This window comes from Bidens hawaiensis, unplaced genomic scaffold (genome assembly GCF_021521415.1).
Source record: "Bidens hawaiensis isolate Kalapana, Puna unplaced genomic scaffold, B.hawaiensis_p1.1 tig00009824_1, whole genome shotgun sequence".
Taxonomy (NCBI): Eukaryota; Viridiplantae; Streptophyta; class Magnoliopsida; order Asterales; family Asteraceae; genus Bidens; species Bidens hawaiensis.
This window is the reverse complement of record NW_027491734.1, coordinates 356766-428854: the sequence shown is the minus strand read 5'-3', so window position 1 is coordinate 428854 and position 72089 is coordinate 356766. Positions and strand designations below refer to the sequence as shown.

The following is a 72089-nucleotide window of genomic DNA, read 5'->3' as shown; positions in this document are numbered from 1 at the left end:
TCTGCCGTTGTTCTTCAGCCGCCTCCCTCCTCTATTGCCTCCGTTTTCTCCTCTCCTCTGCCCTGTTTTCCGGTAATATATATATATAATAATAACTTATTAATTATGCTAACTTATAATCAAGACTTAAAACAAATCATTAAAACAATAATCTTGTTTATAGGTTAACTTGTGCTTGTTTAAAGTTGGTTCTTGCTTTATCTTACACCGCATCGTTTATCAAGTGAGTTATCTCGTATCTAATCCCTTTTTATTTTAAATGCTTTGGGATGTTCATGTGTTCATACAAAACTTGAGTCTTAAACTGTTTATGAACTTTAGTCGCGCAGTATCCCATGTGTTGAGGACGTTTACTTGGCTGTTTATTTGTATGTGTGTATCATTAACCGCTTTGTTCGGCCTATTCCACAGTTTTCATGGATCCATTAGATGAACACGGGAGACCTATCGTTTACGGTTTTCTTTGTTTACACTTGCACAGATGTTTTCTCGTTTTTGTGCTCAATTGGGAGCACGGATTGAACTATGAACTATGAGCTATGATCTATCTAGGCTTGATCACAATCTGATTGCACCCTTGTTAAACACCAGACATACACGTGTTGCGCGCAGATTTATGGCTATCTATGTATTGTATTAAACTTGATTTCTCACCAACACGCAAGTGTTTGACGTTTATTTTAACACATGTTCAGGTTTGCAGTAGCTGTTTTGGAGCTTGTGGACACGTAGGACGTTTTTACTTTTGGACCTAGAATTAAAATGTATCAAGACAAGTTAATGTTGTTTGAATGTTATAATTTATAATATATTGATTTATGTTTGATTTATGTTCTTTATTTTCCCCGCTGCGCGTGCGCGATAAAATGTGTATTAATAAATATTGACACCAATAGTGTCGCGAGTAATGAAGCAATATGTGGCGCCCCGATGTATAATCCGCCTTTGGTCGGGGTGTTACAGATTGGTATCAGAGCTCGTTGACTTTAGGATAGGTGGTTAGACGTAACGGCCTAGAATACCTAAGAGTCCCTTCTCGCGCATGAGAGAAATCTCATGTTTGCGCGCTTATTGTTAATTACTCGTTATTTATGAATATGCTCGCACTTGCGCAGTATATGATTTTATGTCTTATTTCGCGATAGTTCGATTTTTGCTAAATTTCGATTTTTATTGATTTTTCTTGCCTATTCGTTTGTTGGGATTTGAAGATCCGAAAAGTCATGGTGATACATGAATAGTTGATTTTCAATTTCCATTTACGATTATGTTCTGAGGTTGGAGACTTGAAAAGTCATGGTGATACATGAATTGTCAACCTCCAATACTCATTTTCTTGTATGTTTTATATTGAGGATTGAAAAGTCATGGTGATACATGAATCGTCAATCTCCAATACTCGTTTGCTCGTATATTTTAAATTGGGAATTCGGAAAGTCATGGTGATACATGAATTGTCGATTCTTGATTCGAATTTGTTACCTTTATTAAGTCTGCATTTAGGATCATTTATTTTACTTCAACTGTTGACTGTAACTGACTCCGTGAAACCAAGCTTTATAAGATTAAAACTTTGCGCTAAAACCAAGATATTAACTAAAATTAAAATTTTTATAGAATGCCTCCGCTATCTCGCCGATTTCAGAGAAGAGAAGCCTCGCGCATGCGTAGACAGCAACGTTCCCAGGAAATGGCCGCCGCGATAGCCCAAGCCTTGAGCCAAAACAATACCTCGAGTTATAACATTAAGTCCTTTAACGCGGGTAACCCTCCAAAGTTCACAGGTCTTGAAGGAGCCACCGTGATGCTCCAGTGGCTTGAGAAAATAGAAAACACTTTCCTTCACACCCAATGCCCCTCAGACAGACGAACCCTATATGCTTCCAGTGTCCTGGAATCCAGAGCGCTTACATGGTGGAATGGAGTAGCTCATGCGCGTGGCGCAGAAGCTGCTTCCAGCATGCTCTGGGAGGAATTTAAGGAAATTCTTACGCGAGAATTCTGCCCTCCCAACGAAGTTAAGCGCCTGGAGGAGGAATTTTGGAATCTTAAGCAATACAGTGGCGAAGCGCGCGAGTACGCGACGCGCTTCCACGAGCTAAGCTTGCTGGTCCCTCACCTTGTTACCCCTTCCCGCCGAGCCATAGAGAAATTCCTTGGGGGTCTTCCCATGGAAATTCAAGATTCTGTATGGGCCAGAAACCCAGTAACCCTCTCTGACGCCATCGAGTTGGCCGCTGTGCTCAGCGACAACCATGTCAGAGCAGGAACCCTGTTCCTGCGGGGAACAGAAAAGACCAAACCCACCAAGACTGTCCCTGAACCAACAGAAACCAAACCAGAACCCTCAAACCGTAACAACCTCAAGCGCAGGCGCAAAGCCTATGCGCTTACCAACCCGCCCATTACCCAACAACCCATTCATCAACCTCCAGTTTACACGCCTAACCCACTGTCAGCCTACCCAACTCCCCCTGTAGTTCACAACTATGCCCTAACCAATCCAGCATTCCCTGCCCCACCAACTAAGAAACCTTACACAGGAAACCAACCCCTTTGCCCAACCTGTAGACTTCACCACCCAACTCAGACCCCGTGTCGACAATGTAACCGATGTGGCCGCATTGGTCACTCAACCGAATACTGTAGAGTCCCTCCCGCCAACCCAATTGCGCCAACACCACCAGTCTACCCGCAGAACCCACAATCAATCTACCAAAACCCACGACCCAGGTCGTGCTATAACTGCGGTGATCCCAGTCATTTCCGGAACGCGTGCCCGAGACTACAAGTTCAGATCACACAAGCGAATCCGGTGAACCAGATTTCAAACCAAGTGACGCGTGGACGAGCTTTTAACATAACCGCGCACCAAGCGCAAGCGAATAATGACGTAGTTAATGGTACATTTTTGCTTAACGGATTTTATGCTTCTGTACTTTTTGATACTGGCGCCGATCGAAGTTTTATCTCTCGCGCCTTCGAGCAGAAGCTTGCGCGACCGCGCAACGATTTAAAAGAAGATTTTTCAGTTGAATTGGCTAATGGCGAAATTATTTTAATTAACTCAGTGATTAAAGATTGCACGCTTAACCTTAACGAAAACGATTTTCTGATCGACCTCATCCCTATGCCTCTTGGAAGCTTTGATGTTATTATTGGTATGGACTGGCTCTCGAATAATCGCGCCGAAGTTATTTGCGCCAAGAAGTTGATTCGCATTCCTCGAGAAAATGGTGATCTTCATATCTACGGCGAAAAACCCTCCAGTGGTCTTAAACTTATGTCTTGCGCCGAAGCCCAAAGACTCATGCGGAAGAAGTGTATTGCATTCTTAGCTCATGTGGTTAAACCTGCTGAAGAAAAGAAGCTTCGCGATATCCCCGTCGTGCGTGATTTCCCTGAAGTTTTTCCTGATGATCTTCCTGGTATCCCTCCCGCTCGTGAAGTCGAGTTCCGTATTGATCTTGTCCCTGGTGCTTCCCCCGTAGCCAAATCTCCTTATCGTCTTGCACCCGCTGAGATGCAAGAATTGGCAAGCCAACTTCAAGAGTTGACTGCTAAAGGATTCATTCGCCCTAGCTCTTCGCCCTGGGGTGCTCCGGTGTTGTTCGTTAAAAAGAAAGATGGATCGTTTCGCATGTGTATTGATTACCGCGAGTTGAACAAACTCACCATTAAAAACCGGTATCCCTTACCGCGAATTGACGACCTCTTTGATCAACTCCAAGGTGCCTCTTGTTTCTCGAAGATTGATCTCCGCTCTGGCTATCACCAGTTGCGCATCCGCGATGAAGATGTTCCGAAGACTGCTTTTCGAACTCGTTATGGCCATTTTGAATTCTTGGTCATGTCCTTCGGTCTAACCAACGCACCCGCCGTTTTCATGGATCTAATGAATCGGGTGTGTAGGCCTTTCTTGGATAAATTCGTGATTGTGTTTATCGATGATGTTCTGGTGTATTCTAAGACCAAGGCCGAGCATGAGCAACATCTCCGATTGGTGTTGCAGAAGCTTAGAGCTGAGCAACTCTATGCTAAGCTTTCCAAGTGTGAATTCTGGTCTGATGAAGTACAGTTTCTTGGTCATGTTGTTAACAAGATGGGTATTCATGTCGACCCATCCAAGATTGAAGCAATCAAGAACTGGATTACGCCATCCTCTCCTTCCGAGATCCGTTCCTTTCTGGGCTTAGCTGGTTATTACCGGCGATTTATTTCGAACTTCTCAAAGATCGCTTTGCCTTTAACAGCTCTAACGCACAAAGGTAAACCATATATTTGGGGCTCGAAGCAAGAAAAAGCCTTTCTAACGCTCAAGCGTTTGTTGTGTGAAGCTCCTGTTCTTGCGCTACCTGAGGGTAATGATGATTTTGTCGTGTATTGCGATGCATCCAACCAAGGTCTCGGTTGTGTTCTTATGCAACGAGGCAAGGTTATCGCTTACGCATCAAGGCAACTTAAGGTTCATGAAAAGAATTATACAACTCACGACCTCGAACTAGGCGCAGTGGTATTTGCCTTGAAGATCTGGAGACACTACCTTTATGGTACTAAGTGTATCCTTTACACCGACCATAAAAGCCTTCAGCATATCTTTGATCAGAAGGAACTTAACATTAGGCAACGCCGATGGAACGAACTCATCAGCGATTACGATTGTGAGATCCGGTATCATCCTGGTAAGGCTAATGTGGTAGCCGATGCGCTCAGCCGAAAACCCTGCCAGCTTAACTGTATTTTGCCGCGCACGCAGCTTCACTTCGCGCCGATTCAAAGCAACCTTGAATCGCGTATTCGTGACGCGCAGCGCGCATCCATCAGTAACGGTAACCTTCGCGCCGAGTTAGCGTGTGGCGCGGAAGCACTCTTTGTCCCTAATCTGGGTGGAATTCTTTGCTATCTTAATCGCATCTGGATTCCCTTTGATGAGAATCTTCGCGCTGATATCCTGAGTGAAGCGCACAAATCTCGGTATTCTATTCATCCTGGCGCTGATAAGATGTACAAGGATTTGCGCATAACTTATTGGTGGCCCGGTATGAAAAAGGATATTGCTGTGTTCGTAGCTAAATGCCTGACTTGTTCTAAAGTGAAAGCTGAACACCAACGCCCATCTGGTTTGCTCGAACAACCAGAAATTCCTACGTGGAAATGGGAATGTGTAGCGATGGACTTTATTACCAAGTTACCTTTGACAGCAAGCAAACATGATAGCATTTGGGTAATAGTGGATCGATTGACTAAGTCTGCTCACTTTCTGCCCATTCGTGAAAACTACCGTGTTGAGCATCTCGCGCAGCTTTATGTCAAGGAAATTGTCTGCCGCCATGGTACTCCTTTGAGCATCATATCCGATCGCGATGGCCGTTTTATATCTCGCTTTTGGAAATCTCTCCAATCTGCGCTAGGAACTCGCTTGGACATGAGTACGGCATATCATCCCCAGACTGACGGTCAGTCTGAGCGAACTATTCAAACTCTTGAGGATATGCTCCGATCTTGTGTTCTTGATTTTGGAGGTAATTGGGATTCGCACCTGCCTTTGATCGAGTTCTCTTATAATAACAGCTATCATTCCAGTATTGGTATGGCCCCATTTGAAGCACTTTACGGTCGTAAGTGCCGCTCCCCGATTTGTTGGAGCGAAGTGGGAGAAGCTCAAATCACAGGACCCGAACTTGTTCAAGAGACAACCGATAAAATCGCCAAGATCCGTGATCATCTGCTGACTGCCAGAAGCCGACAGAAGAGTTACGCAGATCGTAGGCGGAAGCCTCTCGAATTTCAAGTTGGTGATCTTGTTCTCCTCAAAGTGTCGCCTTGGAAAGGTGTTGTCCGCTTTGGGAAGAAAGGTAAGCTTGCTCCTCGATATGTTGGACCATTTAAGATTCTCGCGCGTGTGGGAAAAGTTGCCTACAGACTTGACCTGCCGCCCGCGCTCAGTAATGTGCATCCAACGTTCCATGTATCCAATCTCAAGAAGTGTTTAGCTGACGAGAACCTTCACATTCCACTTGATGAAGTTCAAGTTGATGAATCTATGCATTTCGTTGAGAAGCCTGTTGAGATTATGGATCGCGAGGTAAAGCAAACCAAGCGCAGTCGTATCCCTATCGTGAAAGTTCGCTGGGAGTCCAAGCGCGGAGCCGAGTTTACATGGGAAAGGGAAGATCAAATGAAGATCAAGTACCCGCACCTGTTCTCTGCGCAACCCACTTCGAGATAAATTTCGGGACGAAATTTCTTAAAGTAGGGGAGACTGTGACATCTGACCCGATCCGACCCGACCCAGGTACCCGTTTCTCTGACCCGATCTCTTTCTTTTATTATTTAATATTTATACTTATTTTACTTTTAATAATAATAATATACTTTTCCCTCCCGCCTCTTTCTCTCTCTTTCTTTCCGCCGTTCCGTCCCTCTTCCTTCTCTCTTTCCGCCTTTTTTTTCCCTTTTGTCGCCGTCCCGCCCTTAAGCCTTGTTTCCCTTTTCCTTAACTCTTTGCTTGTCCTTTGGTTCTTCCCGCCTAAGGATGTCTGCAGCTCCACGCGCCAGACTCCTTACATGGAAGCCTGCGTGAAGACATCTTGTTCCTGCGATACGTGAAGAGAACTCTTCTCGCAGCGCGCTAAGAATGCATGTTCTTCCCGCAATGCGCTAAGAATGTATGTTCTTCCCGCGATGCGCTTAGAATTCTAGTTCTTCACGCAGCACGCTAAGGATTTGTGATTCTTCCCGCAGTGCGCTAAGGATTGTTGTGCCAGCCTTCGCGCTCGCGCACTCAGCCTTCCCGCGCTTAACCCTTGTATCTTCTGTTTATTCTAGCCGTTTGCTTTTGTCATGTCTTTTCTTCTGAGCTGTTGACCTAACCTATCTAATGTCTGAATAGTTTCTTTCGGCGCAGCATGCGTACCAACCCCATTGGTTGGTAGAAAAAGTGACTGACATTATCTTTTGAGATCTGCTTTTTCATGCTTTATCCAGTACCTTTATCTGATCCGCCCATGCCTGTTGCTGTTCCCTGTCAGCTTTTCTCTTGTCCCCTGCAGCTGCCATATCTTTTGATATCTTTACTTTTCAGAACTTTTTTACTGTTGATATCTTTTCTTTTACTTTTGGAGATCTTTTCTAGGGTTTGTGTCCCCTAGGGTTTGCCTATATATAGTACTATTTTCTTAACACTTCACACACTACACTTATTCTCTTCCTCCCTTTTTGCTCTCTGCCGTTGTTCTTCAGCCGCCTCCCTCCTCTATTGCCTCCGTTTTCTCCTCTCCTCTGCCCTGTTTTCCGGTAATATATATATATAATAATAACTTATTAATTATGCTAACTTATAATCAAGACTTAAAACAAATCATTAAAACAATAATCTTGTTTATAGGTTAACTTGTGCTTGTTTAAAGTTGGTTCTTGCTTTATCTTACACCGCATCGTTTATCAAGTGAGTTATCTCGTATCTAATCCCTTTTTATTTTAAATGCTTTGGGATGTTCATGTGTTCATACAAAACTTGAGTCTTAAACTGTTTATGAACTTTAGTCGCGCAGTATCCCATGTGTTGAGGACGTTTACTTGGCTGTTTATTTGTATGTGTGTATCATTAACCGCTTTGTTCGGCCTATTCCGCAGTTTTCATGGATCCATTAGATGAACACGGGAGACCTATCGTTTACGGTTTTCTTTGTTTACACTTGCACAGATGTTTTCTCGTTTTTGTGCTCAATTGGGAGCACGGATTGAACTATGAACTATGAGTTATGATCTATCTAGGCTTGATCACAATCTGATTGCACCCTTGTTAAACACCAGACATACACGTGTTGCGCGCAGATTTATGGCTATCTATGTATTGTATTAAACTTGATTTCTCACCAACACGCAAGTGTTTGACGTTTATTTTAACACATGTTCAGGTTTGCAGTAGCTGTTTTGGAGCTTGTGGACACGTAGGACGTTTTTACTTTTGGACCTAGAATTAAAATGTATCAAGACAAGTTAATGTTGTTTGAATGTTATAATTTATAATATATTGATTTATGTTTGATTTATGTTCTTTATTTTCCCCGCTGCGCGTGCGCGATAAAATGTGTATTAATAAATATTGACACCAATAGTGTCGCGAGTAATGAAGCAATATGTGGCGCCCCGATGTATAATCCGCCTTTGGTCGGGGTGTTACAGTGGAGGCTCAGGGTGAAGACTTTTGCTGTTTGGATCGAAGGATTTTATCATTATTTGGATTTTGGTGTAGTCGGATTTGGATCGTTTGGTTTCGTGACGGAGGATGGCGTTGCCGGAAACGGATTTGAAGAATAGGTTTCTGAAAGGTGACGTCATGGCGGTTTACATCGGTGGAAATGGGTAACCCTAATTTGGGAGTGTGTGTGGATGGATGGATGGATTCCGGCGTACAAGTTACAGAACTATAAGGAAAATTAAAAACGAGCCCTTAAACTTCTTAAGAGTTTCATAATTAGGTTACAAAATCGTCATGTCAAGGTTTTTTAACACGTAGGATGGACACGTCAGCTAAAACATAACGGAGTTAGTACTCGGTTAGTCGTGGACTGGTGGCAGACACATGTGTGAAAGTTGGGACCGTTGGCAGTTAAAGTGTTAGTTGGGACCAGCGCCGGCAAAAATGAAATACTTGGGACCAATAAAAACCAATAGTCCTTTTATTTGTTATATACTTGTTTTTTATTCCCTTAGATTTTCATAGGTGATTCTAATTAGCTGATCAGATTGTCTAAACTCCATAGGTTGGTTGTGGCTCAATGGTAGAGCACTCACTTTATAAGTGAGCGGTACGGGGATCAAATCTCACTACCACCAACTTATATGGGAGATATGAGGGATAATCCGTGGTCTTGCCAGGGTTCGAGTCCTGATCTCATCTGGTTTTACCGGCTCCTCGCTGTCGTGCCGTTTGGCGGGCGTGGGGGTCGGGTTTTATCCGGTGAATTCCTCAACAGGTGGACCGCTAGGGGCTCCGTCCGTCCGGACTAGTGGCCGGCTCGAGCTACCTTTAGCCAATGAGAGTCGCGTACGGAGTACCCGGCGTTACTTAGTTGGCCGTTAAAAAAAAAAAGATTGTCCAAACTCCAAATCTAATCTTGATTTGCGCATTAATAATTACACTAATAAAAAATTCCAGTGCTAATCAATTCCTATGACTTAGTAAAGTTTATCGTACCACGCATTAAATACTAACCAATTTTTATTCCATTGATAGTTTTCATGACTAATTGTTTATATTTATTCAAATATTTGAAATAAGCTTAAATAATTATTCAAACCTTAATAGAGATTTGTGGTTCAGTTCAGATTTATTTCGAAAGAACCAGTGATGGTAGTATTTGAAGTGTCTAATCTAATCTAACTTCTAACTATACTAATAAAAGAAAATAATGAGGATGATGTGACAATTCCACATTCATTATTGGCCTAATATATCTTCTCATTCATCCTACCTATCTATAGGTTATGAAGTAAAACCATATTGGTAAGTGGGTTATAATTTCCTTTCAAATTTTCTAATCTATCTTCATTCATCCTAAGTTCCTAACTATCCATTTGTCATAGGTCAAATTAATTTTGGTAAATGGGTTATAATTTCATCTCTAATTCTCTAATTTCTCATCTTATTTATTTTACATATATATGGGTCATGGGACAAAACAATTTTAAAAAATGAGTTATAATTTATCTTCTAATTCTCTAATCTATCATCTCATTTATCATAACTAATAGTTATGCACGGGTAATTGGTCAAAACAATTTTTGCAAATGTTGTATATAAAAAAAATTGAATTTGTAAATTTGAGGATTCCAGATTTCTTATTGTTTGTACTATATATTTTATCTTCTTTTTACCTGTAATTTTGTCCATTTCTTTCAGATAATGGATCTTTTTCATTTTTGTTATTTGACAAATCCCGTGTAATACACGGGTTCAAAAGTTAGTCTATTAAATATTATAAAATTGTTGCGTCAAATATTTGTATACAGTGTTAGAAGTGAGAGGTAAAAAAAAGTACGAATTATAAGAGTTAAGTAACAATCTATATTTTTACTATATATAAAGCATGAGTTAGAGATCTATTAAATTTTAAGATGTACCAAACTTAATGCTAATTGCATTTTAAAAACGAGCATTTTATTCTCTTTAATTTGAGTATGACATTGCTATAAATTTTTAGTTTTAAACAGTTAACATTTAACGTGAATACCAGTTCGAACCGGTGACAGGTCGAGCCGGGCAAGCTTGGGTCATGTGTAATGCTGGATTTGAAGCAGAACGAGTCGATACAAAAAAATGGTTAATTTGGTTCAAGTCGGTTCGGGTTCCGGTCGGGCAAGCTTGGGTCATGTTTAATACTGGATTTGAAGCAGAACGAGTCGATACAAAAAAATGGTTAATTCGGTTCAAGTCGGTTCGGGTTCCAGTCGAAATGGTCAAGTCAGAACGGTGTCGAGTCAGCTAAGCATATTTAATGTTGGTAACGTGCATTCCGGTGCCGGTTATGCGTGTTCAATCTTTGGTTACACACGTACTAATTTTACACGAGTTACATGTCCAATTTCAGGTTACGTGCGCACTGTCATCAGGTGACGTATGTACATACACTGATCATGCATTTAATGTCGAGTTGCGACCGCACACCGCCGCATTACACGGACACCCAGCTAATCATTTTATATATGACAGTTAAAATGACATGTATATGTCATTATATGGATAATGGAGTATGGACTACAGTGACTTTTATAGTTTTATCTATTTGTAAAATATATAAATGAAACTTGAGTAAATAAGTCAACCTGTTAACGAAATACTCACTAAAGTTGAAGAGTCGAACTTTATGCTAAGCGAAAGTATCTTAAATAAACAAACTCAAAATGAGTTTAGTTTATTTATAAAAACACGACAACTAACGCACTCCTTAACACAGGTGTATCACTAGACTAAAAACCTTTTAGTTAGACCGTCAAACCTAAAAACAATTTTATTTTTTATTTTTCTTTTTCCAAACAATAAATTTTTCTGCCTAAATTAAATCTCTCTAACCTTGAAATTGTTAGGATTTTAAACCCAACATTTCACGTTTTAAAAGGCGAACATTGTATATAAATATAATATGTTATTACAAAATAAATGTTGCATAGTTATGTTAACAAATAAATAAATTATACATATATGACTTGAAAGTAAGACTTGAAAAGAGTTTTTCTAATGCTCTTAAACAAAGAGTTGAATTGAGACCCCCTAGCGTCATTTTCAAGCATATATTCTTCTTTCAAGATCATTCATCTTCAATTATTTATTAAATAAACATCTGAAAACAAATATATCTTTATACAATGTTCCATTGTGTAATTTACTAATTGTCACTCAAATGGTTATTTTGGTAATAATATATATTCCTTCTCTTGTTTTTGTTACTATATATTTTTTGTCTCGTTTTAGTAATTATACATTTTTGTCTCATTTTTATAATTGTACTTTTGTTGATGGGGCACGTTAATAATTAAATATGTTAAAACCCTTGAATTATTGGCATTTATATTTAATATCACTGAATAGATAGTAACCAATGCACTATTCTAATAGATATACCTTCATTATCAATCAAATATTGTTAATACAACATTATCTACAACAAAACAAACATATGAATCAACATATCGTTCATATGATCATATTCATTCCACATCCCCACTTTTATGGGGGTGTTCAAAAGATCGTGTTTTGGCTTTTAAAGTTCAAGTATGGGCATATATATATTTTTTATTTTATAACTTGGCTTGTGTGTGAATTTACCAACCGCAATCCCTAAGTATAAAGCATGGTTAATATACAAACTGTAAATTTAGGGAACCACTCTAGAATAGAATAAAATATATTATTATTATTATTATTATTAGGGAAAATTCTGATAATAAGCGTTTATGAAAACGTTTTTCAGGTTTTATGTGTCATTTGCAAGAAATTCCCAAAATATGTATTATAAACTAGTCGTGGCGAGTAGTTTATGATTACACACGAGTTGTTTGTAGAACCAGTTATAATTTGACACGTGCCCTTAAACTAACCATAACGACTAGGTTCACTAATCATTTGTTCGTCACGACTAAATAAGTTCATGCCTCGTAATCAACGCCCACGAGTAATTCATAAGTCATTTAGTCGCGACGACCAGTATAGCTGGTTTACATTCCCCACACGAGTAGTTTATTATTAGTTAACTCGCCGCGACTAGTTTAACCTTATAATCTACTCATTGCGACTAAAGAACTTATGAATTACTCGTGGGCGTTGATTACGAGACATAAAACTTATTTAGTCGTGACGAACAATGATTAGTAAATCGTCTCGTTACGGTTAGTTTAAAGACACGTGCCAAATTTTAATTGGTTGTACAAACTACTCGTCACGACTAGATTATAATACCTATTTTGAAAATTTCTTGCAAATGACAACTAAACCTGAAAAACGTTTTCATAAATGTTTATTTTAAGAATTTTTCTTATTATTATTGCATATTTAGGGATGCAATGTCAAAAAGAAAGTAGGGTTATTGCATTTATTATAATAAATAGTATTTTTAATTAAACAAAACTTGTCATCGACTGACCAAATAAAGTGAATTAAAACTTATTAACGGAAATTTATTCCAATTTAACCACAACCCTACCCTATACCATCATGTCTCTATTATTAATTTTTATAATAGCAAAGTCAAGCAGCTACAAGTTTATAAACGTGATACTATTTTAATATTTATTACTTGAACTCTCACCGTTTGGGAGAGACGTATTTTTGACTTTTCTCAACTAATTATGTTACAAATTCAGTTCGATCTAAGATCATTATCATGATCATGAATAGGTTCGTGACGCTTATGTAGTAGTCATGGACAAGAAGGCTAAGTACCATTCATTGTGGTGTGGATCATGGGGTGTTTTGATGTTAAGCTCTGTGGGGCGGGTTTAAAATATCTAAAAGATTGGTGCTTAGTTTTAATATATGGTTACGTAGTTAAATAGCCTTTAGTAGGTAGAAAATGGACAGTAATGATTGCCATTAACATTCCATAAACAAGTAGTAAAACATATCCAATTATTCATAATATTCATGCCGATTGGTGTATAGCATTTGGATGTTAGTCACCTTATATTTTATTTATTTAAAAACTATGTCACATTTGATTTACCGTATAACTTAGTAAAAAGCTTTGAGTATTAATCGTACATTTAAATATTTATAACATCAACAATACACAGAGAGCTCATTCGTTAAATTTAAAGTTATTAATTTCAAACACTAGTTGTTTGATAAACAAAAAGGTGCATAAACCAAAAAAACCTATACTCTAGCAAAATTTTATTTCTGTGGTAGACAGAAAAGATTATTAATCTTTCATAAAAAGGAAAATTAAAATTTAAAAAGTGATTTCAATAGTATGATAAATTAATAAAGGATGTTGTACTTGTACGTGCCATGCAAATATTTATTTGTTTAATTAAGTCTAATATTTTATTAAAACAAGGCTTAAAATAATGTTAACCAGTCAAAACTCAAAAGTATAATTATATTAATTTCGATAAAATGAAAGTCGAATGATAAAAACGATCTTAAAGTTGAATAGAAAAGGCAGACTTGTATTTTATAAGGCATATATTATACACTAGTTTGAGACCCGTGTATTACACGGGTAATTGATGAAAACTTTAATCTCTATACATTATGTAAAATTCAGTTAACAAAATGATCATATATTGTTGATATAATTACAATTTACATTAAAATTGTAAAATTACATAATTAAAGTTACACAAATATGTTACAAATAAGTACAAAACTTCATTTTACACTACATTTGTTGTATTGGTTGGTATACATTGTTTATTAAAAATTAAATTATTTAGTTCATGTCTACCTGTAACTCTTGATAAGGTAATATATAAGTTTGCTTGTAACTTTTGATGTAGCCAGATATAGTTGTCCGTGTGACAATTAAGGTCCTTTTAAGTACATACCAAACTACCAACCCTAAATAATGATAAATATATTCATGAAACTAACAGAAAAAAAAATATTCATACACATTAAATATCATACCTTTTAAACAATTAATATTATGTCATTTGAGATAATTAGCTCATGTTTATCCGAAAAACATGATTATCCCAAAAACAGATTACCTGAACTTTGATGATATAATCATCCTTATAATCTTTAAAATCTGAAATTGATTGATTATGATAAATTTGTTCATATTAATATTCCGTGTATGACAAATTTTTAATTAATTTTATATTTTACAATTAAAAGTTGTATAATCAAACAACATATATAACCGAAATTAAAATATAATAAAACGATTTAACTCATTTCATATGAATGTAATTCATAGGAAACTGACAAAGACTACTAACCTTAAAGCCATTGTTTAAATAACAACGATTATTCTGAGTTAGAAGAATATTAGAACATTTGAGTGCATAAAGCGAATGTAGTGATTCTTATTTAAAATAATTCAAAGTATTAGATAAAAAATGTTTAAATTTTGAATACTAATATTGTGTTATTACTTATTAGTTAATATTATGAAAAGTTGTTGGAATACTTAATTAATCAATATATATATATATATATATTAACAACTTATAGAGAAAAAAGAAAAAGAAAGATGAAGAAGAAGAAGCAAAGATTTCCGATTTTATGAAAGCATTGTAAATGACTTTTAACTTGATTAACTATTTTTTTTTACAATTAATATGAAAATGGAATATCTTTGAAAGGTAATGAGGAATATGATCAAGTTACAAATAATAAGAAAAATAATAAATATTTCTATTAACTTACATTATAATTAAGGTGTGAATCTTATTGATTTTTTATAACATATTTGTTTCTTTTTTTAATTTTATGTATAGCTTTATTATTTTGAATATAAACAATAATAAACACTTAAATTATGTACTAACCACAAAAAACACTAACATAACCCCAATTTGTTGCATTTATATAAGAATAAAATTAATAAGTTAATATAATATTGAAATTATGTAAAAACCTAACAAAGACGATGTTCTATGAATCTAGGTTTTAATATCCTTAATAATTTTTGGAAGGCGAAAATAATGAATGAGATTGAAACAAATTTTTTGGTTTAAAATTTTGAATTTGAATGCTTTAGTTAAGTCATTTGTATTATAAGGCATATTAAAATAAATATATTTAAATGTATAAAAAAAGTATAAATCAAATTATAAAATATATGTTTTGAAACATTTTGGTATGAGTTATGAAAGAAAATATTAAAAACTAAATAATGATTTTTTTATCACTAAAGCCTTTTATATTACCCCAAAAGTCAATCAATTAATTAAAACTAAACATTAAGATCTATGTAATACATATTCTCTATGTTTACAATATTTATATACAATGTTCGAAGAAAATTAAGAAAATATACATTTTTTCTGAGTTTAAATACATATGAGAAAACTTTAAATCAAAATCTGAAACCAGTCTTATATAATATTTTATGCACTATTGCTCGAATCTCACTTTAAAAAAAAATTGTAGTTTATTACCATAGAAATCCAAATTCTTAGACAGTAATACACATTTATTTTCTTTAATTTGCAATTACATATGACTTGAAAATTTTATGCTAACAAACATGCAACTTAAATGTTGAAATTTTCTTATTTCATCATCAATGTTAATGAATGAATTGATTTGGATTTACCTTGAATAAAAATAAACTTTAATTCATATATTGAAATGACTTAAAGATAAGGGACCGTAATTGTAATAGGTTAAAAAAAAGATGAAAAGAGCTATAAGATTGACAAGTGACAAAATTAAGTAGTCTTTTATTATAAGAGATAGATATGCTCAAATAATTATCTTATTAAAATATATTTTTACCGTCCTAACTTAATTTAGTTAAAGCTAGCGTATATAATATAAGTAAACTAATTAAATAGCATAAACCATCCAAAATGTTAAGATTGTGTGTAGTGGGCTGTATTTCCTAACCAAAAGCGTCTCCAAAGCACCCTCCCCCCCCCCCTCTTTTTTCTCTCTCTCCTTGGCACCCTAGGGAGGGTGTTTGGATGTTGGGGGCGTCTCCCACAAAGCGCCAAGTGGGGGAAGATTAGTGATGATTGATTGGTGGTTGATTTATTTGTTTTTTTAATAGAAAATAATACAAAAATAGTATTAGGGTAATGATTGAGATGGGCATTATCCTACACACATTTTGTGTATAATGTCCCTATAGCTACGTGGCGTCACATGGCCCACAATGCTCCCACATGGGCATTATCTACTACACGCAGTCTAAGAGCAACCTAAGCGTGAGAATTTCGAAGGTCATAAAGAAGCGGGCGAGGACAAGCTGAACTCCACCCTTGTGGAGTTTAAGTCCATTCATAAGGTTTGTGGCTATATATACTAAAAGATGAAAATGGAGGACTCACTCTCTCACATACACGCACATGTATATTATATGCATATACAAAATTAATATAGCTTTTTTTAATGAAGTATGTGAAGGTTTAGTGTTATATAAAAGTGAATGTTTCTAAACGAAGTTGAAAATACGATGTGACTGTCTTTCCAGGTTTGACGTTGGAGATGTTCTAAGTGTTTTAAACCCGCATCTTAGCTATGACATCAAATTTTAATGTAAAACACTCAAGTCTTATTATGATACCAAATTACCAACCATCTATATCAAGGACATAACAGTGTGATATACCGTCACGTAAACCTTGTCATCCGCTTGACCATCTTCTATGAACGGAGCGTCATTCACTTTAACAACAGAATAACTTTCCCTTTACATCTTGTAGAGGCATCAAAGAATCGAAAAAAATGTTACCACGTTAGTTATAAAGAGTAATTTTAGATTGTTTGTGTCCACTTTTATAAAAGTATTTTTATTTATTAAAGCTGGTTAATTACGAACCACAAGACCAGAGTCCAGACCTCACCTCACAGAGATTTCACAGTGACTGATACCATTAATTGCAATAGAGGTGAAAACCGAAACGACATCGTCAGCTGGCAAAATCCAGGACGATTGTTTAATTATTTCCATAACATAAAAAGCAATTAATTACAAAAATGGTATAAACTAAAATAAAATAAACCTTGTGTAAAATATAACCTAAAACAAAAACCCAGTAAATACTATACGCTAGAAAAGTTGTACTTTCTACAATCCGTGTTGTAAACCGAAGCTTCTTTCGCAAACGAGCAAACCCGCTTCGTTAACTCAATATCCACATTACTATTTCCACGCCGCACAACTCCCTTAATATTCGCTACCGCCACTCCACCGAGCGAACTCGCTTCGGGTATCAACTCACCCGAAACAACAAAATTAACACTCTTCTGAACTAACTCATTCGCCACGAGTCGACTCAGCAGAGCCGACTCGGTGGCGGGAATCTTTTTTTTATGCGTGGTTGTCGTTGACCGGACAATCTCCGTCAGCATTGCGGCGGACAACCGCCGCACGCCACGCGCACCGCCGGTGATGAGCGACGGGTTTATTAATATTTTGTCGGTGGGTTTACGGCTGTGTTTTGATGATAAAAAAACCGACTCCGGTTTACAGTTTCTTAGACCGGCGAGTGGGTCCCCCATGATTAATACGTCCTTGACGTCAACTAACGTCACGTGCTTGTAGTTCCGACGGAGCCGCCCTAAAAGCATGGGGTACGCCGCCCACCTTCTTTGACTTATTAATACGTGGTCAACGAACCCGGATAACGCGTTCTCCGGGTCAAGCTCACCGACTCCGAACCCAACCACCGAGCCATAACTCAACCGAGTCAACTCACTCGAGTTCGAATTATTCATATTCACATTGCTTTTAATTTTCCGGCCCCAAATTGGCTCCGACGACGACTTACCGGATTTGACGAACTGGGTTATATCAAAACTCGCCGGAAAATGGTAATCGGAAACATTAACGTTAATGTTATGAGCTAATTCTGATTTGTAATTGTGAATTAGTTTTAAGAACAGCCGATTCTCTTCGTGGATTATATTATCGAAAGCCTCCGGCGTGGTGATCGCCGGGAATAAGAACAGAAGATCCGATTTCGCGGGTAACCCAGACCGGTGAAATGCGCGTAAGAACGATTTGAGGTCCGGTGGCGTGGTGGACTCCGGCACGTGGCAGATCACGATGTCGTTCATTGATTTGGTGCCACGAGAATATAAAGTTCCAAGCTTTTGTAACGCCGGTGAGGTTAATCGGATGGTTTGTGAACGGGATTGTGAAAGGTGTCGGCGGTAGTGACCGGAGGTGGTGGGAATAATAATATTATTATTGGGTTCGAAATTGGAGAGTGTGAAGAGGAGAAGAGTGAAGAAGATGACGACAGCACAGACGGATATGGTGGATTGAGCTTTGGATAATAAGTTAACGGAGTTTGAGCGTTTGAATACAGGCTTGAAGGCTGCTGTTGCTCCTCCGTGTTGTTGTGGGAAGAAGACGAGTAAGAAACCCATTCCCCAGCTTTCACTGTTACTGTTGGTGTTGCTGCCGGTGACGGTGGTGGTGGCGGTGGTGGTACGTTTGCTGAGTTTTGCTGGTGATGCCATTAGTGGGGTTTAGTTACAGTTGTTTGTGTGAATGTAAGTATTCGTGTGTGTATGTGTTTGTGTTTAAATTGTCTATTTGTTGTTGAATAAATGTGGAGCCTTTTTTGTCAATGTGAGGTGGACAAATGCAGAGTGATGCCCGTGGGAAAATATTTTTATTTATTTAACGCTCTTTGGGAAATGGATTTGATAATTTTTTAATATTTGGAAGAATGGGATTTCATTTGGATTTTAAAAAAGGCTTCAAAAAGAAAGATGAGATTGTTTATTTGGCATTGTTTGTTATGAATGAATAAAATATTTACCTACATCATAAGGAGGACGGGCTGGTTCGTGGTGAGAGAACCATCATGCGTGATGGCTTCACACACATCGCCGCCGGTCCCCCATCACGCGTGACGGGGAGAGTGTGCGTGATGACTATCATGCAAGTGAGGGGGGAGATTTCGAGGAGGGAGCCGTTGGATATATATATGTATGTATATTAAAACCCATCACACTCACACAAAAACCTATATATGTATGTATGTATATTAAAAACCAATCACACTCACACAAAAACCACACTCACACAAAAACCTATATATGTATGTAAGTATATTAAAAACCAATCACACTCACACAAAAACCTATATATGTATGTATGTATATATATTAAAAACCAATCACACTCACACAAAAACCTATATATATATATATATATGTATGTATGTATATTAAAACCCATCACACCATACCACCCCCTCTAGTAAATTCCACCACATGTGGATTTGGACTTGATGAGGTGACACACCATCATTGAGTGTGGTGGGTGATGGAAATAGAACAACCCCCTCCCTTAACCATGGAATTAAATAAATGATTTAGTAATACACGTTATATTCACGATTTGTGATTTGTAAGTATATTTGGGTAAAAACTTATCAATAGTAAAATCACTTTTTATTGTCTTTAAGTTGACGGTTAGTCTTTATTATAGCTCGGGATTTTCAGAACTTTAAAAATGGTTCAAAGCGGGTTACGATACATCTATTATATTGATGTGGTAGTTTAAGCCGATTCACTCACTGTGATAGATAGCCACAACGTCTGTGTAAGATTGTAAGTTATACTAGGTATATGATTTGATCTTGTATCTTCTTGTACGAGGCTATGAGCGTTCATAATCATGTTTAGACGGTTTTTAGGCTAAATAGGAAAGCATAGGTATTACCTATTTTTATCATTGTAAACCTTAATCGAACAACTACAAGTGGTATTTAAGATTGAACTTAATCTAATTGCTGTCTATTACCCATGATTTGGCTTACGGTTTAAGGATAGTAGAATTATATGTGAAATAATTTTAACAATTTCTCTTATTTAAGTCCATTTAGAAAGTCTAAACTAATACTTGTACGTTTATAACTTATACTCAACAAAATTTAAGCAAATTTGACTTTTAAACCTAGATAACTTCTGATACTACCTAATTCATTGTAACTCCATTAAAAGTTATAAGGTAGTGTTTGATATGAAGTAATGAGATGTGGAATAAAATGACTCATTTCAAATTAATGAAAGAAAACATGTTTGGTTACCATTCATTAATGGAATGAATCATTTTTAAGGAATGCAAACACTTCCATATATAACATTTTTCATTCCTTAGCAAAATGTGGTTTTTCTTTCAGGAATGAAATGAAAAATGATCAATAATAATAATAATAATAATGATAATGATGATGATAATAATAATAATAATAATTAATAATAAAAATAATTATTATTTTTGTTATTATTATTACTCCTACTATTATTATTGCTATTTATCATCATCATTATTATTTCATTATAGTATAAATTTTATTAAATTATAATTGTTATTATACTTTTATTACTATATCGCATTATCTTATAACCATTTGATTAATTGATAAAAAATATTATGATTGAATAATTTACTATTTAATTAAAAAAAATTAATAAAGTGATGATTTATTTCATTCCTATGTGTTAACCAAACAAGACAATGGAATAGTAATAATTCATTTCATTCCTTTGTTCATTCAATTCCTTTGTCCATTTCATTCTCTCGTTCATTTCATTACCCCATACCAAACAGACCCTAAAGGTTCGCTGATTGACAAACCAAAAAGGTTATGCTAGAAGCAGTTGACCAAAAATTACATATTTCATTAACTTAGGCACTTAGCTTACAAGGTGTGCAACATGGCCGTTTATGAATTTTAAAATTATATGTAACGTTACAAAAATCGGTTCTAGCTTAAACTCACACAAAAATCAACCGAAGCCTCTCAAAACAGACTCCTGCTTAAATACAATTAATAAATAAACGCGAAACTTACGTTTAATCGAATCTATAAATAGGTATTTTCAATTAAAGCTACGTTTTTTTAATGCCAAGAATTATATTAAAAAGAAACAAACCTCCACTAATAAGAAACTAGATATGATGAAACACGACCTATTACAAGACACTCGATTTAATCTAAGTTCATTTTACATAAAATGAAGAAACTACATTTCTTGAATGATATAATCAAAATACAAAGTATGGTGAAACAGAGATAAATAAATAATACAAGTTACTAATAACAATAACTCGTTTAAAATATGTTGTATATATGTATTTGACCAAAGAAAAAGATACTGTTACAATGATTTGAAAGGTAAAAGAATGTTGAGAACTCTATTTATTTAAAATACAATATAATTTGCAATATAAGAAAAAGGTAATTTTGTGCACCACTTAATGTGGAATCACTTTCTTCGTTTTGGGTCGACAGCCGACATTTGCTTCTTAGATTCTTCAACAAAAGTCCACGCATATAATGCTATTGTTCAATGGGATAACCTTTTGCTACAAGTCTTTACAAAATTATAGAAACAAGCATGTAAACAATAATAAGTTTATTTTTTTAAACGGTCGTTTGGATCACCGACCCATTTGATCATTTCCATTCCATTCCATTCTAAAGGAATTTATCACAAGTGAGAAAACCTTATCGGGAGACTAGAACCCTCTATATTTTGTCACATGTGTGATTTGAAACTAAGATATCTTATTTATTTAGGCTGTGTATAGTGGGGTGTGGACGGCAGGGCGCGGATGACATGGCCGCCACGCACACCACTACCCCTAGCAGTGGACGGGGGCGCGGACGACCGCCGTGGACCGGTCCACGGGGTTTGAACGAGTCTTTGGGCATGGGGTGGATCAAAAACTTGGGGGTGGATCAATCAAGCCCCACTACACCCTCTGTGGCATGATCCAGGGGCATGATCCTGTGTCACGTCAGCGCCTACGTGGCGTAAATATATTGGATCATTTGGGCTTGGATCAAGCCTCACTACCCTTAGCCTTAAATGAAGTCTTTGAGAGTCTCACCTTAATTAATTGGACTGAGAGTTAATGGCATAAACAATAGCTCATGTGTTTAACGCTTAACAGTGTATTGGCGAGGTCATGTGAGTTTTTGGTATTTGGTAACAACTTCTTATAGTTAAAAATTTCAAGTTAATAGCGAATAATATATTTTTGAGATTTAAAGAGCTCTTATTTTGCCAAGTGCATGTAGATTCTTTTTCCTTTCCTAGATACTGACGATAAATTAAAACCTATTAAAACTGATGTAACTTGATATACGTACCTAACTTAATAATGTTATTGTTACTGTTTACGTTGGTTATAGAAACTCCTATATGTGTCCACCTCTCAACGTCAACTATAGAAAGATCACTGGCCGTTTTATCGGATGAGATGAGTTATATATTTATACCTATTTTAGAGAAAGTTTAAAATTCATCTCACGTGTCAACATCCCACTATTGTGTCTAGTAAATGCTAGTTAAAGCGTCTCATCAACTTTATGTCACAATCATATAGACAGTGGATTTTAGCTAGCTCATATTTTAACAAGCGTGTTGTTAACCAGGTTAGACTATTTTTTTTATGTGATTAGGTGTTAGTGGGGCTGAACCCAACCTTTTGAGCCCTTTTGGGCGCTATCAGGTTAACGGGAAGAGAGACCATGGTGACGACCTTTGATTTGCATGACATGGTTTATCAAGGTGGGGAGGCGGCCATAGCGCCTCTAACAACGAACAACCAAACAAATTAACGGACCTTCTACTCGTAAATTTCAATACATATGTAACGAACTAGTGTGTTAATCGTTCTCCTTTTATGCTTAAACAGAAATGATAACATAATACTTAAGTTTGCCCTTAGTTTTAATACATATATAAGGTAGATATACAATAGTTACTACTTAGCTTTGCTATCTAAGGGTTTAAAATAATAAATTTATTTGTACATTAACTTGTCATAAAGGTTTTAGTAATGTGTTGGGTAATTTCCTTTCGTTAAAACAATAAGTTTATGTTGCGTATGGATCCGCAATAATGAAATTGCTTAAGTTGGACTCGTAATGAAGCACACAACTAGAAATTAGATGCAAAGAATTGTGGAAAAAGCATGTTTCTTATCTTGATCCAAAATTTCATTTAAATCTGTAATATTTAATTTAGTACTTACATTTTACAAACTAATATTTATAATTCAATAGTTTAATTTAATAGTTGAATTTTTACATGTTAATATTTTATTCTTTTCTTCTAATTCATTTTTTATATTTTTTTTAATGACCAACAAAATCCGACCACCCGGATACATTCATTGGCAAAGGTTACTCACGCTCGCGATAGTAGACCACGTTAGTGACCCGATATGCCACTAATTATAGGGGAAACCTACCGCCTGAAGGTCCACTTAGGTACGACATTTTATCATGAACGGGACTCTAATCAACGACATTCCCTAAAAAAGGTCACCATGGTAGCGCTAGAGCATTGCTTGGTATTCTAATTCGTTGTTACAAATGTTTGATTTTAATAAACCACATTTAAGAGAGAAAACAAAAATATCAGAAGTTTTATAGACAAATGTGACTTGTTGAATATTTTTTTCACAATATTTTGTTGCAACTTCCAAAACTCATATAATATTGTCCTTGCAAGGTTTGAATTCACGTCATACCACTAAACCACTTGATCATGAATAATTTTTTGAATAACAAACGACAAATTACATCGGGGGTGGCTCGGCTTGTTCATTCATATGATTAAAACCGGATCATTTTAAAGTTAGTTATTCTAAAAAACAAGTATATTGGTCACGGTTAAAGTATTGATGGTGATAGTAAAAGTAAATGAGAAAGGAAAGATGTACCTAAAAGATGGGGGCTGTCTCCACGTGCTTGTAATTAATGATGCACCCTACGCGGACTCTTTCCTCCCATCACATTCTCTCCATGACTGTTCACTATTTTAGCCTTCATCACCGACATGATTTTAGGAGCTTATATCCTTAATCTTGGGGATATGATTGTAGTTTTAAATGTTTTTACTCATATCAAATGATTGCTTATTATAAATCAATTCATCTAATCCTAATCCACTTATTTGTAGTTATAATATTAATCTTATTTTAGTAGTTATCTATTCGGTCTTCAGTCGAATTTGTACACGATGGTAAAATGAGAAACATTTTGGACGGATTATGAGATTAATTTTATAAAAAATAATTGTGGGTATGAGATTTGATGATACCCGACTTGACTCTTTGAAAACGTATACTTGCTTATCCAAATCATACATCCGAAATATATACCTGAAACATTTTAATTTTTCCATTAACGTAGTTTGGTTAATAGTTCATTCCAGTAGATTCATTGTGTGGAAACTGAACTTTTCTTTTAGAACTTATATCATAATGAATATTCTTTTAAAACAAATAACGATTATACCTAATACTCGTTGAGTCGTTGACATACGCAATATTCGATGGGTAATTATGCAACATATACTAAGTCGGGTATAAGACTAGAATAACCAATACTCGTCCAAAACTGTATCTTTTGGAGTTCTATATCTTTAATTTCAATAGTTGGATGTGAGATTTTGTTACTGGAATTAGGGCTTTAATATCGGGTTTGAACCCGACAAGGGTGAATGTTTACGGATTCCATTCGGTTTCCATGCATCAAAGGGATACGGTCTCACAACGGTCGAGGAGTCGACCTTGGACATTGCCCCGAAAAATATGTTTACACGTGATATTTTTTATCATTTAAAAAAAGATTAGTGGTAAAAAAATGTAATACTATGAGATTACAAATGGCCGAGATGGAAAACAAGTTGTGCGTTCTAATAGTGCTTTTAAGTTTTAACCAATTATAAGGATACTTCTTAAACCTTCTTATAGGTTACGCTCACCCTAAAATACATGTTTCAAATTGGATACTTAATTGTTTCTTAAAAAAAGAATTACTAAGAGACTACTTTTGCATATAGTGATAGCTTACAGTTAATCATACTAAAATAGTAAAATAATAAAAACTCATTTTCACTAAACTGTATCAATCATTTCATACCACAAAAGGTTCCTCTAAGGCTCTAATTTCTCAAACTCTTGAGGTATATGGGACATTTAACTTATATTAGGGATTTAATTACCTTATTAATTATTTATAAAATCAAATGTTATGGTGATGGGTGCCACCGAAAGGGGATTTTGTGGGCATACACCCTACCCGTCACTTTGGTTTTTGGTTATAAAAAAACAATAATTCCAGAATTAATTATTATTTATAAAAGGCAATATATTATATTGTTTTATTTAGGACTATTGGTTTTTATTGGTCCCAAGTATTTCATTTTTGCCGGCGCTGGTCCCAACTATCACTTTAACTGCCAACGGTCCCAACTTTCACACATGTGTCTGCCACCAGTCCACGACTAACCGAGTACTAACTCCGTTATGTTTTAGCTGACGTGTCCATCCTACGTGTTAAAAAACCTTGACGTGGCTGCCTGCGTGTATATTAATAACAAAAAACCCTTCTCCTCCTGTATATTAATAACAAAAAACCCTAAACCCAAATCGATATCTCCAATCGATCGACGATCAAGAACAACCCCAAATTAAAACCCTAATTCAATCATTGAATCGATCGAACAGGTTACAAAATCTGTTGTGGGGCATTTGAATCATCATCTCAACATTTAACAAACACCATTCGAACCACTCTGAAGAACCTTCTGCAGCTTATCTTTCTCCAAGCGTGTCTTGAAACTAAACAACACTTCAAACTGATACAGCCGGCTGTACCTTCTTGGACACCTACCTTCGGCTATAAATACTCCAACACCTTGGAACGGTATCATCATCTTCTCTCTAGCTATTTCTCTTAATATACACTTATATTCAAGAGCAATCTAGTCTGATTCTCACGCCGGAGGGTGGTCACAAGGAGGTACTCCCCCCTTCTCAGTGACGAGCTCACGGTGTCTGTTTTGCAGGTCATCAGAAGAATAACCATCTTGCCGGACCTAACCCTCGTGGGAAACATCTATTTAACCCCCAGATTATCCGTAATCTGCCCGGGGTCGATTAGTGTTTCTTCATTGGCGCCATCCGTGCATAAAAGCTAGAACTTATTCTTTTTCAGTTTTTTCAAAACTTCTGGAAAGATGGTTAACGTTACTCCGGTCCCGAGGCCAGCGAGTGACCAAGAAACCCCGGTAATCACAACCCCAGCTACTGGGAGGAACACCGGCGACTACACAAATTTTACGAACACTACCCCGGTTACTCAAGCCGGGGCAAGTGCAGTAAATTTTACGAACACTACCCCGGTTACCCAAGCCGGGGCAAGTGCAGTAAACAATCATCCCCTGAGATTCATTGATACCCAGGTGGAAAGACAACGGACTAGGCTCCCCCACCAAACACTTGAACAAGTTAAAGCGTGGGCGGAAGCACGTCAGAAGGAATTCCAAGCTGAGTTGGACGAACGCTTACGTTCCATCCAACAGGCTGACGAATTTGGAAGCACTCGACAACAGCTCAACATGAGCAGTGAGTGCGAGTACTCGGACGATGATCGGGAGGAATCCGACACCGACGCAAACCCTCGCCATAGGGCGAAAGGGAAGCGTAAGGAAACAGACTTCCAACCGAGAAGGAATTTCGAAGAAACCTTCAAACCAAGGAACGCGGGGGGAAACCCACGTGACTTCTCCAAAACCTTTAGACCAACTGCTGCAAATGCGGGAACGTCCAAGTTTGCAAGGGACATTGCGGAAGCAATCGCCCCGAGAAGTGCCAAACAGATGTCCAACATCGGCACTTATGATGGTATATCCGACCCAGACGATCATTTGAACATATTCATAGCGGGGGCAACCGTCAGCAACTGGACGGAACCCACGTGGTGTTATATGTTCCAGATGACGCTGGTTGGAGCAGCCAGAGCGTGGTTTGACTGTCTACCGGTCCACCACATCTACGATTGGGCGGACTTCAAGCAGAAGTTCAGCCAACACTTCAGTCAACAAAGAAAGTATACCGAAGAGCAATGGACGATCCTCAACTGCATCCGAGAGGAAGATGAGTCTTTACTAGACTTCATCACGCGCTTCAATTCAAAGAAGCTAAGTCTGGGCACTATTAGCGAAGATCTTGTTCGCGCTGCTTTCATCCAGGGCGCGAAGGACCCAGAGCTCATCCGCACCTTAACGGGTAAAGACGGCATACCATCCACGTGGGATGCCATCATGACAGCAGCTAAACGCTTCGCGGAAACGGAAAAGCAACTGGGTAGAGATCTTCCCCAGAGCACAAACCTCTACACCCAGAAAACAAGAGAAAACAACGTCCTCACCGCCCGGCTAAACAAAAAGAGGAAGCTAGGCATTTGGCAGTCAAGGGTAAACTTTGACACCTCATCCGGCTCGCACCCTCGGTTAGGCGGAAAGGATAACATGCAGTCGGCGAACCGGAACTCCAGATGGAAACCACTCACCAAAAGCGTCACCGAGATATTCGCCACCGAGGCTCCCATGGCCAAAGGCTCCAATTATCCGACAGCGTCCAAACGCTGATCAAAGCAAATTCTGTGACTTCCACAGGAAAAGAGGCCACACCACCGAGGAATGCTTAGACTTGAAGGACATCGTCGAATCATTTGTCAGAGATGGGAAACTCACGCACCTCGTGGCGTAATGAACGCTGAGCAGGCTAATGCGTGTAGAACCCCAGTTGGGGAAAACACGAATGAAACTGCAGCTTCAATGTTGGAGACTACATACTGCGTAAACAACGAGATTCCGAACCAGGTGAATATCGGCTCGAAAGGCTCGATGACACCCCCATCCCAAGAACATGGGAGTTCAATTACACAGGTTGCATGTAGATCAATTCCAAACTTGTAAAGAAAAGGCCCAGAGCCACTTCTAATGGAAATGATTCTCCTTACCACATTGACGCTGATGGTCTTACATTTATACTTATGAACTTTCCAGACTGATATGCCGGTATTCACCGCATAAATAAGTGGGGAAGTAAGTCGTTGCGTGTGGACGGCGGCAAAACCCGCATAAACACAAAAAACGGCAAACCTTCACGCAGGTCAGTTATAGGTAAAGTTTGGTCATCCCACTAAATGAAAGTGACGGTCCTACCCGCACAATCATGATAGAGGAAACTGAACATTAACCTATTGACAACCGCGCGTCGAAAGGTTTAACTTATTCAAAACACTGATATGCCGGTATTCACCGCATAAATAAGTGGGGAAGTCGTTGCGTGTGGACGGCGGCAAAACCCGCATAAACAAAAAAAAAACGGCAAACCTTCACGCAGGTCAGTTATAGGTAAAGTCTGGTCATCCCACTAAATGAAAGTGACGGTCCTACCCGCACAATCATGATAGAGAAAACTGAACATTAACCTATTGACAACCGCGCGTCGAAAGGTTTAACTTATTCAAAACACTGATATGCCGGTATTCACCGCATAAATAAGTGGGGAAGTCGTTGCGTGTGGACGGCGGCAAAACCCGCATAAACACAAAAAACGGCAAACCTTCACGCAGGTCAGTTATAGGTGAAGATTGGTCATCCCACTAAATGAAAGTGACGGTCCTACCCGCACAATCATGATAGAGGAAACTGAACACTAACCTATTGACAACCGCGCGTCGAACGGTTAACATATTCAAAACACTTGGAAAATTGCTAAGTTAAACTAAGTATGCACGAGCGAATCATATATTGTTTATGCGGCAAAACAAGTGCCAAATTAAGCTATAATATGCATGAGCAAGTCATATAACGTTTATAAAGCAAGTCATCCAGTGAAATTGGCAGTCCTACCCGCACAAACATTTATATTTCATAAAAAATTCAAGCATTACAAGAATGGCCGGGTACCTACCCGCCTACAGAAATATAAATCTATCCTAACGGTGGGAAGGGATCTCAAGGTTCAAACTTCCGGACCACTCCCTCCAAACCCACTTGTACCCGCACCATCAGTTGGCTGTGGCGGATCAAGGAAAGTCTTGAGAATGGTTAGCCCATCATCAGCAGCAGCAATTTCGTTCACCTTATCCACCACCGGATGCGGGAAGGCAGCATACTGGTTCACTGCTTGGTCATAGGCAGCTTCAGTGTCCACGTCATAAAGAGGGAAGTTGGAAGGCGGGATGCCCTTCTCAACAAACCCCAGACCAAGCAAGAAACCAGCCTTTTCCCCATCCTCATGGGAAGCGTTGAGGGCTGCGCTCATGGCATCGTCATAAGATGTGTTCGTGAAGATCCGATGCACAACCTACAAGAAAAAATACAAAGTATCAAAACCTTTTCTAAGTACAAAGAAAAGCGTAAAGATATTATTAAGCTACGCATACCTGCGACAACGCTTCTCGTAGAAGCCATTCCTTGGTAATCAGAGCCTCCTGGAGGGCAGCTTGAGCTTGGTTACGGGCGCGTTCGGCTTCATTTTTGTTAAGGTTGGCAAGCAACACTTCCTTAGCAGCAGCCTCTTTAACGCCCTTTAGCTTACGCTCAGTGTGGTCAAGCATACCCCTCTGATCCAAGATCTCTTGGAGCTTCTTGGCGTCTTCCATGGCCAAGGCATCATGAGCCTGCTGAAGCCTCTCTAGTTTAGCTTTAAGCTCCTCATTCTCAGCGCGCAGAGGCTCAGCAACAGCTTCAGCTTTGGTGGCCCTCTCGGTCGCGTTCCGCGCAGTTTCCTTAGCCAACCTAAGCTGTTCGTTAACAGCTTGAGTAGCCTTGGAACGAGCCTCGAGACGGACCTGAACTTCAACCTCGAGGGCCTTGAAGGCCTTTTCCTTCTCCGCAACAACGGCGGAAAGTCTCCTGTTCTCCTCCCGGATGGCCCGCGCCTGAGCCACTTCTTGGATACGCGTCGCCTTTAACTTGTCGTTTTCACAACAAAGCAACTCGACGCGCGGCTGCATCCGGGCAAGGAGAATCCGAAGCTCATTTGTCAGCCTACCCTCCTGGTAGCTAGACATGGCTTCCCCCAACGCATGACTTGGGGCCGCGTGACGCGCCCACTCGACGCAGTCCACAGCCGTCCGAAGGGTTGTTCCCCGGCGGATGTTCCACCGTGGAACATACACCTCATTGGAATCCGACACTGTTAAAACAAAAAACAGTTAGGAAAAGATGATAAAAAAAATAAAATAAAAAGGCCAAAATAACCCTACGCACCTGTAGGGTCGACAACAGGCCGGTAGCCGCCGAACCCATCACCCGAACCTAAGGGATATCCATCCAAGAGGTCGGGCAGATGGGAAGGAGGCAGAGATTGGCTAGAAGCCCCAAACATACCTGCTGAACCGGCCGGAGACGAGGTAGTCACCGGTGCCGGAGGCACGGTTGAAGCCGCCGCGGTAGAGACCATCGGAGGTGAACTCACGGGAGGTGAACTCACAACCGTGGCCGCCGCTGCGGAGGAGCCCGCAGAAAAAATCACCGCCGGTTCAGTGAAGGATGCAGTGAAGATGGCACTGACAGCCGGCGGAGATGACGTCACATTTGGAACAGTTGCCTCAACCGGGTGAGCAACTGAACCAACACTTGAAACAGGCGCGGCCGCCTGGGTCATCGCCTCGGGTAGGTTGACCAAACCTACCGTCATGGGTCGAGAGACGCTCCTCCCCGCTCCACTCTGGAATGCGGTAGCATCCACGCCTGCATGAAGATATATTAAAAACAATGGCGGAAAGAATTGCGGGTAAGATTAATTTACACTTACGAGTTTTCTTGAGCTTGAAGGTTCTGACAGGCGGGGACGAACCCGATGTAGCCGGCCTCTTCACGCCGGTCACCGTCGTTGTACTGGGCAGATCGGAGGTGACAGCTGTCTCAACCTCCGGGACAGTTGTCTCACCACCACCATGGTTCCCCGCCACCTCCTCACTTTCGGTCTCCGAGTCAGACCGGGTCCCCTGATCGGCGGTGGAGGCAACCTTCGCTTTGCCCTTCGCGCCAGCTGCCTTCTTCCTCACGAAGAAAGGACCGTCTGCGGATTCCTCATCAGAAGATGACAAAATTAGAGGAATTCCAGCAGAGGTTTGAGCATGGAGAGGACGGGGGTTAAAGAAACCCTTACCTGGCCGCGTGGCGCTCAAAATCTAATGGCCCGGCGGGTAGACCTCCACGAACCTATCCGCCGTTTGCTCCAAGAAGGGCAACTCGTTCTCGTCGAGAGCACGAGTACCCAGCCGAGCGGGACCACCGCTCTCACGCGGTTGCAGAATCGACTGCAAATTGTTCCCCTCTGAAAATAAACAGAAAAGCAGTTAGAAGAAAAACCTAAATCAGCAAAAAGATATGAAGCATACCGTAAGGGATAGAGTTCAAACCGTATTCGAGGACGATGGGAATCTATGGCGCCTCTGCCCCAGCATCCTTCCATACCCGACTCATCCCAAGCATCACCATCCCAGACTCCGCAAAGCGGTAAACCGGAGTCTGGATCTGGGAGATCTTGGCGAACCATTCCGCCTCTTGGTAATTGGAGGCGTGAAGGCTAGGGAGCGCCCTCCCATTCTTAAACGTCATCGCAATGGGGACGACGCGAGCGGAGACATAGAAAAACTCCCACTTCCAAGAACGAAGACTGCGCTCGGTAGCGCAGATCTTCAAACCCTTGATCCGATTGACCAAGGTATACCAGCCCTGGATGCACCTCCAGGAGTAGAAGGTTATCAGGCGGTCGACGCGGGGCTCAACGCCCAGAATATGGCACACCCATTCAAAATGGCGAACCTTTGCGATCGCCATCGGGTGCACCTCCGTTAGGTGTACACCGTGTCTCTCCAAAACACGGTACACAAATTTCGTCAATGGGAACCTCAGATTCCCATAGACGAAGAATGCAGCATACACCCCTATCTTGCCCTTGGGGGCATCATACACCGTCTGGTGAGACTTAGGAAACTCAGGCTCGAAAGGCTCGAGCATGAACTTCTTGACGATGTACTGGTACAGGTCGACGGAAAGAGCACACTGGCACTCGCCAGGAGTACTCTTATCATCCTTATCAGACGCGGACATCGGATTCTCGGTGTATACTTCGGACTCCTCGGCAATAGCCTCAGGATCACGAATGGAAGACATGTTTTGGAAGACGGAAAGAAGAACGATTTCAGGAGAATGCTCGACAAAAGTTAGAGTATTCGCCGGAAATCGCTTAGAAGAAGAAGTGAAACTGTGAGTTGAGATGCATCCTCTCCTCCCTTTATATACTCATCGCAATGAATGCGATGAATTTAATGCGGGAGAGACGGAAAAGCGCAGGTGCAATGAAACTATGACACGTGGAATATGCAAGCTGGCAACAACTGTCGACAGGACGCGCGCCGTAAACTTCGTGGCCACGCACCCGAAAACTCGAGCCCACGCGCCTGAAAAAGCGTCTGGAATGACCATATACTGTCACGTCGCCATAACTTCATGCACGTCCTGAAACTGTCAAAAGAAACCGTCATACCACGCTGACGTCCTTCAACAGTTGGACTATTCTTATCCTTTCACCAACTCTTCGAATTTCAAAAAGATTCAAAAAGATTCAAAAGTAAGCGGGACTTTACCCCCCTTACCTTGGCAACCAAGTAACTATAAGACAGGTGCGGGTACAGTGTCAAGGCAAAACCCTTCACATACTTAGCACCTGCAGGGAATTGACGCCAGGAATACCTTGGAAGTAAAGTAACTATAAGACGAGTGCGGGTACAGTGTTAAGGCAAAACCCTTCACATACTTAGCAATCCGCAGGGAATTGAAACCAAGAAGGATCTTCTGGGCCATGCTTGCGGAAACGGAAATAACATCCCCGCATAGCGGGAACGTTGAGAACTAGATTGTTTGAAGCTCCAAGATGGAATCGGTTGTTTAACATAATTGATCACTATGTTTAAAACTACCAAAACCTCATGGAGAATCTACACAAGTGGAACTCAACGCTCCTGACTTGCGAGGAGGTTACAGACCTACACGCATCATACCCAAAGATCAAGCAGAAAAGTCGGGAATTTCTGCACGTGACATTAGGACTTTCCGCGGGAAGAATCCCCATGGAAAACCTTAAAACTAAACCCTTTTCAAAACCCCTTGCTTAAGTCCAAAAGTTCACCTCACTTATTAACAATTCATGAGAAGAACATTGGACTCGGGGGACTTGAAGAGGTAGGTCCCAGCAGAGCCCAGTTGGACCCGCAAGACTCACCTTAAACAGGGACGTCTGCGCAGTTGGACCCGCAAGACTCACCTCGAAGAAAGACGTCTGCGCAGTTGAACTCGCAAGACTCACCTTAAAGAGGGACGTCTGCGCAAAGACCAACTGGATCCGCAGGACCAACCATGCTCAGAGACGCGACGTCCTTACGCGCAGTACGCAAGCTGTTCCCGCAGGAAAAGCCTCCCAATGGTGACGTACTCCGCCTGTTCCCGCAGCTACGGATACTAGCTATCAGGGAAGGCTACCCGCACAGCAAGGCTACACGCACAAGGCACTAACTCTCAAATAATTCAATAATGTCACCTGAAGAGGGAATGAGCAAGCCGGGAATACTCCCACCCAAAGCCGGGAATTCTCCCGCCCAAATGAGCCAGTCCGTACGCTACTGGAGGACCTTTTGTACTATACCTGCCAAGGTATGGACAAAAGATCTGACCAAAGCTGCGACAGCTCACTGACAACAGTACGACGAGCAGCACGCTCTAGTACTTAATGTCACTATCAGCCGCTGCTTACTCACCAACCCCTGTCGTGGCACGTGCATAGCCTGCAGTTGGTGGAAAAGGAATAGTACACAGCCGGCCATGTCACTATCAGCCGCTGCCTACCCACCAACCACCAGCACGGCACGTGCGTAGCCCACAGTTGGTATAAAAGGAATATGATACAGCCGGCTGTACCTTCTTGGACACCTACCTTCGGCTATAAATACTCCAACACATTGGAACGGTATCATCATCTTCTCTCTAGCTATTTCTCTTAATATACACTTATATTCAAGGGCAATCTAGTCTGATTTTCACGCCGGAGGGTGGTCACAAAGAGGTACCCCCCCTTCTCAGTTACGAGCTCACGGTGTCTGTTTTGCAGGTCATCAGAAGAATAACCATCTTGCCGGACCTAACCCTCGTGGGAAACATTTATTTAACCCCCAGATTATCCGTAATCTGCCCGGGGTCGATTAGTGTTTATTCACTATGGTTATGGATAAATGAGTTGGTTGCCTTTAACCTTTAAAGTCATTATGATATTTTCTGCAATAATAAAACATACACAAAATTGAAAGGTATTGCTACTTCACTTAACTTAGATGTGTTAAACAACAATTTATTTTTTTTTTCGAATTAAGAACTTCTATAAACAAAGGCCAAAGTCACAACATTGTCCACAATCGGAGAAAAGCCAAGCGCAAACAAGGGGAAACAACTACATCAATATGATCGATTTGCATCTAGATCTAAGTTTGAACTAAAGAAAATTTAAAAACCTAATGTCCTGGAACGAACTTATAGGGTGGGGTGGGGGGGTTGAGGGGGCAGTTGTTCTCATATTCTTTTAGTGTTAGATATAGGCAAATAATCCGATCGCCCTCATGCAAAAAATCATGGGTTTATCACCATTAATGTCACAAATAATACTCTAAAAAATGTTAACTTTTTAAGCCTTCCAAATTTGCAAAGAACATCTCTATATCTTTTTATATGCAATATTTAAAATAAAATGTAACATCCCGAAATTTTCAAGACTAATATTTAATGTATTATTCGTTAACGATGGAAAAGTTTACTAAAATTGGTAGAGAAATGATGACGTAATAATAAGATGGTTCAAATAGGCTAAGTAGATGGAATTAATTATGGACTAACAAGGAAAGATGAGCCTTAGGCCCATGAGCTTAAGGGAGTATAAATACCCCTTAAACCCTAATCTTTTCTATTATTATCTATCACTACACCATAGCCTACACCTTGAGAAACACACACACCATCCTTTAACCCGAGCCTAGATTCAAAGTTGAAAACCCGAGCTTGTTGGTGCTAGATCATCGTGTCAAACCTAAACAACATCAAGACCAGCTCGTGTTCGTAGAACGACTCGTTTAAGGTACGTTTATATTTAGAAATCGTTCATATAGGTTCGGTTTGGTTTGGGAAATCATAGATCTGTTTTAGTATGGTAAAAACGAATCCAACAAAGCCAAACTTACTGAAATTGATTAACGTTTGATAGGTTAATTGTTAACCTAAATAACCCGTATTTCGTTAAGAAACGAAGATTTAATTGCAGATCTTAGATAGGTTGACTGTTTAAGTTCTTGGTGATTTTGACTTTGACCCTTTAGTCAAAGTCTGGATAAGAACAGAGGTGATTCGTTATGATTGACTAATTCGTTACGCGTTCATAACGAATGGGACCCAATTCGTGAGACTTGATAACGAATGAGCTCCTAGTTCGTTATCTATCCATTCATTAGATAAGATAATGAATTTGGCAATTCGTTATATGCTCAATCGCTATGCTAAGGTAACGAATCAGGTGATGTTCAGATAACGAATTAGCATAACGAATCAAGTAACGAATCAGGTGATTCGTTACCTGCCAACTCGTTATGTGAGGATAACGAACCAGACGGCGAATCAAGTTATGATGAGATAACGAATCAGAATAGCGAATTAGACCACGAATCAGGCTTAATTCGTTATAGAGATTTAGTTAGCGAATTAAATAATGATTTAATTTTCTAATGAAAAATGTGTTAGGACAGTTAATGTAAATAAAATTTTTCCAAGCTAGCCTGGCAGCTCGACCCCAGCCAGGGGCTCTGCCCCTTGGACCCTGCTAGGGGCTGCCGCCCCTAGACCCCGCTGCCAGGGGCGCTGCCCCTGGACCCCCCGTTCGTTGAGGGTAATAATTAAACTAGAAACACGATATGGAAAGTGATAGTAATCAATACGCATAATTGTTATATAGCTAGCCGTGCACAGTCAAGAAAGGAGTAACCATTAACCGAATAAGTAACCGAGTTCAGGTGAGTTTCTAGCCCCACTTCCTTGTTATGTTTTCGGAGTTGTGTGCATACTCGATGTGACAGTTAATACACTTAACTTAAATGGTAAGTGTATGCCATGTATGATATATGTGTTAGATACGATTGATTGCTTGTCGGTACGTGAACGATCTTCTGATATTGCATGTACCATTAGGTTATAAATAAAGATATGGATATTGTATGTAATGCAGGGATGATCACTTGTCGGTACGTGAACGATCTTCGGATATTGCATGTATTGCCAAGAATAGTGATGATTGTCTACTTATAAGGATATTAAATGATAGCTTATATATAGAGTTCCCTCTACGGATAATATATAGAGTGTTCCTTAAATAGAAAGTATAGTGTTCCTTTAATGGAAAGCATAGTGTTCCTTTAATGGAAAGCTCAGTGTTCCTTTAATGGAAAGCCTAGTGTTCCTTAAATGAAAAGCATAGTGTTCCTTCTATGGAAGTATATAGGTTGTTCCTTATATGGAGAATATATATATAGAGTGTCCTTCTATGGAGAATATAGATAGTAGGATAATAGTAATAGTTCTTTTAATAGATATTATGTGACGTCCTCTTATGGATATTTATACAAGGTTAAGATATGTATGTATGTAAGATATGTGTATGTATTGTCTGTCGCCTGATTAACTAGAACTCACTCAGCGTAGCTGACTTTTAGTATGCACGCAAGTATATATGTTTATCGAGAAGGCATGAGGATGACACATGGCATGGATTGAACGGCTGGCATATGAAAATAGAAGAAACGATGTTTTAACTATGATGTCTTATGTTATGGTTTTAAAGAAAAGATTAAATGTTTTGTAACGAATGATTAATATTTTATATTTCGCGAAAGTTTTAATTAACTATGATTTATAAGAATTGTGTTTATGAGTAAATCCGACGCTAAAGTAGGCTACCGGAAACGGGGTCTTACATCAAAATATTGTGTGATTAACTTTTTTGTGTTTTTTTTAAATGTGGAGCCTTTTTTTTCTTTATGCGAAGCAGTCAAATACACCCATAAGCACATGGGAAAATGTATATTAATTTAACTTCTTTAAGAAATAAGTACCATAGATATATGTTTTTTTTTATATTTTGAACTTAGTAATCTATCATGCTAAAAGTTGTTGAAAAGGTGGGATAAAATTATTTATTTGGCATACTTACATGTTGTTCTTTATTTAAATAATATATTTATTTGCACAATTTTGAAAGTAAATTGATGGATCATATGCACATTTTATATTAGTTTTCTATAAAACGTGTAACTCAAAAACCCTTTAAATTACTCTTAACTTACTTTAACACATTTACTATGGATTTTAATACTCAATAGAAGTACATTCGTATAAAAGTGAAGCCCACAAACAATGAAAATAGTTTGCGCATATACACTTTAATGTCATAATATCCATTCGAAGTAGAGAAACATAACCCACTGAGAACAACTAGCGATTTGGTCCCATATTTTTCGCAAACAGTCACGATGGCGATATTAAAATCATATTTACATAACTAAGGTGACAATGTAATTTGTAAAATCCTTTTATCATTTTTCGTAAAGTTTATGATGGTTCAAGACGGATTGCGGTACATTAAATATCAATGTGATGACATAAGATGATTCACTCTTTTAAATGGAAAGCTTCAACATCCATGTAAGAGTGTAAGTAATACTAGGTGTGATTTGATTTTATATCTTCTAGCACAGGTGTTAACGATCCGGTTTAGAGGAAATTTAGGCCAAACTGAAACCAAAGTGTTAGTAGCAACTTTTATCATTATTGCGGGGTTAACTTTTTCTGTTTTTGGTTTAATCATTATTATGTTTAAAAAGTTGAAAGCGTATAAAATATAGTTGTTTCAAGACTATTTAGCAGTGCTAAATTATTCCGCTACTGAGTTATTTAATAACAACTAACAAGTAACAAGTAGATGTGAAATGTACATTGAATAAAAGGCATGTCCTGGTTGGCTGGTTATGTGTAGAGCCCAGTTTGAAATAGTTAAAAAGCCCAATTTGAAACTTAAAATTACACAACCCACACACAATCCATCCTGGATCGATTTCGAAATGCATTTTTTTTTCATAGGCAAATTTCTATGGGCACGTTTGATTCGTGAAATTAAGAACAAACTGAAATTAGAATACGAATCGATCAACTTATAACGGGTATGTTTGACATGAAACTTTTAAGAGCTTCTACCTTTAAGCTTTTAAGAAAAAACTCATAATTAAAAGTTGTTTGTTTCAAGAAGCTTGAAGCTTTTAGGTCAGGAGAAAAGACTTAAAAAGCTTCAAGCTTCTACTAGTAGCTACCAGGGGTGTGCAGAATTAGGGTCGACCCGAAATTACCCGAAAACCGGACCAAAATTTAACCGAAACCGAGACCGATACGCTGCATAGGGTCGATCTTCCGTTCCCATATATTTGCATATTCGGGTTCGGTTACCCAGAAAACCATACAAAAACCGAACCCGACCAAACATGTATTCAGAATCCAAGAGAGGTAGTCAGGTAGAGCTGATGAATAACCGGCCTCCAATGACTTCATATTTGTAGCTTACTTGGATGATGGCAGTGAATCTATGGTGGGTGAAACGTTGTTGGAGATGTATGGAATGCAGCAAAAGAAATTGTTAACCACTTACCTGCAAGTCTTTATCCGTTGGATAAAACAACTTATCGAGTAAAAGAGTATTAATCTGAAAAATTTAAAGTTATATATACATTTTTTTTATTCAAAGTAACTTGGCATGAGTATTATTGGGTAGATGTGTCTTGTGTTAGTGAAAAGTCGTAAAGGTGTACAAATTAAAAATTAATAATTTATTATTTTATGTTCTCAAGAATCCCTTCACATTTTCACATTAACTTTATCACACTCTCTCTCTCTCTCTCTCTCTCTCTCTCACCACTTTCTCTACTTTCTTGAAAAAATGGAGCTGCACCTGTTATGCCACCACCTTCATAATCTTTTACCTTGCCTCCATATTATAGTCGGCTTGAAGAAGAAGTCCGATTCTTTTCAGAGATCCTTCAAAGTTGCAGCCTAAACTCACAGTTGCTTGAAGTCAAAACGGTTTCGGTTTTTCTTTATTACCCGGATCACCGAGACACGTGGTACCCGATACCCGAAGTTAGTCCACCGGGTTGGTATTCGGTTCTTATTTGTGTGTCTCTTCGGGTTTCGGTTCGGGTCGGGTATATCCCGGTTCGTGTCGGTCCGATCCAAATGCTCACTCCTAGTAGCTACAACATTTTAGTGTTTTAATTTACTTAAATTACCTTTCAAAATAAATACATTTACTATTATTATTTTTAGTTATGCCTTAAAAAGTTCCAGCTATTCTGTCAAACATCTAAATATATCTAAAAAGCTACAACTACCAGCTTCAAGCCATCAGCTTCCAGCTACAGCTAGCAGCTAGTTTTGCCAAACATACCCAACGTGTTTAATCAGGTAAACTTGTTAATGTAATCAGAATTCCCTTCCCTTCCCTTCAATCTACGAACATCAAACAACATCTTTAGTTTTAACAAATAGTTTTCTTTTTCTATAAAATATTTGTTTTATTCTATAAGCGGAATTACAACCCAACCACACACCCATATCAATAATTTTAACAAGTAAATACTTATATTTCCCCTACCCCCTCTAAAAAAAATCTACATACAAAACAATGAAATAATTATTATAGATAAAACTCGGGTATGTTTGGTTTGAGGTAATTGAACAAAAGGAAAAATGAAATAGGAGAATGAATAAAATATATAAGAGAATGAAATAGATCATTACCATTTCTTTGTCTTGTTTAGTTAAACTATGAGAATGAAATTAATTATTACTTTATGTTGTTTGGTATCTAAAAAAATTGTATGAATGAAATAAATAATAAAAACACTCCTATCTCAAAAAAGAAAAATTACCCAAAAAAATTGCAATGGCGAAGATGGTGTTGATGGTAGTTCCGACGGTGGTGGTGGTCAGCGGCAGGGGCGGTGTTCAGGCAGAAACAGTGGTGGTGGCAGTGATGGTCAGGCAGCGGCGGTGACAATGGTTGCGGTGGTTACGTCGATGATGGTAGTACTAGTGATAAAGTGGTGGTGGTGGCGGAGGTGGTGATGGTGGCGGTGGTGGTGGCGACGATGGTAGTGGTTGTTGTTCTTAGGTGGTGATGGTGGTCAGGTGGTGGTGGCGACGATGGTAGTGGTTGTTGTTCTTAGGTGGTGATGGCGGTCAGGTGGTGGTGGCGATGGTAATGGTGGGGGTGGTTGTTAGGTGATGGTGGTGCAGAGAAAGTAGGGTGAATGATGAATGAAATGAAAAAAAAAGTGAAAAGGAATGGTTTTGATGTAATGAGATTTCATGTGTAATGGATGGTTCCATTTCATTGAGCAACCAAACATTATTTTTTTTCATTTCCACACAATGATTCATTTCATCCCCGTGTCATACATGCATACTAAACGCCACCTTAAGTTTTGGTGTCGCAAGGACCTTGTTGGACCACTTGGCGACACCTAATTGGTGTAAGGATTTTTTTTATTTTAGTTATGGTCTGTCACGAAAGTAACGAAAACCGAATGAATGCCAATTTCTTGGTTTTTGTTTAGTTTCAGTGTCGTGAAGAACGTGAAAGAAACCGACCGAATTCGTGTAGACTTACCGCGTTTTGTTTTAGTTTTGAGTATCGTAACGAATGCAACGAAAACCGGCCAAATGCCAAACTTTTTATTGTTTTAGTTCTTATACCGTAACTAACGTGGCGAAAATCAGGCCGAATTTCTGTAGATTCACCGCCTCAATGCTTGGGATTAACAATGGTTGGATTTTACCAATGCTCGAGTTTTACCGATCGACGTCATCATATTGGTCCACCTTAACATTTATATATTTTTTGTTTTATTTATGGCTATGTTGCTTTAAACATTTATATTTCATTCAAATATGTCATTTTTGAAATCTCGAAAGATATCACTATAGCTTTTTTTTTTCTTTGTCAAGTTCATATTCTAGACATGCACTCAATTCGACTGAAGTTTCCTTAAGGCGATCAACAAATAATACTAAAACAAGGAATTCAACGCCTCGTATGTTTCCTCTTCTTACCTCGACCACTTGAAGTTTCTTTAACTTTAAATCTAGTTCTTCCATGTTCACCTCTTCTTTTATCTCAAACACATTTTTGCTCTATTACCTAGTTCGATCTTCATAATGATAAATATTTTCATGCTTCCATTTGGCCACTTCTTTATGATTCTATTCACATGATAAAGAGTAAAATAAACAAAACATCAATACTTTTTATAATTAACCAAATATGAAATGTCAATAACATAAGAAAACTAACATGTACCTCAAGATAGGATTTCCACACTCCAAGAGCATTAGTGGTCACATAAATAAGTTCTTTATCATAACCAAATCCACTAGTATTTTACATATCATAGACAACTCATTAATCTCTCTTCGATATTTTAATTCTTGATTTGATGTGCGATTTACCCAAAAATCCTCGACCGGAAAATGATTCTTTCATTGATATTTTAAGATGTTGTAAATATTCGGATCTAAAACCATTATCAGATTCAACCCAACACCCCCTGGTGTTAACCATGTTTTACTACAACATCAACAAGTTTTGCATATTTTATAATTGCTATACCCTCATTAATTTGTATTATTGCTGGTCATTTATGTAGAAAAATGTGAAGTAAATTGATTTTGTAGTATACTTTTTGCTACCTTGCTCTCTCAAAGAAGTTTGTAGTTGTAGATCTCTTTGACTATGTTCCTTATGCTTCTTTTATAAAGGAAGGAAAGAGCTTCCTGAAAGCCCCTATTCAACTTTTCACTACTGGAAGTCTTCCCTTTCCTCTGACCAACAATGAAAGTTTCAAAAAAAGCCATTTTTCAATAGTGATTCAAGGTGAAGTAAATCGCATCGCACATATCCAATAGTTGCAACATGCCTTCTTACAGAGAAATGCCCCCTATAAGAAATAAGAGAGCTAGCATCAGCAGAGCTAACACCTATACTATCAAAAGAGCAACTACTATCAGTCTTAAAAAGCCTGTATTCATCCTTCACTCTTAACTTAAAGGAGAACCTATTCATATAGATGGATCAATGATGGAGGAGAACAATAATGAAGGCAATGTCTCATATAGAATATACGACAAAGAACATATCTCATCAGAAAATGGCTAGGTTGTTTAGAGAAGACATAACTTAAAAATTCTTTTACTTCCCTTTTAAAAGTGAAGGGAATCAAGAATACTGGTACCGTACCGATATTGTACCCGTATCAATACCAACTCGATATTATGGTACATATTATTTTTCTTATGTTAGTATTTGGTACCGACTGAAAAATGTAAAGCTTTTATCGGGTATTAGGTACCGGTATCCGTACCTTTTTTTTTGTCTTTCTATAAAAACTGATACGATTTTTGGGATATTTTGTATGTGCTGGTTTTCGTATTGTGGTTTATTGATTACTAATGAATTTGATAATTTTTTTTGTTTCTTGATTACCCTTGGTTACAAATGAATCTGATTTAACCAATATAGATTAGGAAAAAAATCATAGTAGTAACAAATGGGTACCGTGCCGAAATGCTGGCACGATTGTACGAACCAATACATCCAGTTTTGCTCAAATTTGGTATTGGTATTTTTGACACTAGTATGGTACTGATCTCTTCCTTATTTTATAAGTCCAATAAACATAAGCTTTGACCGGAAATATTTTAAATTCCAATTTATTTAAATCCTTGCAAATTCCATAAACCAAGCGTGTCCTAAGTTGATGCGATGCCAATCATGCCACCAAACTGGTCGCAAACTGGTCGTGCTAAGGAATGATGTGGAATCCAGTAACGTTTTGCATGCATTAAGAAGACCTAATTTGATGCATGTTATTCAAGAGAGAACTCAATACATTGATTGATACTATACATGTCAATTTTGGTCACCCAACTTGTAATATTGACATACAACGTTTATTTGGAAGACGAGAGGATTTATCTGCCTTTACCTGATTGCATGTGATCTAACAAATGTTCTACTATCATACGCCAACATACATGCTCGTCTTTCTCGCAAAAATGAGCAAGTTGTTGATGCGTACTACAGAAGAATTGTTTAATAATGTTAAAGCTATTATATGATATTCATGTATTTATAAAAGCATGTCTCTCATCTAATAAGATTTAATGTTTTCATAATTAGTATAATCAAATTAAGTGTGATTATAAAAATGGAGTAATGTTCACTCAAAGAGACTGGGCGGTGATAATGAGGGTGGGCGACAACAGTGGGGTTGTGGGGCAATGTCATCAGTGGCGGAGCGACTAGTTGGTGGTGGGTTCAATGGTAGGTCTCAATTCGCTTATTATGTTTTTGTTGTCACTTGCCACTCTAATTCATTACAAATTAAATAGTAGATTACTTTTTTGATTCATGTGGGTTACGTCCAATTACCCTTTCAACCCAAGATGAAACTTTTGTACGAATAAACCGCTAACATTTACATTTGATTGTGATTTTGGTCCTTTAGACTAACTCCATCCATTATCCCCGCTAAGATAATGGATGAAATTAGCCTAAGAGCTCAAAACCGCAAACAAATTTAAACATTAGAGCCCAATCGATGAAAAACCCCTTTACTAGTGATCCCAAGCAAGTTGTAGACTTTTCAAACCCTAAGTATAAGAAGTCTCTTGACAACAAACACAAACATGCCTATAAAACATCTGTGTTAACTAAATAACATTTCCTTAAATAATTAGAGGGACCAATAAAAATGAAGGATTCATCTAGATTAGACCAAGTGTAATGAGCGATAAATATGGGGCATCAAGGGCGTAAAGGGGCGATTAATTTATTAAGTTACAACATTTTAATTTTTAACCATATATTTCTCTTTAAATATAAAGTTGTAATCCCTCAACTTGTGACTTAGTGGTAGAAGACTTGGGTTTTCAAATTGAGACTCAAGTTTGATTATCATTTGTGTCACTTTGGGTGGATATTGATGATGAAAGATCCTAAGTCAACCCGAGTTTTGTCAACTAGACCTTGCGAGGTTGTCAGTTCGGATCTCGAGTCCACCTAAGTTTTCGTCCTTTCGTATGTTACGCCAGATATATATACTCTTGTGGTGCACAATGATTGTCCTATGACCCAAGCCTAAACAAGAAAAGAAAAGAAAAAAGAAAGTCATCGTTGAAAAAAATAATATAAAATTGTAAACATTTTACGAACCAAATGGGTTCAAAAGTAAATAAGCCGTCCGGAAATGAACCCGGTTCATTCAGGCTTCAAATAGCCTTCATGGTTTTAAACAGAAACCCCCCATAAACCCTAAACTGAAACTAATCAATCAATTCAATTCACCTCCGGCAATGAAGAAACAATCCGCCGGAGACTCACCGGAATCCTTCACCGGAGACTCCGACATATGCCAGCAACTCCTTGACCGTTACGGCAAGTCCGCCGCACCTCAACACCGCCACCTCTGCGCCACCGCCGCCGCCACCCGCTCCATCATCCAATCGGAGTCACTTCCTCTCTCACCTCTCTCTTACTTCGCCGCCACAATTGAAACTCTCTCCGACACCAAAACAACAGCTAATGATTCCGATGCAGTGTCCGCGTTATCATCGTTTCTGGCAATTGTGTTGCCTTTGGTTCCTGAGAAGTCTATTGCGACGTCTAAGGCGGCTGAGGCTGCGGAGATTGTGGTTGAGGTGATGGAGAGCGGATCCGAGGGGTTGCCGGTTTCGACGATTAGGGCGTTGGTTAAGTGTTTGGGGGTTTTGATGGAGTTTTGTGATTTGGAGGATTGGGAAGCGGTTGAGTTAGGGTTTCGGATGCTTGTTAACTACTCGATTGATAAGCGGCCTAAGGTATGCTGCAAATACAGAGAATGCATTTTTAAATATGCACAGATAATATGCATAATGTGTTATAATGTAATAATGTATTATGTTCAATGTTGTAAAACTTGTTAGGCGCTGGTCGGGCAGAGGGCTACCAACTAGTAATTAATCGAATTGGAATGTTATATGTAATTTTCATTGTTGTAGAATTAGTTAGTTGGGCAGTGGGGTAGGGGCTAGCGTAATCAGGATTAATCGGATTGGAATTTTATATGTAATGCACATGTTTTTTATAAGTAATTTTTAGTTATGCATATATACACACACACACACACATTTTTATTGGCAATTTTCAGTTTTATACACACATTTTTATGTATATATATATGGAGTCGCTGGATTTTGGCCACAAACTGCTGCAATTGCCGGACTTTTGCTGGAATTAAGGCTGATTAGAACCACTTTGGTCCAGCGTTGACCATTTGTGGCCGGCTGACTAGTTCCGGGTGTCCATCTATTCAAACTTATATATGTATACAAATTTTTATGCATAAGTTTTTCAAACTTATTAATCGGATGGATAGGATTAAGTAGTCTAATTTCCACGTACTTCAAAGATTTGGACCGAGTTTTGATAGATTTGACCGTTTTTGACTGCCTTTGACTGGTTTTGACCGAATTTTGATAGATTTGACTGTTTTTGACTGCCTTTGACTGATTACCGATTTTAGGGGCCGATTAGTTGGAATCACATCGGCAGCCCAGCGGCTAGCATGTAAATTGGCAATTACTTGCTGCCTAGAACCAGGTTTTATAACATTGATTATGATGCATAGTTTGCAAACATAGTGCATAGTCAAAGCAACAAGTATGTCTGATTCGAAGTCTTCATTACTCATGCTCTTTGGATGATGTTGTGATTTACTGCATTTGCCTACATGTTCCAGGTCAGAAAATGTGCTCAAGAGTGTGTAGTGAAGCTCTTCAAGTCTTTTAAATCTCCTCTTGTGATTAAAAGTGCAAGCAAGTTGGTGTTAACTTCATTTAAAACTTTTATGTCGTCGGCAGTTGAAATAGTTGCCTCAAAATCTGCAGATGGAGGTAAAGATGATAGTTCATCGAAAGGTGAACACTTGGAGGTTCTTCATATGTTAAATCTTTTGAAACTTCTGGTCCCTTGTTTGCCAAGCAAAGTGATAGCAGAAGCTGTTATAGAATTACAGAAGGCTATAAGTGCCAAGTTCTCAGCATTAACGAGGCATGTTTTTGATCTTATGGACGAGATACTTAAATTCTTGGAAGCTGGATCTACGATTCCCAATACTGTAGAAATTGTCACAATACTTTCAAGTTATATATCTAAGAAACAGAATCCAGTGGACACTATTTTTTCTGCGGCGGCGTTACTTGATACTTTTCTTACCAAATTTCAAATCGGAGACCCATCCAAATGGAACGATCATTATTCATTAATCATCGGGTCTATAGCAGGTAGATAGACATTCTTGCTTGATATTATTGTATTTATGATTTAACTAAGTTATGATGGGAACAATGTATTGTCAGCCTTTTAAATTGTAGCATAGAACAATGTGATATTAACTCATGAAGATTGTCATACAAGAAACATCAGTTTAGATGGTACAAGAAACATCAGTTTAGATGCAATCATGCAAATGAAACTAGGATATTTATACAAGATGTTACCTTTAGCAAAATAATAAAATTTTACAATTAAAGAATAAACACGGAAGAGTATAACAGATATATACTTTCTTTCTTGGCTTGTTAAACTATTGCTTGTTGAGAGGCTTGCATTACTTTAGTGCTTCTTGTGTCGTCAATCGATGCTTTATATGCTATATAAACACTTCTCGTTGGGAATATAAAATGTATTTATGGATATGATAGTTGCGAATATTTGCAGTACTATTAGTAACTTTGTGTTTGTACTTTCAGGTCTTCTGACATCTGAGTCAACTGCTATGAAGGCTTCAAATATTTTAAAAGAAATGATTAACCATCATATTGATGTAGAAGTCCTTTTGAGTTCAGAGACTGATGAGAATAATGCCGAGTCCAAGGCGTCAAGACTAATGAAATCGCTATGTGATACACTTCTTAAGGTTGTCAACTCCAATAAAGGAATTCCAAATGAGCATGCTTTGGCTGTCATCTCTGTTTTATTTGTCAAACTTGGTATGCCCATTGACTACTTATGCTTGTTGCAAATGATACATTGATACCCTGTTAAAGACATAACGATCATTGTCATTGTATTGTTTATACTTACGATGTCTCTTTTATTGGATACTTTTTTTTATTATTATTATAAGTTCTTGATACATATCTCTGTTTTGTTTATAATTTTAGGGAAGAGTTCTCATATCTACTTGGAGAGTTTACTTCTGAAGCTCGCCACTATTATGACAGCTGCGCCTGGGAATACTTCTGATATAAAGCATGTAAGCTTCTTTTTTTAAGTATTTGTTTTCGTTTGTGGAAACACACACACACACACATTTTGTTTACAGAGATTGAAAAAAATAGTTCTTTGTGATGCTGCAGGCTTCTAGGATTTTATATACTCACAGGCTGTATGTGTATTGCATGGATGCCATTTTAACAATATAATGTTATGTTTTGATATCACAGCTTCACGAGTGTATGGGGTCTGCTGTGATTGCTATGGGGCCAGAGAAACTACTTGACGTGTTACCTATCTCCCTTGATGCTAAAGATCAAACCTGCTCAAATGTTTGGTTGATACCTATTTTGAAGGAATATGTTGCTGGTTCATCATTGGGATTCTTTATGGAGAACATAGTACCTCTAGCTGAATCATTTCAAGAGGAGTCTCAAAAAGGTACTTCCTCAAACCTAGATTAATTTAGGATTGTTGTTTTTTTGGTGTTTCACATATTAGCCATAAAAGATTATATTCTAAATTTCTAAGTGTAATTTCCTTTTTTTCTTAGTATAACATCATGAACTCTATGAAGGGTAATTGCAGGAAATATAACTTTATTATGGTTTCTTTTTTTACCAGTTAAAAAGTCAGTAATTGAAGGTGAACTGCAGACTTATGCCAGTGGATGTTGGGCATTATTGCCGGCCTTTTGTCGCTATCCAACCGACCACAAAAAGTTTCGGTCTTTGGTGAAACTCCTTATTCCATGTATCAGAAAAGACGCTTTTATGCTTGAGGATATTGCCATTGCGGTGCAGGTAATGTCTCAATTTGTTTATGGTGTATTTTTAACTTTCCTCTTCACAAGTTTTATTTACATTTGCATGCTTGCTTGCTTTGTATATATATAGCTTCTTGTGAAGCAAAACAGAAGTCCTCTTGGTGCTGATCAGGGTGATGACGAGCATTCCAAATTTCCAAAACTGAGTTACTCAAAAAAAGTTGCTTCTAAAAACATTAAAGCTTTGGAATCATGTTCAGAGGAGTTGCTCAAGGCTTTTACTAAAGTTTTCTTCAAAGTGTCGACGAAGAAACGTGCTTTTGTGAAGGTTATGATTGTTTTATCTTTTCTTTTGGTTTATCACTTCACTAAATTTTTGTTTACTTTCGTTCTATATTTTCTATAATTTGGTAAATTTAGGAGTTTCTATGAGTGTACTTATGTATCCCAGCATAGTTGACTAAGTTAAGAGGATGCAAGATTGTGAACATGTTAAGAGGAGATTATGGTCCTTTAAAACTCACTTAGGAAAATAATTAGATATAATGATTAGAAAATGGAAAGCTTAAGTATAATTGCGCAGGTGGGGGATTGAAAATAAGAGGACACAAGTAATCCTTATGGATAGCTAAGACTAACAAGGATACTCTCTAGTAAAAGTTACCGTTTGATAAGAGTTGGGTGTTGATATTTATTGTATGATTTGTAAAAACATTATTCTATTGAATTGATGTTAGATTCGGGTATATATGTACACAAATATACATGCATAAATACATCCATACACACATGTATTTATATGTAACCACATGAAAACAGGTGTTGTTATGTTTGACATATCACATGTATATTATAGCATAATCAGAGGTTAAGTATACAATATAAGTTGCAAATTTTTAGGATGATTTGATTTAGTTTTTCATGTACGTGTATTTAGTTTCTTTTGTTACTCTGACACTCGTTTTCTCATGCGTACCTATTTAAATTTACAAAAGTGGCGTTTAAAACTAAATCAATTTTTACATGCGTACCTATACTCTGGGTAGAAAATGGAGACATTAGTTTGTTAAACGCCATTTTTATGACCTTAATGTTCTTTCTGTTGAATATGCTGTACCTTCTGTTTTTGCGCATACCCTCATGTTCTAAGATTTACCAAGACAGAACTTGTTAAGGATATTCAGTGGAACTGTGAAACTTGCTCCCAAATGTTCGTAGCTGTTTTTATTCATTGCTTTCTCACTTTATATTTGCATTTCAATTTCCAGGATACCATTGGATGCTTGGCTCTAATCACTGAGTCTGCGACAATAAAAAAGATCTTCATTTCATCAATTAAAAGATTGGAGCAGAAGGTTTCTGTAGATAAAGTAAATTCAAAAAGGTATCTTTTTATTTTGCATATCAACGGTGGTGAGTTATAACTAATGACACGTGTTATATACTTATACAATGAAATATTTGCTCTTTTTGAACTTTTCCAGGTGTCTTATCCTTGAGCTAGCATCATCAGTTGTTGGAGCAGCTGGCTTGGATTTAATTGATCTTATATACAACTTTATCAAGCAGAGTTTGCAGGTGTGCTAATGACCTAGTGTTCTGCAACTTTTAATATGTTCTTTTACGTATAATCAAAATTTCAGTTTACCATTCAAGTTCTATATTTCTATTTTGGTGTAGGAAGAGGATGAAAACATCCAGCGGGAAGCATATGCCACTCTGTACAAAATTTTGGAGGTAAGTTAACAACCTTCAGTATAATTTTATTTAGTTACTGTTAAGGAGATTGATATATTTTTGGTTTTGTTTAAATTGTTTAGGGATCTTCTGAGTTCTGCTCTTCAAAGTTTGAGGAACTTACCGAGTTAATACTTGGCTTAAAGTCCCCTGATAATGTTACTTCACTTAGATGGCGACTTTCCTGCTTCAAGAACTTGATAATTCACTCAATGGAGGTTATATTTTGCTCCCTTCTGAAGCTTTTTGAATCTGCTTTCAGTTTTCAGTTATATTAGATTGAGGTTCTATAACCTAAATAACTAAATAAGACTCTGGGTCATATTTACTTATGATTCATTCTGAGTTGACCTGATTTAAACGTTATAGTTGCATCCGTAGATTCATTAAGCAACGTCCCTTTTTTATTTAAGAAGTCACTTAGGATATGGTCGGATGTATGGTAATATTTTGTTATGCAACAATTATGCTGCTAAGCTGGGTGGCCTTATTTCACGTGTCGAGTTTGAGGCTCTTTTGTGAAATTCGCTTTAATAGTTAATTTAGTTAATTGTTTTACATACCATGTGAAATTTGATCTAATAGTTTGCTTTACTGATGATATTCTGTAGAGAGCGTTGGATGAAGAAAACCCATATGGTTTTCGTATGCTGAATGAATTTATAGTGACATTGAAAGATGTAAGTTCATGTTATTCCTTCAACTAACTTCTTTTTAAGCTTTTATTTTGTTGAGGGAGTTGTCCATATTTCTTCTGTTTGTAAAATAATTGCACACCCTCATATTTTTCTACTTAATTGTTTACAGTATCTACCTTTTTATCTGCATGTTACATGGGCAAGTTAAGAAAACAAAGTTAATAGTTAAAGCTAATTACAGGACAAAAGTTGATTATTATTTAGTAATAATAATTGTAAATTAAGAAACAAAAATGAGTTTAGAGAAGGGTCTAGTTCTTAAATGTTAAATTGAATACAGATATTAAATATATAAAATGATAAATGTACTACATGACATTTTCTGACAAAGTTAAATATAATCTATTGTTTTTGTTTGTAATTAGCTGATTATGAAGGGGTAATGTATAAAGCTAGATGGGAAGATAGTTTTACACTTGTATTACATTGTCACATGTGTCTATAATTCATCCATCATAATTTCTTTCTTGCTTTGCTTTTATCTACCTTGCATTTCTATAAATGCTTATATCTATAACCTACTTTTAACCTCCAGGGCAAGGAAGAAAGTAGAAAAGTGGCATATGACATCCTTCTCGTGACAAGCTCTACCTTGCAAAAAACATCGTCTACGCTCGAGAAAAGCCCTTATTATGAATTTGTCAGCATGGTAATCACTTGCTTTATCAAAAGTAGCTCCAAACATCATATCATTCTCTTCTATGTAGTGTGATAGTTATGAAAACATATACTTGTTTGCCTTATTTACTCTCATCTTTATTTACTTTTGATTTTCACTATTGAATGCAATTCTATAGATAATGGGCTACCTCTCTGGATCTTCACCTCACATAAAAAGTGGTGCAGTCTCTGCATTATCTTTAGTGATCTATAACGACTCAAAGATTTGTACTTTGATGCCTGATCTTGTCCCGTCAATCCTTGAGTTGCTGCATAGTAAAACCATTGAAGTTATAAAAGTGAGTTAAAATAATATTAGTTCTGGATTTATATTTTATTAATCTAACTTCATTTGTTTTCTCTTTCCAGGCTGTTCTAGGCTTTCTCAAGGTATTAGTTTTGAGTCTTCAAGTGAATGACTTGCAGAACTTTCTATCTGACATTCTCAGTAAACTTCTGCCCTGGTCATCTGTTTCTCGCCATCATTTTAAATCCAAAGTATGTTAAGTTCATTCATATTTCACCACATAAGATGGCATTAAGTAGTTTTTGTAATATGATACTGGACATATTTAAGACATGTATATTTGTTTGTAACTCTGTTGGTATTATTGTTTTTGCAACTACAGGTAACAGTCATCCTGGAGGTTATGATGCGAAAGTGTGGTTCTGCGTCAGTCAAATCTCTAGTACCTGCTAAATACCTAGATTTCGTGAAGGATGTCTTTGAGGTATACGTTTTCATGGATTTTAGCTATGCTAGCTTAATAACCCAAACGGATAACAATTAACATCTCTAGCAAATAGTGTTAATCTCATCAAAGTTGTTAAATTTACAGAATCGTCAAGGCAAAACAAATTCCCAGGAAACCGACACAACTGGAACAGAGGCAGGACTTTTTGAAACAACCCACAACAGGTCTGACTTCATAAACTACATTTTTCTAAGCTCGGTTACTTTGTCATGGTGCTAATATGATTTACTTTTTATTGTTGTTCTCAGGGAGCCAAAGTTTAAACCCAAGGCTGCGGGTAGTTTCACCAAGAAAGAATATTCAACAGATACTCGAAAGAGAAAGTGGGATGATAGGAACCACTCAGATAAGCCTAATAAATTTTCACCTCGAGGGAATAATAAGACGAAGGACGTAAAACGTTCTGGTTTTGCTAAATCAAGTGACCGTCCGTCACAAGGCGGGTTTAAAAGAAAAAACCCGAGTTTTAAAAATGATAATTAATCAGGTGGGAAGAGACAGAAACAGTGGAATAAAGGAGGCAAGAAAAATGCATCTGGTTGATTATGCAACTTAATTTTTCAGTATCTGAGTTGCATTGGGTCTCATTTTGAAGGAAGGCTAGAGACACTAATGGCATTAACGGTTCGTATTGCTCATAGCTCGTATCTTACCATGTTTACTCTGGATATACTTATGTATCATGAGCGCTTAGTCGATATATTTCTTGATTTGTGCCATTTTATATGGGAATGATGTATGTAGCATAGTTCGGAAAAGAAAACACAAATCAATTTATGTGAGTGCAGTGCCATTTAAAATTAATCTTTCAATTTCATTTTGTTTTTGTAGTCAACTATGTGTAAAAGGTAAGGGTATGGGAACAACTACAGGAACGTCTATGGTCTGGGTATGTGATTTGGCGTGTCTATGGGATTGGGTTTCGGTGTCGGTGTAGCTTAGGTTATCTGTATGAGATTGGGTTGTGTCTTAGATATGGAATCAGAATGTGAGTGGGTTTGGTGCGCGTGCGGCTGGACACGTTAAAAATTAGGTGCTGGGTTTGCGTATCTTAAATGCTATGTTTAGGTTGAATTGTCTAAAATATTGTGTTGGAGTTGAACTTTACAAATAAACTCATCCTCAAACAGTTTAAAGAATAAGTATTAAAATGAAAAAAACACATAATTTAGATGTTTGAACCTGCCAATCCATTTTAACCCGGCTTACCGCTTATGGCAACTTAAAAGTTAAATTATTTAAGATTTCACCTAACGATGGCTGGTTTCATAGGAAGATATATTCCTTTTTTCTTCTTTTTTTTCTGTGTTTGATTGTAACGTGTTTACAATCTGCCAACGTATTTACAACTGGTCAACCCATTTTGACTTGGGAACTCATCTATGTCATATGGACTCTAGTAACTACTTTTAAGCTTTTCAAAATTGTGTTTGATTTTTACACAAACAAATATACGAGTCAACTTCATGTATATTAGTTTCAACCAATAACCCATTAAAACAATGTACACATATGCAATATGTTCATGAGTATCATTTTGTTATTTAAAACAACCGGCACGTTTTTTTTTCTTTTAACCAAACGGTTTATCATAAAAATCATGGGCAACAAACCAGATACTAGAGACATATAAACTGTAAAAAGATTGTATTATATGCTAATTAAATACTCCATCCGTCCCTTTATAAGTGTCATGGTTTGAAAAACACAAAATTTAAGAAAGTTTTAATGATTGTATTTTTTCTTAACAAATTACTATATTGTCCTTGACATATATAAAATACAAAATTTGATAAAGTTTGAATGATTGCATGTTTAAGGGTAAATTTGGAAATTAATTAATAAAGTTTGAAAGTGAACATTTGTAATGGGACAAACTAATAAGGAAATGCGGACACTTTCAAAAGGACGGAAGGAGTAACACATTATAGTATATGATAAAATAAAGTTGACTCTTGAAGACTTTGCAAGACTAAAACATTCTACTTTATGTAAACGTTACTGTTTAGTGTTCATTCTTTTAGAATTTGTTGTTCTTGTGGCCTAAACTTCATATTTGTTAGAAAATAAAATTAAATATAATTAAGACTAATTAACTAATATTAATAGGATAATCAACACTACGCATACAATTTTTTACTAATCAACCACCTATCGATTGATATCATTAAGTCATACAAAGATATAATAATTGAAGTTATTAAGTGTTGTAGTTAGTCGCTAGTCGGACGGTGGGGTACGGACTAGCGATTAATTAGATCGGACTTTAAGGTATAATTTTTTGTTTTACACACACACACACACACACATTTTTATATGTAGTTTTCAGTTTTATATATACACCAACACATTTTGGCCTGACATTGGCTCGAATATCGCCAGAAACCGCTGATTTTGGCTGAAACCTTGTCAGAAAAAGCAGACTATGACCATTTAATCCCGATTTTGGCCGGATTTGACTATTGACTGGTTAATTGGTCAATTAGCCCAATATTAACTGATAGAGTGAAGACTAACGATTAGTTGAGAATTAGTTGATGTCTAGTCAAGAGTTTTACAACACTTACAAACCCACCCGATATTTATGCTCGTGTAAACATTTATACACCTACATATGTTTAGTAAAAAAACTATATAAAATAATTTTTTTTTTACCATCAATATTGATCCTTATATATATATAAAATAATTATTTAATCACTAAAAAAATCCACGTGGAAAATAATAAAACATAAAAATAATTTCTTTAAACTTGGTATAAATAAATTAACCATCATCTTCCTGTTGCTCAATACTCATGGAGTCTTCCTTACAATTACACACTCACTTCTTAACACCCATCAAACCCAAAACACACACAAAACCATTCACAGTCCGATGTTCCTCCAACACAAACACCAACACCAACAGCAAGAAACAAGTGGGGTTCGTGGACTACGACAAAGGAGAACGACAGGTTTCCATCCTCGTACCCGGTTACAAGAACTCTGATTTGCCCAAACACATCCGGACACGTGTCCAGTCGGACCGGTTTCAGAAAGACTGGGCAGTTTCAGAAGTGGTTTCCAAGATTTTGAAGCTTAATCAACATGATGATATTGTGGGCTTGCTTAATAGATGGGCTGGTAGATTTACACAAAAGAATTACCCTATTCTCATTAGGGTAACTACTTTATTATTATTATTATTATTATTATTATTATTATTATTAAGTTGGAATCTTTGTGCATATGTGTTTAAGAAATGTATGCAAGATTGGATCCTTCAGGTGTGTGTTATGGTTATTGTAGAAAGTTTTGATTTTTATTATAGGGTAAAATTAAATTATTATTAGTATTATTGTTGCAGTAAAGTTGGAATCTTTGTGCATATGTGTTCAAGAATTATATGCAAGTTTGGATTTTTAGGTGTGTGAATTATGGTTATTGTAGAAAGTTTTGATTTTTATTAATCTTAGTAGGGGCAAATCTTGATTTCCCAGTTTTTTTTTTTGTTATTTTGCTTTTTTTTAATTGGTTCAACCCATTTGGGGGCTAAGGGTATTTCAGTAAAAAAAAAAAATCTTTTGCTTAGGGTTCTAACATATGAGAATATGATGACATACATTTTTGTATAAAATTCTTAAAAGGTGCAACATAATGTAAAAAGAAGCAGAAATTTCAAGAGATTGGGAGATGAGGGATTTGTGATCGGAGAGGAAGAATTGAGTGTGAGTCAAACATAGTCAAACTTAATCTTTTTTGTATTGTGTGCCATTGTTCAAGATTTTGTTATTTACTTATTAGTTATATGTGAAGCTCAGTCTCATACTTGTGTTGATTTGCTAGTGTAGGAAATTAGCCAAACAGGGTCTCTTGAGCATAGTAACCAAGTTTTCAAGTGGATGAAAAATCAGAAGAATTATTGTGCAAACAACGATATATATAATATGATGATCAGGTTACATGCGAGGCATAATCAAACAGACCAGGCGCGCGGTTTGTTTTTTGAGATGCAAAAATGGAGGTATGATTTTGATATCGTGTCATAATAATTATGTCAATATATTTGATGTTAGTGACATTGTTTTTGAGCTTGAACTTCTTATTCTAGGTGTAAGCCAGATGCTGAAACATATAATGCTCTCATAAGTGCACATGGTCGAGCCGGTCAGTGGCGTTGGGCAACCAATATCATGGAAGACATGCTTCGTGCAGCTGTGTGTATCTGTTTTCTTTGTTTATAAACTAATGTTTATATTTCGTTACTTATTTTCCATTCATCAAAATCTACCCTTTAAGTAAAATGTTTTAAACAGAGGTGGCAATTTCAATTTATTACTTATGAAAGGGTCGACTCGTTCTATGTTTTTATATCAAATGGGTCAAATAAAAACGTTTAGCTAAAAGAGGAATGGGCCATATTAGGGTTGTAAACGAGCCAAGTCAGGTTGGGCTCGGGCTTAGCTTGTTTATCTTAACAAGCTGAAATGTTGAGCTCAACCTTGGCTCGTAAAAAGCTTGAGCCGGCTCGTTTATTTTTATTCTTTTTAATGTTTTTACACATATTGATGTATATGAGAAGGAAAAAAAATTATTTTTCACACACACATAATGCATAATTAATACAGTACAAAATTTTTAATTTATATATCAAAATTTGGGTTATACTTTTGGGTTATAATTTATATATATATATATATATATATATATAGGATCAGGATCATGTGAGAACTATTTTGAAATTGAGAACTATGAGAACCATTTTAGATCACAGAAAACCCAAAATTAAAAAAAAAATCATAAAATAAAAAAAAATGCAAAAATAAAAAAAGTAAAAAAACCAAACTTCTTATTTATCATCCCGGTTTAATAAAAATCCACTCTTTTTGCCGCCTCCGGATTCAAGTTTGTCGCGGGACATTTTCTTTATTATTGTTAATGGAATATCATTTCATTGACGTTTTTCTTATACATTTCAGATTCCTCCAACTCGCTCAACATACAACAACTTAATCCATGCTTGTGGATCAAGTGGAAATTGGAAAGAAGCTCTAAAAGTTTCCAAAAAAATGACAGAAAACGGAGTCGGGCCCGATCTTGTAACCCACAATATCATTCTATCCGCCTTCAAAACTGGGTCACAATATTCAAAAGCATTATCTTATTACAAGTTAATGAAAGGGACTAATATTCGTCCCGATACAACCACTTTAAACATTGTGATCCATTGTCTATCGAAACTTGGACACTTCGAAAAGGCAATTAATATTTTTCACTCAATGAGGAACAAAAGATCACAATGTGATCCGGATATCGTGACATTCACAAGCATCATTCATTTGTATTCGGCTTCGGGTCAAATCGAAAACTGCAAAGCTGTTTTTGATACAATGGTTTCTGAAGGCTTTAAACCGAATATTATATCGTATAACGCACTTTTAGGGGCGTATGCTTCACGTGGTATGGATAAAGACGCGATAACGGTTTTTAACGATATTAAGAAAAACGGGCTTCGGCCCGATGTTGTGTCGTATACGTCTTTAATCAATGCTTATGGAAAATCACAGCAGCCTGAAAAGTCATTGGAGGTGTTTAACAAGATGAAAAAGAATAACTTGAAGCCAAATTTGGTCACTTATAACGCGCTAATTGATGCATTTGGGTCAAATGGTTTTCTACCCGAAGCTGTAAATATGCTGCATGAAATGGAGACAAACGGGGTGGAACCGAATATTGTGACGATTAGTACTTTGTTGGCAGGTTGTGGGCGGTTTGGTAAAAAAGTCAAGATTGACTCGATTCTCGATGCTGCTGATTTACGAGGGATACGTTTGAATACCGTTGCTTATAATTCTGCGATCGGGAGTTATATGAACATAGGGGAATGTGATAAAGCTTTAGATTTATATAAGTCCATGAAGGAAAAGAACGTTAAACGTGACTCGGTTACATTTAACGTGTTAATTAGTGGTTGTTCTAAGATGTCAAAATACACCGAAGCTGTTGACTTCTTTAATGAAATGATGGATTCAAATATAAATATATCCAATGAGGTTTATTCTTCTATGATTTCAGTTTATAGTAAACAGGTAACTTGTATAAAGTTTACACCTTTATTTCACTTTTTAATATTTTAAACAAAATGGTGTATGATTTTACAATCTTTTATTTTAGGGTCAACTTGTGGAAGCAGAATCATTATTCTTGAAAATGAAGATGACATGTGGCGGTCCCGATGTTATTGCATATACAGCAATGCTGCATGCTTATAGTACTGCAGGTAATGTTTTTACATTCAAAGATGCAAAACAATATTAAACGTTAATTAGATATATTTTTATATTGCAGAAAAATGGGAAAATGCATTTGCAGTATTTCAAGAAATGGAAATGAAGGGTGTTCAGCCCGATCTTATTGCGTGTTCTGCGTTAATGCGGGCTTTTAATAAAGGAAACCAGCCCGATAAAGTTTTTGTTGTAGCTGAATTTATGCAAGACAGAAAGATACCGATGAATGATAGCATTTATTATGAAATGTTGTCAGCGTGTAGCATGTAAGTTCTTTAATTTATTACATAAAGTTGGATTAATTTCATATAATTTAACAGTATTATTAGTATTGTTTGTATTCTAGTTTACAAGACTGGCGGAAGACGGTTGACCTGATTGGATTAATGGAGCCATCATTCAACACGATGTCGGTTGGACTTTTGAATCAGCTTCTGCATTGGGTTGGAAAATTGGGGAAGACCGAGACCATGATGAAGGTGATTGACTTTGATACTTAAAAAGTAAAAAAAAAAAGGTTAACTTTGATAATTTGGCCGGTAGATGTCATCTGTCTCGTTTGTATTATGCAGGTTTTTTATAAAATAGTGGCAACTGGTGCTGAAATTAGCAACTCTACTTATTCAGTTTTGTTAAAGAATCTTTTGGCTGCTCAAAATTGGAGAAAGTACCTTGAGGTGATCACTAATCTCCTTAAACTTCATTTAGCATTTTCTTAAACTCGATATGTAATATTAATTACATTTTTACTAGCTGTGGCAAAATGGGTTGGCTGGTAACGGGTCAAAATAAATTTAATCTGTAGGGGTGTGTATGAGTCGGTTTTGTTTTTTACGATGGCTTTTGTTTGTTTGTTTTTTTTTTCCAGTTTTACCATATGGGCTTAAAAGTTTTGGGCTGAAAAAAATGACCCTGAAATAATAAATTTGAACCTGAAACTTCGGGCGAAAAAAATGATCCAAAAATATGAATTTTAGCCTGAAACTTTGGGCCGAAAAAATTGACTCAAAACAATGAATTTGAGCATGAAATTTTGGGCCGGAAAGAAAAGGTCCAAAATAAAGAATGAGTTTGAAACTTTGGGGGTAATTATTCTTGTTGATTAATAAATAATTGATTATTACACATTTGGATCCAAGTTTTTGGCTATACAACATATTTTAGTTTTATTATAAAATTACTTAAAATCGGTTTTTTTTTGTTTTGGTGTTTGGCTGAAAGCAAACCCGAAAAACCGGTTTTTTTCAAAACACATAAAACCAAACCGTTGCCTTTTTATTGGGTTTGGTTATTTCGTTTCGGTTATGTCAGTTATTCCGGTTACGGTTCGGTTATTTCAGTTTCTGCATACCCCTAGTGGCCTGAAAGGACCCTTTCTAAGTAAACGGTTTTAAAATGACACCTCTAATTTAAAATCATCGCTCTTATTTAACAGGTAATGGAGTGGATGGAAGATTCTGGAATCGAGCCTTCATTTGATACGTATCAAAATATACTCGCGTTTGCACAAAGTAGCGGGCGTGAATTTTCTGTTGTGATACAAGATAGAGTTGGTATGCTTTTTTCTATTTTCTTTGAATTTAGAGGTCCTGGACGGGGTCGGTGGTTGACTAAAACAATTTTGTCCAATTTGTAGAGTGCTTGAGAAGGAAGAGCATGCCTATAAAGTCTCAACAGATGAGGTAAAATGATGCTTTTGAGTTGTACAGTCAGCACAATGCCAGCTGGAAAAATGGAATTTTGATCATTTGTGATTGAAGGTGCAAGCTTGAACCTTTATAAGTTATCTGGACACTGACCTTTTGAACCATTGAGGTGAGACCGGTTACGTTTGGGCATATACCCATTACCCGGTGAAAATGATGGCTAGGATGTTAGATGGACTCAGGATCACATGGCGTGACGTGACAGTCTGATACCGTTTTTTATTGTTACATGTAATCTTGTAAATTTGTATAACTTGAATTTATTTAACGTATAGAGAACTAGATTGATATATGGATTCATAGCATGCTCGAATTTACATTTGTTTTTATTAGTTTTGTTACATGTAATATACACAGTGTTCTGTGTGTAACTTTCTATGACTATTATACTATACATAAAAGGAAAGCTAGAATGCTACAGTAAAATTTCAACTTTTCTAACTTTAGTCCCTCAATTTTTAAGTGTTTTGAAATTAGTCCCCTCACAGTTCTAAACTTTTTTAATTTGATCCCAAACATTTTTTTTTGCTAAATTTTGTTTCATTTTGGCCCCCTAAAGTATTCATGGTTTTAATATGTTCTCTATTTTGTTATTATATAAGTATATTTAAGTTAATGATCTTTTTTAATGACCATCATAGAAAGTTTTTTTAGATCTTTTAGTATGTTGTTACGACATGTTTATTTCATCCATGTTGTGTCGTTAAAACGAACATGTATTCACAATAAAGTATATAAGTTTCGTTTTTTTTAGAATTTTTAGTATGTCGTTACGACATGTTTATTTCATCTATGTTGCGCTATTAAAATGAATGTGTATTCACAATAAAGAATATAAGTTTCATTTAAAAAAAAATTATTATGCCGCTATGGCATGTTTATTTCATCTAGCTCGCGCCGTTAAGACGAACGTGTATTGACAATAAAGTATATAAGTTTCGTTGAAAACGAAATTGTATTCGCAATAAAATATATCTTTTGTATTGTAAGCTATATAGTGAATGCTCATTGATATCGTAATGAGTCGAACCGATACCAACCAATTTTTTTATATTTTGATAAACATTTTTTTGTATCGAAGTGATAGTCATTATGATGTGTTTGTATAGCTGCATTAAAAACTCAAGACCGTTACCGAGTTCCCCCGCGCAACGCGCGAAAGGAACACATTAGTTTAAATTATAGCTTGGGAACTTTTAATATGAATTATATTAATTATCAACTGGTTAGTTGATATTTTTATGTGATTTGCAAAGTTCATTTAATAAGGTTTGAAGAAATATTAATGCATTAATCTTAGTTCATTATGTTTATTTATGTTTGTGTAGTGGAAACAAAAAGCTTTTCAATTTTCTTTTTTGTCCTTTAGTGGACATCCCAATCCATGAGTTGTTAATAAATGTTGTCTTATAAGCAACATTTATAAAATAAGGACAAAATAGTAAACTGTACATAAAAGCAAGATCGTATCTGAACAATCACAAGGACACAACTGGAATATATATGATGGCGACATTACATGGTCCTTTAGGGACCACTAAAGCATAGTACGATTAGGTGGATGCAATACATATCATCTACAAATAGAATCTCTTGTTGTAACAATGCGATAGGATATAAAATAGTAGACTTTACACCTTTAACTATGTGCTCTTACAATTACTCAATATCTCCAAATAAATCCCATAATTATTCAAACCTAGAAGTCGATCATAACCCAATTCATACGGGGTTAAGATTTGCTTTAACATTGGCGCCATCTAATGAAAGAACTCGGGTTTGTACGGTTTTTCGGCGATATTTTGGGGGTATACCGAGCATATCATGGTGTTAGCAAGTAATATACATGACGACAATGTGATGACGAAAGAGGAGGAAATCGAAACAGACTGGATATTAGGGGAACTTAGAGAAGGATTCCTCCAAAAGAACAAAGATCACCTGTTGAATCTGACAAAACATTACTAAATGTTCACGAATAGAAAACGAGTATTAGCCGTTGTCGCATCGCGCGGTTTCCTACAAGTTAATAGTAAAAATAACAACACGTGAACCTAACCGGACCGACATAAACGAATCTAACAAGATGCACGTAAACGGATGTAACCGGACGAATACATTACCGAATGTTCACGGACACTGTTGAACGTTAAGTGTTCGTTTTGAAAGCTTACCGGACCAAGTTTTTTTGTTTTCATGTTCATTTATTTATTAAACAGACACATAAACGAATTTTCTGTAAAACGGTTCGTTGAACATTTTGTTCATTTACTGCCCTAAATAACCGCCGATCTTTAAGCAAAAATATTATCATATATAATAATTTTAAAAGTTTGGTGCCGCAAAGTCCCCATTGGACCACTTTGCTGCTAAGTAGCCCGAGAACGGGTACGGGATCAGAATACGAGAACGTTACGGGTACATGAAACGACAAAAATCAAGGATGTGGATATGGATACAACAACGATACGGCAAAAAAATATTTAAAAAAATACAAATATATTAAATATATAATCCAATATAGATATATATTGTTAAAGAATGGAATACGTTACTTTAAAACTTAGGGTTACAAATGAAATACACAAACCTAGAGAGAATAGATTGGAGAAAAAAACACATTTTATGTCAAAGTTTAAAAGTTTTAGGGACTAAATACAAACAAGTTAAAGATAAAAGGGTTAATTTTTTATAAAACTAAACTTGTTTAACCCTAAAAACTAGGGGTGTCAAAATGATGTGCTAAAAGTAGTTAATTAATTATTATCTAAAATTATACTAATCTAGACATTAAGTAATACTCTAGACCCTTAAACTTAACTTAAACTACTAACCGGCAAGTGAACCGGTCGACTCTAGTACAACTAAGTAAGTCCAGATATCAAACCCACGAGACTCTTTAAATTACGAAACTAGCAAACAAGACTCAACTACAAGACACGACTATTTATTAATAATATTTGAGGGGGAATTTTTATACTAATTAAAACCTAAATAATAATTAACTATTTAATTAAAACTAAATAATGATTAACTAATGATTACTTAACTTAATTAATTATTAAACTAATATTAAACTATTAACCGTAACCCTAATTAATATCAATCAATCAATCATACCCAGTGAAATCCCACCAACAGCAAAACTATAAGTAGGGTCTGTGGAGGGTGGGATGTAGGTACACCGTACCTCTATCCAAATGGATAAAGAGGTGACTTCCAAAGAGACCCTCAGCTCTAAAATACATATGTACGAAGAAATACAAAGGAAATTAAAGTTCAATAATAATAATAATAATAATAGTAATAGTAATAATAGTATACATGGAAAGAATATACTAATACTATATATATGAGAATAATAATACTAATAATAATAATAATAATAATACTAATACTATATAAGTGACCAAAATAAGGTAAATAGAAGCCCTAAGGAATTCCTTTCTCCCTAAAAATCCTTAACTTTAATTATACTTCTCCATGAATTTCTATCCTTAACTATGTCCTCGGAAAGGTTTAAGTCTATCAAATCATGCTTAATCCTGACATCCCACGTCAATTTAGACCGTCCTCTACCCCTCCTCCCTTCTATAGTAATGTTTTCTACGGATCTAACAGGATTCGTAGTTTGTCTTCTCTTCACATGTCCAAATCATCTCAATCTCCACTCGCTTATCTTGTCTGCTATGTTTGCCACCCCTAATCTCTCCCGAAACACAAAGTTTCTAATTCGGTCTAACCTTGTGTGCCCACACATCCAACGTAGCATTCTCATTTCTGCTACCTCCATCTTCCGCACTTGTGCCTTCTTGATGGCTCAACAATCCGTTCCATATAGCATTGCAGGTCTAACTGCAACCCTATAAAATTTTCCCTTTAGTTTAGTTGGGAAACTCTTGTCGCACAATATACCTGTGGCTGCTTTCCATCTACACCATCCTACCTGGACTCGATGGGTCACATCACCGTCTTATTCCCCATCGCTCTGAACAAATGATCCTAGATACTTGAACTTCGTTACCTGCGGAACCACCTGCCCTTCAATGGTGATCTGAACATCCTCATTGTCATTTCCCCCACCAAAATCACAGTGGAGGTACTCCGTCTTAGAGCGACTAATCCTTAAACCTTTTGTCTCTAAGGTGTTCGCCACTCCTCAAGCCTCCTGCTTAAATCTTGTTTTGTCTCAGCAAGTAACACAATATCGTCTGCGAACATCATGCACCACGGAAGCGTCCCCTGAATCGACTTTGGCAACTCATCCAAGACTACTGCAAAAAGAAACGAACTCAACGCTGACCCCTGGTGAAGTCCTACCTCTACTGGGAAGAAATCAGTATCCCCCACTAGCGCACGGACACTTGTTGCACTCTTGGTATACATATCCATAATTACCTCTATGTATTTCTGTGGTACCCCTCTACCCTCCAAGCACTCCCAGAGCACCTGTCGTGGCACATTGTCATAGGCCTTTTCTAGGTCAATAACCACCATATGCAGGTCACGCTTCTTCTCCCTATACTTTTTCATCAATCTTCTTAAAAGGTGTATTGCCTCTGTGGTGGAACTCCCCGGCATGAAGCCAAATTGGTTCACCGTAACCTGAGTTTCCCGTCTAAGTCTAACCTCAATCACTCTTTCCCATAGCTTCATAGTATGGCTTAGGAGTTTGATTCCTCGGTAGTTATCACAACATTGGGCGTCTCCTTTGTTCTTATAGAATAATAATAATAAAACATAATCATTACATTAAACTAGTTAATTAATTAAACTTAAACCTAATTACTTTAAACTAGTAAACAATTAAGAAAACTTAGATTGATTCAGATGATAAAGATAACTACCTAGGCTAGAATCCCCAAAGTTACGGTTATCAATTAAATGGAAAACTCAAGTTATGGAACTGAAATCATGAAATAGACCCTTGACAGAAAACCTGAACAAGACCCTTGAACTTCAAGAAGACGCCTATGGATTACTAACAAGTTTTAAGACTCACCAGTTTTATGAATTAAACTTCCTTACGGTTATTTAATTGCTTATGTCTAAGTATCTTTATGACGAAAACCTACCTTACAGCGCGGAAATCAAAGATAGCAAAGTAGACTCAATTAACTTAATAGACTAAGCTGACAATCAAACCTAGACGGACTCCTTACGAAGAACTAAATCTAGCAATCCTGACAAACAAAGATCTATCAATAGCCTATCACCTTACAGCTTTCTAGACTAGCAGCTCACTTTTATCTGTTTAATTGATTTTATTGTTTCTATGATTTTAATCGATATTTCACAAACTAGTCAAGAACACACAGTAAATGACCTAACAAAACCCTATCCTATGAAACAATCAACAAGGGCAATGTGAAACAATAAATCCAAATATACAAAACCACGCAATCATATGCATCAATCAACTCAAACTCAACAATTTACCTAGAACATAAAATCCATAACGAAAAGAAATCCCAAATAAAATTAAAACCGAACTAAGGTTCATCACGACCTAGGTAGTTTATGGAATTTTAGCCTAGCATAATAAAGTCTAAATCAAACAAAACAAATAAAACTGAAAACATGGTGAAAATCTAAAGAACGAAAGATTAAATGCGATAAAACCCGTAATCTCCAAACGTAAACGTGTAACTCTTCACCGGCTGTTTTCTTGCCTTCAAATCCACATGAAACTCGAAAATATGCTCTCAAGAACTCCAAATTCGTCTGATGGCTCCAGGTTATGTTCATGTTTAAGTTAAAGATGTTTAAATACCCAAAACAAGGCCCAACATAAAGCAAAAACGAAATAAAAACCCTCCAGCAACTCCTAGGCGCCGCGCGACCAAGATGTGGGTACATGGCCGCGCGGCGCGACGTGTCCCACCAAGAGGGCCGGTCCGGCCTGATCGGTTCTCTGTTCTGGCTTCTTTCTGACGCGCTCCAAATCTCCGTTTTGGCTCTTTTTAACTCGTTTTTCGCCCTTTTTATCACGATCAACTCCCGGAACCTACGAAACATAAAAGTGTTAGTAGTATACAAATCTCGACTAAAAACGAACAAAAACTATTAAAATATTAAATAAAATATACACGGGAAACATAAACATTTAGCATTATATCACAAAACAAACCCAAATAGGTTGTTTTGGGTCAATATGGATAATTTTTAAATCGGAATGAATCAGGATGGATCAAAAGAATTTTTCAAAGAGGTCAAGATATGTTGGGGAAATACTAGTGACTTTTGGTTATGAGTTAGAATGGGTTTATTTATGGGTTAGAATAGACTATAACAAGATCCATCCAATTTTATTTTAAACAAAACCCATGAAACCGAATAGAAACCGAGAAATCAAAATCATTGAAACCGAACGTATACCGAAACCGACCGAAATGAAAAAGAAAAAAGCAAAACCGAACCCAAAAAACAACCGAAAAAATCGAACTTGAACCGATACAAAACCAAGTTTTTTTTTTCTAAGGAGCGAGGACGATGGGGGAAACATTTTTGTTATTTTACATTTTGCATTTTTTATTTATATTTTGAGTTATTATTTTTTTATTAACTTTTTTTGCATTTTTTGAGGGGTTTTTGAAACCCTTTGTATTTTAACCTTCACTTGGGTCAATATGGATTAACTTTACCCATCTGACTCATACCCATCCTAACCCTCTAATTTAAAAATCCATCATGACTCATACACATTCTAACCCATCACCCAAATCCAACTCAACCCACTCAAATTGCCAACTCTACTAAAAACTTAAAAGCCATATTTCAGCCGCTATTTTACTCAACATCTCCCTTCTTCTTCTTTCTTCTTCCTGGTTTTCCGGCAGAAACTGTACCTCCGCCGCCGGAATTCGCTATAGGGTCGCCGAAAACAACCCCTTATATGGTTTTGGATCCGTCCCCGTTAGCCATATTTGTTTAGAAAACGTTTCCAACACGTTTTCGTCCCCAAAACATCTCTGGGACGGGTACCGCATCATCAGTGCCGCCCTCGTGCTTCATAGCTTTGCGGCACCGAATTCGCCTCCGAATTGAACGCAACGAAAACCGACCGGATGTCAATTTTGTTTTTTGTATTATTTGGTTTTAGTTACCGAACATGATGGAAACCAGACGAATTCGCGTGTTTTGTTTTAATTCCAGTATCGTAACGAAAACGGTCGAACGTTGATTTCCCTTTTTTTAGTTCTGGTACCATAACAAACATGTGAAAACTGACCGAATTCGCGTAGACTCATCGCCTCAACGACCGTGATCGATAACGGTCGGGTATTACCTATGATCGAATTTTACCGGCCGACGTCGCGCCATTAGTCTACCCCAATTGCTATAATTTCTTTGTTTTATTTTTTGTCTTAATTCTGGTATAATAACGCACGTAAACGGAACCGACGGAATTCACGTCGACTTATCGCATCAACGCTTGGGACCAACAACGCTTGGGTTTTACCGACCTGTCCGACGCAATGCGCGGAAGAAAAACACTAGTTGTTATAAAATTTGTTTGGCATTTTAGGGTTATTATTTTCTTTCATTTTTTTGAACGGCTAATTTCTCTTAATTTTTTTAAGTGTGGGACTTGACCTCAAGACCGCACAAACTTCCCCAACCTAAGGTCTTTTAAAGTTACCAATTTTGACTAATGGGCTTGTTATGGTTAATTGTAAGTTTTGTCCAACAAAAACCAACAAAACCCCTAAATTTTTATCCTATTTGTAAAAAAAAATAAAAAATCATTCATGGCTGACGAAGATTTCTTGGAGGTTGATTAGAGCGGGGGCCTTCAGTCCATATGATTGTTTATTATATTGTTATAATTTTATATCAATTTTCAACACAACCCTTAGATTAACTATGTTTATTTTAAAAATTTTAAGTAAATATCTGATATGATAGAAACAAGAATACAGAGAGAAGAGAGTAACGATCAATCAAGCCTATCATTCACTTCTGTTAATTCGGTTATAAGTACAGACATTAACGACCTAACAACTCTATTACAGTATAGTCCACAACTTCCTAACTAATACATTTCTAGTCCCTGATCTAGTTATCTATCTCATTATTACACTTCCAGTCCCTGAAGTATTATATCAGTAACAATATCTAGCGATATAGATTTAATATTGTTTATTTTAATTTTTTAAAGTAAATATCTAGCGGTTTGTTAAGCATTCAATGTGACCAGCGCAATCGATAATAGTGTGCATCTTGAGGAACATAGACGAGTTACCCTATCTGAACATCATTTAATTGACCGTGACACAAGTGGTAAGTTCAACCATGGATTCGCTCCGAGAAATCCCTACAAAGCGGTGAATTTATTTTAGAAACCAGTGGTGGTTACTTATAATCAATGTAAGATAACACCCCTAAATAGGTCATCTACAATTATAATTTCGCATCTGCACTAATAAGACAAGAATACCACATCTACCAAATAAGGACAAAAGAGAAGATTGTACATAGTAGTTGGAAGATCATACATGGACCATCACAAAGACGCAATTGAAGTATATATGATAGCGACATTACCCCCCCCCCCCCCGGGACCAATATAAATAGAGAATATTATTGTAGCAACTAGGATATAGCCCGTGAAATACACGGGTGGTTAACAAATGTAAGAAAAAAGTTAAATTTAACATACCTTGTGGATTCTTAATAAAATTTTATAATTCATAAATATCTAAAAGGCTCATTTAAAATACAACATTTAAAGTTACAATTCTAACTTTGCTATTATTAATTAATAATTTTATAAATAATAACAATATTAGTTGGCATAATAGTTAGCTACTCTAGTTGAATGACCTTTGAAAAAATGATTTTGTTTTAATAATAAATGTGATATGCTATGGAATATCAGACTTTACACATTTAATTGTGTGTACTTACAGTTACTCAATATCTCTAATAAATCCTATTATCTATTTTAACCTAGAAGTCGATCATAACTCAATTCATATTGGGTTAGAATTTGCTTTAACATTGGCGTCATCTGTTGAAAGAACTTGAGTTTTTACTACAACAAGGCTAACTTATCATAACTCTTCAAATAATGTCATTAATACGCCATTTTCACCATTTAGCATTGTTGAATTACAAACACCCATGCAACAATCAAATACAACATTTACTAATCAAAACATCCAAGCACCAATGCCCATGCCGCAACCTTTTTACCGAAAACCTTATTGCCCACCTTTCTGGGGACCATGGCAAACGGGGCCACAAATAATACGCTCGTTCACTTAGAACTCGGGCATGGGACCAGAAAACTTAACACCAATGTTTCCTCCAAACCAAACCTTTTTTGGTTCTACAACTCCACCATCGACAACAATCTAGCAGCCGATGGTATCAAACACCTATGCAGTCCTGATTATCAATATAGAAATAACCATGCAATCTTTAGACTTAACAGTGCCCTATAAACTCGTTTCCACTTACACGCAATCGAAGTTCATAAAAAGAATTGCCGAAGCAAAGCTACCCAGCAAAATGAAGATACCCAGTACCGTTGAAAAGTACGACGGCACGGGAGATCCGGGTGACCAAGTGTTTTCATTCATCGGAGCTGCAAAAAAACCAACCAATCCCCTAAATTACTGCCGCCATATTTAATTTGTAATAAAAACTTCATTCATGGTTGAGGAAGATTGGAGGTTGACTAGAAAGGGGCATTCGACCCTGTATGATTGTTTATTATATTTTTATATCAATTTTCAACACAACTCTTAGATTTAATATTGCTTATTATTACTTTTTTAATATAAATATCTAGTTTGTTAGGTATCAAATAGTATAGGACTAAAGTGTATATGTCTATTAGTTTAGGGTTAGAATTGTAATATGTTACTATACATATACATGAGCCATGAATGAGAATGGTATCGATGATTTGAGTATCAAATGGTAATATGATCGATTATGAGAAGAAGAACACAAGAGAAGAAGAAGTTGTACTCAAATCATCGATATCATTCTCATTCACGACTCATGTATATGTATAGTAACATATTACAATTCTAACCCTAAACTAATAGACATATACACTTTAGTCCTATACTATTTAATACCTAACATTACTCCACCCTTAAAAGATTTTTGTCCTAAAAAATTCTAAGGAAAAAAGAAAAAAAAATTAATCAAAACTATCAAAGCCAAACTTAGAAAATTCTTGTACTTCATCAAGATCACAACTACGAATTATCATTTGAACCATTCTGAGCATCATGTAGTTTCTGATCATCCCAACTATGTAACTTTTCCATACCAAATTTCCAACTTTTATAACTTTTGTAGCAAGTTTGCAATAGGAAGAAAAATACCCATATAAACTAACTGATGCTAAAGCAAAACTGTTATCCATAGTGAGCAAAATCTCCATGTTGAAACACCAACTCCACTGTTCATAATTCTCAATCATCACTGCCTTCATTTCAGCAGCATACACAAGATAATAATTTTGATTAACTATAGTAAGATCAATGGATCCCGTTACTTGCTCTGCACCATTTTTTATTCTCTTTCCCATAACAAAAATTCTTTGTCTGGTTACTTCAATAAAAGGTGCCCCCGGATAAACAAATATAACAATTGTAGTAGGCCCGGTACAACATGAGTCAACAACGTATTGCTTTACAGTTTTGGCTTCAAAGACATAAGTGACACGCAAGGTGGTGATCAAGTGAATTAAGATGTCCGCATAGCTCACCATTAGTTGGAACATAATTGAAATGAAATCATGGGTGCTCCCAGATGATAAAACTGAAGGTACAACAAGGATTGCACAGGATGACCCCAACCAGAACATTGGTGATTTACCATGTATAAAGTTTTGTGCAAACTCATCAGTCGAACGTAGAACACGAATTTTTCTAACTTCATTTATTATCATCAAATGAACAATGTCCAGGATTATCTCAATTTTTAACTCTTTTACTTCAACAGTAAGTGGCCCACTCTCATCGGTACTACATGTTGACATTTCTACCCTTGGAAACATAGTGACGGAAAGTGCCTCCCACATGGAACTTAATTCATTAATTGTGCTTCTACAAGTTGTGATTATACAAACTCTTATTATGTAATCTGTTGTTTGAGTACAAAATAAGAATTTCACATTAGGCTGCACACCTGTTTGAGGTTCTTGCAGTTGTATTTCTTGTAACACCTTAAGTCGTTTGACGATATTCTTACGTTTCCACTTAACTAGCCATCTTCTCACACCTAATTTTTTGTACTTGAACATCATATTGTCTAACCAATGAGTGTGACAACCATTCATGTGAATGCTAAAATGTTCCATCTTAATTTGTATATTTGAAAAATCAGCAAAATCAACGTCACTGTTCGTCTTCTCACCTTCCTGTCTCGATTCATCATTTTCAATCATTTGTTTTCTCCAAGCAACAACTTCTGCTACAACAACTTCCTTTGAAGTTTTGAATTCAACATTCTTCTTTAATATATCAATCTCATTTTTAATTCCCATAACATCATCACAAGTTGTTACTGTAGTATCATTTGTGGGAAATAGTGGACTGCTTGGTACAAGGAACATATTTTCTTTGACGAATCTCTGATTTAGAAACTCAAATTCTTTGTTTTGTTTATTCCTCATCCCATTCATTTCTTACAGACTTAATATCCAGTTCATTCAATGGAACCTCATTATCCCATTTTTCATCAGGAACAAGAAATGAAACTTCAATAATCATTTTATCATCGAATGGGTATACTTCATCTATATCTTCCTTATTAGTGCCAACTTCTATTTCACCATATTTTGAATCCTCATCCATATCTTCCCATATTTCACCTCTAACATTCCCATACATTTCATTAAACTCCTTTGATGCAGTCTTATTATCACTTCCATTCTTTCTTAAATCATCATTATCAATTACCCTTCCACTCTCCACTGAATCATTAACATCAATGGATTCTTGATCAATTGTTTCTTGGACCTCAACCCCATTTTCAGATTCATTAATGGTCTGAATCTTGTTTTCACTAATTTTTTATTGCTAAAACAAATTGCAAGAAAATTAACATGGTTCTT

General features: G+C 36.9%; 3 protein-coding genes across 4 annotated transcripts; 2 read left to right on the top strand and 1 right to left on the bottom strand.

Annotated features, from left to right (window-relative positions):
* Positions 1 to 17221: 17221 nt before the first annotated feature.
* On the bottom strand, positions 17222 to 18646 carry LOC143533623 (uncharacterized). The gene has a single exon (XM_077028340.1). The coding sequence runs from the start codon at positions 18644 to 18646 to the stop codon at positions 17222 to 17224; it is 1425 nt and encodes a 474-aa protein (XP_076884455.1).
* Positions 18647 to 44440: 25794 nt separating this feature from the next.
* LOC143533613 (uncharacterized) lies at positions 44441 to 52956 on the top strand. Its single transcript, XM_077028331.1, has 18 exons — positions 44441 to 45019; positions 45940 to 46483; positions 46952 to 47191; positions 47366 to 47457; positions 47648 to 47858; positions 48042 to 48220; positions 48314 to 48511; positions 49452 to 49567; positions 49668 to 49761; positions 49864 to 49920; positions 50004 to 50138; positions 50532 to 50600; positions 51154 to 51267; positions 51416 to 51577; positions 51648 to 51776; positions 51908 to 52009; positions 52118 to 52197; positions 52282 to 52956. Exons 1-18 carry the CDS (start codon positions 44516 to 44518, stop codon positions 52514 to 52516), a joined length of 3261 nt encoding a protein of 1086 aa, XP_076884446.1. The 5' UTR covers positions 44441 to 44515; the 3' UTR covers positions 52517 to 52956.
* A 1831-nt stretch (positions 52957 to 54787) lies between these two features.
* Positions 54788 to 60135, top strand: LOC143533612 (pentatricopeptide repeat-containing protein At2g41720-like). 2 transcript variants are annotated; one of them, XM_077028329.1, is made up of 10 exons: positions 54788 to 55196; positions 55866 to 56038; positions 56126 to 56231; positions 56994 to 58103; positions 58189 to 58294; positions 58363 to 58567; positions 58648 to 58780; positions 58874 to 58978; positions 59737 to 59854; positions 59938 to 60135. In XM_077028329.1, exons 1-10 carry the CDS (start codon positions 54831 to 54833, stop codon positions 59985 to 59987), a joined length of 2472 nt encoding a protein of 823 aa, XP_076884444.1. In that variant the 5' UTR covers positions 54788 to 54830; the 3' UTR covers positions 59988 to 60135. The 2 variants fall into 2 exon arrangements, with proteins under 2 accessions (XP_076884444.1, XP_076884445.1); XM_077028330.1 differs by having other exon boundaries at positions 55049 to 55196; positions 55861 to 56038.
* The last annotated feature ends 11954 nt before the right edge of the window (positions 60136 to 72089 follow it).

Coding starts and splice junctions, on each gene's coding strand:
- LOC143533623 (XM_077028340.1), bottom strand. CDS start 18,646: ATGGCATCACCAGCAAAACTCAGCAAACGTACCACCACCGCCACCACC.
- LOC143533613 (XM_077028331.1), top strand. CDS start 44,516: ATGAAGAAACAATCCGCCGGAGACTCACCGGAATCCTTCACCGGAGAC. Junction 50,601..51,153: donor TTATAGTGACATTGAAAGAT/GTAAGTTCATGT, acceptor TTTAACCTCCAG/GGCAAGGAAGAAAGTAGAAA. Junction 51,777..51,907: donor GCCATCATTTTAAATCCAAA/GTATGTTAAGTT, acceptor TTGCAACTACAG/GTAACAGTCATCCTGGAGGT.
- LOC143533612 (XM_077028329.1), top strand. CDS start 54,831: ATGGAGTCTTCCTTACAATTACACACTCACTTCTTAACACCCATCAAA. Junction 56,039..56,125: donor TTTGAGATGCAAAAATGGAG/GTATGATTTTGA, acceptor TTCTTATTCTAG/GTGTAAGCCAGATGCTGAAA. Junction 58,979..59,736: donor ATTGGAGAAAGTACCTTGAG/GTGATCACTAAT, acceptor CTTATTTAACAG/GTAATGGAGTGGATGGAAGA.